Genomic DNA, 72089 nt, shown 5'->3' on the forward strand with positions numbered 1-72089 from the left:
GTTTTGAGAGACCTTGAAGGAATGGATAGACTTTGTCCAGAAGGCTGACCAAATGATTGACATACTATTGGACATTTGTTTTGCACAGGCTGCCTTGGAAAGGGTGTGTGGTAGAGATATTACCTCCTTGGAAACAGGACCTGACAATTCCCTATCCATTCTGAACTATTCCCAGAGTCCCATAATCCCCTCCTCTTCCCCCACGCCACCATCTTTTATAAACCCAAACCTTAGACTCTTAATCCATCATCCCCTACCCACCTGGGATGTTTGGGCATTCAAATTAAGGGCCTGATTTAGATATTGGTGCACAAGCTTCTCCATCAAAATAGTGAGGGATATTCCATCTGCTGAAATCTAAATCCCATTACATCATATTGGGTTTAGTTTTCAATGGAAGGGATATCTGTCACCTTTGTGATGGAGTAACTTTTTCGCCAATATTTATAGGCCCTAGGTTACGTGAGACTCTCAAATTGAGAAGGAGCACAACTAGTGAACAATGGCACATCAAAACTTTACAAGAGACTTCAACTTTTCCATCTTTATTAACTTTGATCCTCCACTCCCCAAATCTGGCATGTGTGTTTCAAATTGTTTTTTTTCTTTTTCTTTTCTTACTGCCTGGATGAATTTGCTTTATATTAGGAATACTTGATTGTAACATAAACAAAGGCAGTTTTTTCCTATATTACAACTTCCAGACCTTTTACTTACTAATGTGATGCAATATGTTCCTTGTAGTGTAGTGTCCAAACATATCTTGAAAAGAGTTCTGTAAGTGTTTTGCAAGATTCTTGGGAACAATGGCTTACGTTGCTTGCATGGATGGTTTGTGTTTCTTTCAATATTTTAAAAGTGTAAGGCTTTGTAAGCACTTGAAATTGCAAAACATCCACAGAATTTGCTTTTTACAAAGTTTTCCTAGGTCAGTGGACAATGCAGGGATAAATGTGACATGATAACATTCACATATGTGTGGTGTATGGTTTGCCTTACCCTATATGTATGGACATTATGCAGACAAAAATGAGCTAATATATTTCAACATAGGAATTTTAAAAACATACATTTTAGTCGACGGTTGCTATAGAATTACCTTAGAATTTGTACAAAAGCAGCCATTTGATGTTTGGTCAACAATCTCTGTTACAACCATTCCAATGGCTCTCAACAGTAAAGCCAGTAAAGCTTGTTGCCTATGTCAGTTTGGAATGAGTGTGTGCAGAGCTAGGCCTTATGCACTTTTTCCCCCCATCTTAGGTGTGGAGTATTTACCTCCATGGAGCCATCAGTGGATAATGTACTCTAATTATGGCATGTGGAATATCAGTTTTTAATTGCACTATCCATCAATTTTAAACTAAAAAAACATCTATGAAGGTGACTGTCGTTGACAGTGGATACTCAGCAGCTTTTCACTCACCATGCTTATAAACTCTAAATACAGTGAACGATATTTCATGGAAGAGAACAGAAAAACTACTTATTTTTTGATGGTTCATCTGCTTCCACTAAACTTAAAATAAGCCTCTGAGTGTTCTGGTGGCAATCTTAAGTAGGATGGTTGTAAAGTGCAAAACTAGTCATATGCTAGCTTCTGTTCTGTCTTGATTTACTCCTCTGTGTGCCTTCTACAGTCCAACAAGAATGGCAGTGAAAACAACTCATTAACCTCGGATAACTGTCTACACCATTTTGTGTCCCTGCTCATTTTGGAGGAAATTTCCCTTAAGCACCTCCCACATGTCATTTCATGAAGCAGCTTCAGAGGGAACAAACATTGTCAAAGCCAATCGGTCTCAGCAATGCAAGAGCTAATGCTTTGTAAATGCCAATGTCTGTTAGACATGTTATGTAGCAGCCTGGATTAGAAAGTGACATTTATAGTCTTCACTTAATATATATTGGGTAAATTGCTGTGAAATGTTCGATTTAACAACTATTACATAAATACAAGAAATAAGAGGGTTTGCTAGGGATCTAAGCATTTCTTTATTAAAGGCTGCAGTGGGAGCAGAGTATGGATTGATTCAATGCAGAACACCTATCCAGTCTGAGTTGGCTCCAAGGTTTACTGGGGGTGCCGACGGGACTGCCTATTATGAATGTGGGGGATGCAGCATTACACCTACGTAGACCATGACATGTACTCAGAGGCACGCAGGGCTAGCCTGCTGTTCTGTAAATTGCATTAAAAGGGCATGTGATGTGTGATAAACACTTTTTTTTTTTACTAATATGCTAAAAAACATATGTCAGGACAAGCCTCTGGAAGCAGGGGTGTGTTGTGGCCACGGCAGAAGAGAGCCGCCTAGTTCGGGAGCTCCGCGAAGCGGTGGGCTTTGGCCAGGGGCAGGGGTGTTACAGCTGCCATAAACTTGTAGCCTCAGAGGCTCCCTACAAACTACTGGCTCTTAACCATGGACAGCAGGGCCGAGGGGGGAGCGCACTGCAGGCCGTGTGACATCGAGGAGGTGGTGGCCTTGGAAGCGAGGAGGAGCAGCCACCTGTAGTGAAACAGCGGCAGCAAGACACAGTGTCAGTAAGCGATCGCCGGGGCTGCTCCCAACCCACCTTCTCACCCTGGAAGAGCCTCATGGAGAGGCACACAACGAATAACATGGCGATGGCAGTAACCTGTGTCTCATAATTCTTCCTGCCTAAGGCCCGGGGTGACTACAGAGGCTGTTCGCCATCGCCGGGAGGCCGTGGAGAGAGCTGCGTGGTACGGGGATGGGAGCAAGACGCAGAAGAGGGGACATCCGATAGATGGGAGACGTAGCCTCATGATGTTGGTGGTCCGTGCCTGTGGAGGCGAGTCGTGCTAATGGAACAGCATCGCTACATTGGAGTCCCCCTCCTGCTGAGAGCAGATCAACGCACTACCAAACCTAGAAGAGAACTTTGCCTCCTATCTCTATTTTAGAGGCTCCTCTGACATCTGGTCCTTTCTCTCAACCGGCTACTGCCGGCTGGTGGGGTCAGTCACCCCGGGGCGATACCGCTGGCCCTCCCTCTTCCTCTACATACTACCCCGGCTTGGACACAATGGACGAGGGACTACCAGCACCTTTGAATTTACATCTGAGCAGGGTTGCCCTATTTGCCAAATCATCACTTAAGACACAAGTGGATCACCCCGTCCTGTGCTCTTGGTGGCCTTGCTGTGCCCAACCTGTACAACACTACGGGCGAGGAGTGGAAGCTGTGTGGGGACACCAGTGCGAGGTACTAAGCTGTCCAGTGCCGCTTTGCCATACTATGACCTCCGCCTCACCGGACCTTGGATTTCAGCGACGTTCCCTCTCACTCAACCAGAACAGGACTCCTCATTGGCGTAGTTCGGAGGTCATGATGTACTATTGACAGTGCCAGATGTACATTTGATAGTGATGTGAGGCCCAACCAATGTGTGGCCTACACATGGCCAACACTTGTTACCTACAAAACAAGGAGAGGACTTGATGGGGCGACTCCCTCCTCCTTCTCCCTTCTCCCGTCCCCCGCACTCAGACCTCGAATCTTGAAGGTTGCACCCACATAATGGCCCTGAGATGCCCGGTGGCAAAACGACAGGCAAATCTTCAGGCAAACCGGCACAACAGCTACTCTTTTCTGAGGCCCTCCAACTCACTTGACCCGCATCTCCTGCTGTAGGACCCAAAGCGCCTGTACAGCCACCTAACATGTCCGACACGGAGCAGCCCATGACCATGGACTGTATACTTCAGGAGATCACTGCAGTAAGCTGCAGGCTTGAGGGAATGAATACCACCATAACTTCCTTGGCAATGGAGACAAAATCCATGCGATCAGATACAGCAGGTTTCCAGTTCAGAGTAACAGGGCTGTAACACTGTATGGTGACCTTGGAGTTCCACATGCACACTATCCAAGATAGAGACCAGGACCTTCTGTACCTTAGCAGTAAAGTAACAGACCTGGAAGACAGAAGCCGAAGGAATAACGTCCGTTTTATTTTGGATTTCCCGAAAACGAAGAAGGTTCAGACATTCAGTCCTTCCTCAGGTCATTCCTTCCCAAAATGACTGCACTAACCTTCGACCCACCATTGGAATTTCAACGGGCGCACCGACTGGGCCCGAGACGACAAGATGGATCCTCCAGACCCCTCCCGATCATCGCTTGTCTTCTGAGACGTGGGCAGGCCCGTCCACTTCTACTGGCAGCCCGAGCGCATGGACCCTTTTGGGTGGAAGGCTACAGAATTCGCATTACGGCTGACTACTCAAGGACACCAATGAACGCTGGAAAGTGTTCTTGGCTCTCAGACCCCGACTGCGCCAACTTGAGGTGAAATATGGCCTTTTTGATTCAGCAAGCATTTGGGTCACCAAAAATGGAGTATCCAAAGACTTCTATGATCCTGAGGATCTGCGACTTTTCGTTGGAAAATTTTCAGCACCAAATCATGGACACAGCAACCTTAACTCGGCCACAAGGGCTGTCCAAGGACAGCCATTATACGCCACCCCCAACATCCGACCATGGAGGGGCAGATCGATGTGACCCAGATCACCGTCTCAGAGGCAGAGATCTAAAGAGACTTGCGAGGACAATTGACAACAGGGGCCAGGAGTTACAAGCAGTGGCGCTCCACACTCAACTCTCAAAAAGGGACAAAGCTCGTTCTCCTTTAAAACTTGTCCCAAGCCTTACTTGACATTGCAGCTACGCTGTGAGATGATCAGGGACCTGGAGTTTAGCCGAGAGACCAAAGAGCCTGCCACTGAACCAGCAGATAGATGTGTAATTGCCCGCATGTTGATGTTAATGTTATACTGTTATGTTGTGGTATCCATGTTTATACGCCACATGTGCACTAATTGGATCTCGACTGAACCTTACTTAAAAATGATATGCATATTTACACTTGTAGCGTATACTACTGCTTGATGCTTTATGCATGACAATGTTTTACCTCCATAGACTATAGGCCCACATGACATTGTTTTACCTCTGTAGCATATAGGTCCACCCTCTCCCTTGCCCACTATTTCCCCCCTACCCCCAAGCCTTCGCGGAAGAGGTCACCGCCCAAATGGACAGTTAGGCCCCATAGTTAGAAGTTGAAATGTGGGAGGAGCACTGCATCCCAGCTGCGATGCAGAAATACATGTGAGCAGTTGACCTTTTGGCATGACATGACAAAACAAAGGGACTATGGACACACTGAAAGCCACCATTAAGAGTGCTAAGAGGAGCACAACTCAATGCAACAACACATCTTCACTGTAACATTGATAGCTCACACTCATGACGGTCCAATGAAGCCTGAACTCCCCCACCCCTCCCCTGCCAATCATGTCCTGATCTTAGGGGCCGTGTGGCGCAGGGACGCTGCCGCTGCTCCCGGCCAACTGGTGATATCTTGTACACAGGACCACTGTCGTTCCTTTCCCACCCTTCACACTTTCCCCTCCCCTCTCCCTTTCCATCCCCCCTACCCCTCGTCCCCGCTAGGGGGGAGACTGGCCGTGACAACCGCATACCCCTCTCTTTCTCTCAGGATGGACCACTCCTCTCTTTCTTTCCTCCTCCCATCCTTCATGGCATATCAACCTGCGAAGGCAACTTCAGTGTGCTCTTCACATGACTATAGGTGGTGAGCGCCCTGCCCCCCGGCTAGGGCCCATTTAGCTGAGTATATGGGCCCCAAAGGTTAGGACCCACAGTCCATGGATCTAACCCCTTGTGGCTTTGCTCCATCGCTCCCCTTGCCAATTCACAGCTGCTTCTCCTCTTTCCTTCACTCTCTTTTCCTACTCCCTTTTCTTTTTTCTTTTTTTCCCTTTGCTTCTATCCCACCCACCCCACCCTTCTCCTCCTCTCTACTCTTCCTCCTATCTCCTCCCACCCTCCCCGCTCTTCTACAGGGGGCTGCCTGGCATCCATCAGTTTACCCTCCCCTAGTCCATTTAGCTAAAATTTGCTACACTCTGCGAGGAGTCCCTCCTCACCCTTCCTACCTGCACAGTTTCCATTAGTAACATAACCCTTCCCCCTCCACTCATTCCATCTGCCAGCATGTCTGGAAATGCTCCCCATACGACTCACCCACTACAGATTAGCTCCTGTAATGTGAATGGCTTGACGAACTTCGTAAAACGGAAAAAAATATTGTCCTACCTCCAATCAAAGAGGGCTGACATAGCTCTTCCTCAAGAGACACATCTTGACAACATGGAAGATTGGGTGGGAATGGTGCTTTTAGCTGCTTCCCTACACAACAGGAGGCAGGCGGTGGAGCCCCATGAAAATGTGGGGTAGCGATATTGCTCTGCAAAACCCTACCCGTCACTGTCTTTAAAACATGGGACAATCCGGAGGTGAGATACTTGTTCGCCAAACTAAAAGTGGGGGACTCTTTCCTTTGTTTGCGTTCCGTGTAAGCGCAACCGGTTCTAAGCGACTTTTCTTCCTGCAACTAAACCACCTTCTGACCGAAATAGGGCAACCCGCTATATAATAGAGGGAGACTGGAATCTGGCCCGCAATGCAATATTGGATAGGACGGGTCCCTTTAATGTGGGTAATAATCATGACAGAGCTATCCTAATGGATGTGCCGACAGATACTGGACTAGTGGACTATTGAAGGCTCACCCATCCTACAAGGAATACACTTTCCTATCACCCATTCACGGCACCAAATCTCGGTTGGACTACTTTATGGTGTCACATACTATGGTGGCCCAACTACAAGACACTCACATACTGGACAGCGGTCTTTCCGACCACTCTCCAATACAGATATCGATCCAAACGGGTCTAATGTCCCCTGGCCGAAAACCCTGCCCTTTCGCTGTCCACCACTACCTATCCCCCCAGGTAAGGTACAATTGCAGGCCCACATGTCTGCATACATGTATGATAATGCCGGTACTGTCCCCTCCAAAAGGATCCTCTGAGCAGCAGCGAAAGTGACCCTTAGAGACCAAATGATGCGTGATGAAGCAATGGCCAACAGGGATAGGACAGCCCGTCAGAGGACCCTTTAGCATGACATACAGCGTCTTATGACGCATAAACTGCCTAGCCGTCTCTTGCAATGCGTCGTTCCCTGGAACACGCCCGTATGACACACAACGAGCTCCACACCTCCCAGACCGAATATGCGTTGCAACGCTTGCGTGGCAGGCAATATGAGCAGGGCGAAAAGGCTGGACGATTGTAAGCGGCGCAGCTCCGTCAGAGAGAAGCTGCTCTAGCCAGCCTGGCCATAACATCCTCCAATGGGGAGATACTGGACTTTGCGAAATGGTCACTTCTGGGCCTCTCCATGGGGGGTCAGGGTACAGGCGTGAGAATGGTCACACTCCCACGATTTACAGATGTTCTTGACATGCTTCCCCACCAGGTGACCCTCTCAACACTTTGACTGATAGACACAACCTTGAGGGGCTTTGTATGGGATTCCACACGTCCCCGATTGATGCCGGCAAAAATAATTGCACGCCGCTCCTGTGGGGGTCTAGGACTACCCTCAGTGGAGCATTACTCCCTTGCTCTCCAGCTATCCCAAATGACATATATGCTACCCGGAACTCCGGATCAGCCGCAATGGGTGACCACAGAGAAGATTTTGCTGGCCCATCGTGGCAGACTTGGAGGCCTGTATTGTGCAGGTCCCTTACAGACCAACTCAGCTAACCTAATCCTTACAGCGACGCGTGCGGCATGCCATAGGGTCCACCGTTTACTAGTGTTAGAAATGGGGTCTTTGGTTGGCAGTCAGGTTACCCCCTGTCCAAGCAAGGACCTTCACTCTTGTCAGGGTAAAGGAGAATCACCTTCAGCTCACCCCGTTCACCCCTTTGGTAGCTTGGCACGAGCAGGCAGGCTTAACTTCAGAGTGCTAGGTGTAAATTATTTGTACCAACACAGACAGTAACTTAATGAAAACACTACAAAATGACACAACACAGGTTTAGAAAAATAGGAAATATTTATCTAAGCACAACAAGACAAAAATGACAAAAATCCAACATACACAAGTCAAGTTAATAATTAAAAAGCAAAAAGAGTCTTAAATCCTTTGATAAACAGATAAAACACTGTTAGCGTTGAAAAGTGCCTGGGTTCCGTCGCACAGGCGAGTGTGCGTCAAAAAAGGTAAACGGTGCGTCAATTTCTCACCCACAGGTGATCTTGTGCGTTGTTTCTCCTTCTTTGGTCAGACCGGCGTGCGTAATTTTTTCTCCACGCATAGGAACAATGCATCGATCCGGGCCACACTCGGATCCGGGCAGGCGTTGCATGGTTTTTTCACGCCCAGCAAGGTTTGCGTCGAAAATCCTGCCACACAGTGATAGCAAACCCACGCTGTATTAGTTGCGATGTTACCAGCCTCTGTCAGCGATGCGGCTCGTCATTTCTCCAGCCGCGTACATCGATCTGCCAGTCGCGCTGGAAGCGCTGCATCAATTTCAGCCGCTGAGCTGGTGGCGCATCGTTTCTTCAGCTTCTCTCGGAAGTTGCGTCGGAAATTTCCCCGCACAGCGGTCTGTGGTTGGATTTTCAGGCTTTTTCTACCAGCTTCACCTGTCAAGGCCCCAGGAACTGGATAGGGCACCACTTGGCAGGGCAGGAGCCTCAGCAGAGATTCCAGGTGCTGGCAGGGAAAGTCTTTGATTGCCCTGAGACTTCAACAACTGGAATCAAGCTCAGGACAAGCCCTTGGAGATTTCTTCACAAGCAGGAATGCACAACAAAGTCCAGTCTTTGTCCCTTGTCACCAGGCAGAAGCAGCAACTGCAGGATAGCTCCACAAAGCACAGTCACAGGCAGGGCAGCACTTCTCGTCAGCTCTTCAGCTCTTCTCCAGGCAGAGGTTCCTTTTGATTTCCAGAAGTGATCTAAAGTCTGTGGTTTTGGGTGCCCTTCTTATACCCATTTTGCCCTTTGAAGTAAAACTTCGTACTTGTATAGCAAACTACTCACCGTTAGGGTCTCAAGGCGCTGTACGCATACCGCTGTGGAACCCCTCCTGGCTTTTCCCTGTGAGGTGCCCACTCCTGGGCAACCTCCAAGGTGAAGCCAGGCATCCCAGCGCTGTTGGGGCCGTTGTGGAGATTAAGCAAGCTATTGCCCAGAGTTACAGAGTGGGACCCATGAATTAGATTAGGCACCGATGCGAGAATTATCAGGTCGGAGGAAATTGAGCCCAAGACCCGCTGAGTTGGGAATTGAACCCTGGTCCCAGGCCAGATTTCTGCATCAAGGTATGCCACTCTAACCATTGAGCCACACTTCTCCACTGAAGTAGGCTTATTTCAAAGAAAAGTCTCTCTTGTTTGTGAAATCTTGCCTTGCCCAGGCCAGGCCCCAGACACACACCAGGGGGTTGGAGACTGCATTGTGTGACAACTCCTCCCCTCCCTCCAGGCACAGGTGGCTCATCAGGATATGCAGGCAACACCCCAGCTTCCTTTGTGTCACTGTCTAGAGGAAGGGTATGCCCAGACATGGGTCCCTTGCTCACTGTGCCACTGGATTCAAGCTAGCCTGGCTGATGAAGGGTGATACCCTGAAAACGGTCCCAGGATGCTTGTTTCTGGTCCAAGGAGGACCTGGCCTGGTAGTTGAGGCTGGACTGTTCCCTGTTTCCATGAGGAACAGGGTCAAGACTGATTTGCATATGGCTGGGTGCAAACTGGGGTGGCATGGTGAGCAAAAGAACGATGGATTAAACCCAGATCTGTGACTGGGGGTGAGTATTTGCATTGTTCATCACTCCGTCCATTATCCTTTTGTGTTGCTAGAGAGAGGTGCAAACAGCCCACCTGTCAAACTGACCCAGACAGGGAATCCACAAACAGGCACAGAATGGTTTAAGCAAGAAAATGCTCACTTTCTAAAAGTGGCATTTAGAAACACACAATCTTAAAACCAACTTTACTAAAAGATGTATTTTTACATTGTGAGCTCAGAGACCCCAAACTCCACATGTCTATCCGCTCCCAAAGGGAATCTACCCTTTAATCATATTTAAAGGCAGCCCCCATGTTAACCCATGAGAGGAATAGGCCTTGCAACAGGGAAAAGCGGATTTGGCAGTATTTCACTGTTAGGACAGATAAAACACATTAGCATTTGTCCTACATTAACCGTACACTGCACCCTACCCATGGGGCTACCTAGGGCCTACCTTAGGGGTGTCTTACATGTAAGAAAATTGATGTTTTAGGCCTGGCAAGTGGCAGTTTAAAACTGCACACACAGACACTGCAGTGGCAGGTCTGAGGCATGATTACAGGGCTACTAATGTGAGTGGCACAACCAGTGTTGCAGGCCCACTAGTAGGATTTGATTTACAGGCCCTGGGCACCTCTAGTGCACTGTACTAGGGACTTATCAGTAAATCAAATATGCCAATCATGGATAAACCAATTGCATACACATTTTGTATAGGAGCACTTGCACTTTAGCACTGGATAGCAGTGGTAAAGTTCCCAGAGTAACAAAAATAGCAAAAACTGAGTCCAGCACACATCAGCAACCTGAGAAACAGAGGCAAAAAGTTTGGGGAGACCACACCAAGGATGCCGATTCTAACACGTGTCCCCCTCAGCTGAAAGTGGGGAGCAGCTACCCAACCTCGTGGGAGCTCTCATCAGTAAGGCGGAAAACACTGGACAGACCACTGGCGTGTTCTATACCAGGGCGGTGTTCTACTATAAAGTCCATCTCCTGTAGGGAAATGGACCACCTCAACAGTTTTGGATTCTCACCTCTCATCTGCGTTAACCATCCGAGGGGCCTGCGGTCGGTCTGAACACAGGCCCCTCAGGTCGGTCCCCAACAAGTAGGGTCTTACCTTCTTCAGCACCCAGACCACAGCAAAAGCTTTACGTTCCATGGCACTCCACCTATGTTCCCTGGGAAGTAACCTCCTGCTAATGAAGGTTACAGGTTGATCTATGCCCTCTTCATTAAGCTGTGAGAGTACTGCTCCAATACCATGCTCTGAGGGGTCTGTTTGCACAACAAACTCCTTGGAGAAGTCAGGTTCCTTCAGCACAGGTGCTGTGCACATGGCGGCCTTCAGGACATCAAAAGCGGTCTGGCAAGCCTCTATCCAGATCACCTTCTTTGGTTGCTTCTTAGAAGTCAACGAGTCAAGGGGGTAACAATGGTCCCATACCCCTTGAAAAACCTCCTGTAGTAGCCAGTGAGGCCTGAAAATGCTCTCACCTCAGCCTGGGTTTTGAGAGACTCCCAAGCCAGAATGGTGTCAATTTTGGGTTGTAGGGGTGCCACCTGGCCTCTCCCTACCTGGTGTCCCTATTTTGCACTTGTTTGCTTTAATAGTGAGGCTTACTGTGAGAAAACAGGGCTGATTGTAGAGGCCCCATAACTTTTTGCCCCCATTTTCCTCTTTTTGCTGGTGTTTTCCTGACTTTGATGGTGCCCTGGGTACTGCTAACCAGTCCCAGGGCCTGTGCTCTGTGTAAAATGGATATGCAAATTAGGCTAATTATAATTGGCTAAGTTAACCTACCTATAAGTCCCTAGTATATGGCAGGGCATGTAGGTTTAGGGACCACAGCATAGGTGGTGCACACCTAGGTGCATTGCTGAGGTGCCCAGTGTCATTTTAAAAGCAAGCCTGCCTTGCTGGCTGCTTTTAAATGAAAGTTATATGCAAATTCGACTTTGGAATTAAAGGTACTTCCAAAGTCTTAAACTACCTTATTTTTACATATAAGTCACCCCTAAGGTGTGCCCTATGTGCCCCTAGGGCTGGGTGCCATGTAACTATAAGCAGGGACTTTATAAAAATAGATTTATAAGCCCTGGTGAGGTAAAAACAGCCAAATTCGTTTTTCCCTCATTGAAGTAAATGGCCTTCATAGGCTAGAATGGGCAGACTTTATTTTAAATTTTAAAGTCTCCTTAAATGTTACATACCAAGAATTTGGTATCAAATTGATTGTTGTAATAAATCCCACAACTTCCAGTTGTTGGATTTAATATAACTTGTCCAGGTAAAAAGTTTAGACTTTACCTAAAAAGTTGCCAATTTCAGCTCTGCATTGTTTTTGCTGCTGTGCTCTGATTGGCCAGCCTGCAGCAGCTTCTGCCAGGCTGCCTTGATTAGGTGTGAAGTGGCCTGGCTTCACACAAAGGAATGTGCTTGGGGGAGAGAATCTCCCCTCAGCAGATGGTGAGGCAGGAAGGGGGAGGGCTGCCAAACTGGTCTTCAATGGCAGAGAAGGACATTTGCAGCACCCAGCAACACCCCCACATCCTGCAACCCCAGACAATTAGGTGCCCCCTTGATTAGATTAGGAGAGGGCAGGAGAGGGGTGTGTTTATGATTTTTAGCCACACCAGTGGGTGGGCTCAGCCAGATGTAACCTCCAAAAATCAGATTCATCCATGTTGGATTTTTAAAGACTGTTGCCTTCTGGGATGGATTTTTGCCACACTTCCCAGGAAGTGGTCATCACAGGGGGACGACCCTGTCCCTGATTGGAGAACCAGGGCCCCCCTGCTTTTCACCCAGGAGCAAGGATAAAACTGGCAGACCTGCACCCACGCCTCAGATCCCCTCCAGAATTCAACAAGAAAGGAACTAAAGAAGAAGAAGGACTGCCCTGCTGGACCCCTGGCCTGCACCTGGAACCTGCACTCAGAAGGACTGCACCAGCTGCACACTTGGGCTTCACCACAAGAAGGACTTTGCCTGGCTTCAACTGGTTCAAGGAGGGACTCCCTGTTTGCTACAGGTGAAAAATTGCTAACCAGAGTCCCCTGCACCAACTCCTGAAGAAAGCGACCAGCTGACCACTGTCCAGTGGCCAAAAAGGAGTTTGCGCCAGGTGCATTCTGGGAGTTGAAGTCCGCACCCCCCAAGGACCATCACAGAACTTCTGGACCCTTGGGGTGAGCTGTGGACCCCAAAAGAACCTTAAAAGAACATCTGGGTGAAGCCCCAGAAGTTTGGAAAAGATTTGAGAATTTTTGGAAAAAAGCTCCAGAGAGGGACCGACCCGCCGCGGAAATTCTAGCCGGCTTGCCTCAACCGCGACCCGGCCTGACTTCGTGGTTCGTCCCGGTAAAGAAAAACATCCAAAAAAGAGACTAAGTCCGAACGTAAAAAGTTGACCGGGACCTCCCAGCCATCGTATCCGAGAAGGGCTCCATGGACGTCAGATCAAGATCCAGGTTTACCCCGGTCGAAGGATTTTCATCTCGAAAAAACGACTAAGTCCGAAGGTAAAAGTCTCCACCGAGGAAACCCACATCGCGTATCCGGACAAGGGCTCCAGGAGGTCGGATTCAACTGGCAGGTTCGTCCCGGTGAAGAAAAACTTCAAAATAAAGACTAAGTCAGAAGGTAACTTTTTAACCGAGGCCTCCCGCGACCTGTAGCCGAGCAGGGCTCCATCGCGGTCGGCCTGAAAGTTTGACTTTGCCCCGGTCGAGGTGCAACCAGATGACCCGATTGGCGCTTTTTGTTTCTAAGCGCTAGAAAAGTAATAATTCTTTAAAAATTCATATCTCCGGTTCCCCTGAACCGATTTTAATTGTTTTTGTGTCATTTTAAAGATAAAAATATAAACTATTTTTATAAATTGGTTTTGGATTTTTAAACTGTTTCCTGTGTTTTATTTAATTACTGTTTTGTGATATTTGAATGCTTTACACTTTGTCTCCTAAATTAAGCCTTGACGCTCGTTGCCAAGCTACCAAGGGTTGAGCTGGGATTAATTTACTGAGACCTAACTGTACCTATGTGGAGGTTAGTGGCTTGTTGCTAGGTGTAGGTACCTACCTGCCCTACCAATAACCCATTTTCCAACATAATTGGAAGCAGCGACGGGATCCTGTACTTGTGTTCAATATCACGTTACAGTTTTAGGTAAAACAAATTAAAAATCCTTTAAATTGTCCTAGTGCAAAAAAATGTTTTAATTTTTAATTTGGATTAATTTCAATTATTGAATTTTTGTAATTTTTCTAAATTCTTGTTTCCAATTTTTGCAAAAAGTTTTTGTTGACACAAAACTAGGGAACCATGGAGCTTGATCTGGCTAGCCTACCCACACTGACAGTAGTCCAGCTTAGGGGGTTGTGTATTGAAAGAGGGTTGCCTGCAACCACTGATCTCAGGAAGCAAATCCTGATCACATCCCTGACAGCATGGGCTGAGGCCCAAGAGGTAGAGTCAGAAGAAGCTCCAGAGGAGGGAGAAAGAAGGGAGGATGCAAGCTCTAACCACTCAGGGGAGGGAAGGCATCTGAGCCCAAGTGAGGATGAGGAAGAACGGTCCTCAGTAAACACAGTCACTAGGGGCAGATCCAAAGCTAGTGGTGGGAAGGGGGTCCTTTCAGGAGGAGAGAACCCATCCATCAGAGAAAGAGAGCTGGAGGCCCAGCTAGCATACATAGCTTTGGAAGCAGAGAAGCTGCCCCTAGAAAAGAAAAAGTGGGCATACAAAGAGAAAAGAGATGGAAGCAGCGATAAAGAAGCTGAGGTGTCCATGGGTGGGGGAGTTTGCCCCAGATTACCCAAGGGGGTAGTTCCTGCCTATGTAGAGGGGGATGACATAGATAAGTGGCTGGGGGCCTTTGAGAGGGCACTCCAAATGAGAAGGGTTAGGCCTCAATACTGGGGTTCCCTTTTGTGGGAGTTGGTCCCCAATTCAGGGAGGGATAGGCTTCTGACCTTAAGGGGGGAGGAGGGAGATTCATACCCTAGTATGAAGAGGTGCTTAGCCAAGAAGTTTGGTCTGACCCCAGAGCAATATAGAATGAAGTTCAGGGACACCCAGAAGGTCAGTACCCAGTCTTGGGTTGACTTTGTGGACATTTCACTAAAGGCACTAGAGGGCTGGATTATTGGTAACAAAGTAGATACTTATGAGGGGTTATACAATCTGATCATGAGAGAGCACATCTTGACCAATTGTACCCAAGAAAGGTTACACCAGCATCTAGTGGACTCTAAGCAGACCAACCCTAGAGAGCTAGGGGAGGCAGCTGATGAGTGGTTGAGAACCAGGGTGGTTGTCAAGTCCCAGGGGGGAGACTCCAAGAAGGGGGGGACAGGTCCCCAAAAACCTAAGGAGGGAGGTGGTAAGCCCACCACAGAGACTCCCTCTGTACCCCAGAACCCTAAGAAGGAGGAGAGTAAATCCCACTCCCACTCTGACAAGCAGAGACAGGGAGACCCAGGGTTAAAAAAACTCTTGGACAGTAGGGCTTGCTTTGACTGTCAGCAGACAGGTCACTTCAGAGGAGATGCAGCCTGTCCAAGGAAGGTGGTTAGCACTGGGCTGTCCAGTGTAGCCATAGAGGAGGATTCCTCAGATGATGAAGTCCTCCTAGCATTGTGCTGGGAGACAGGACCAGATGGTAAGCTGGTGATCCCTGAGGGTGGGAGTAGGCACTTCCACCACATTCAAGTGAATGGGATCCCTACCACTGGCCTGAGGGACACCTGTGCCAGTCACACTATAGTGAGTGACCGGTTAGTTTCCCCAGACATGTATGTCCCAGGAAAGACAAAGAAAGTCAGGATAGCCACAGGGGAGGTCACCTCCAAACCTGTAGCCATAGTGCCCCTAGAGAGGGAGGGTATCCTTGACTGGATTAGGGTGGTAGTCAGTGCTGACCTTCCCCTAGATTGTATCCTGGGCAATGACCTCCCAGAGGTGAGTCTGGTCACAGATGGGGTGGTCGCCCAAGGCGCCCCCCCAACCCAAAGTCCTGGGGAGTCAGTCCCTACAGTTAGGAGACAGGGGTCCCCAAGAAAAGGAAAGAAGAAAAGGAAGGGTAGGCCACTCTTAAAGAGAGTTCCAGGGAGCCAAGGGCCTTCTGCCCCAGTAGGGGGGGAGCCCAGAGTTGGCACTGGTGAGGCCTCACCTGACCCCAAGGAAGTCCTGAGTAGTCAGGCAGCTGTCCAGATGCAAGGTGTTGCCCCTGCACTGACAGAAGGGAGAGTGGAAGGAGGGTGTCTGCCACAGGAGGTGGTAGCCCCCCACTCTAGACAGCAAGAGGGGTGACAGGACCCCAAAGATGCCCCTAAAGCAGCTCAGCCACCTGTCAGTGGAGAGCTTAGGGTGTGGTTCTGGGTACTGACAGCTGTCAGCAGCCTCTGCTGGGTGCTAGCCTTCCTGGCAGCAATGTACTTGGCCTGGGAGGCAGACCCCAAGGCCAATAGCAAAGTAGGCCCCCTGACCCTGTTGGTCATGGTGGGGTTGCTCAAGTGTTGGGTGACCTCTTTGGGTAAGCTAGGTGTTGCCCTAGCAAAGTTTGGAGTAGGGGAGGTGGGCACCTCACTACCCAAGTTGGCAGAGAGAAAGGAGGAAGACCCCCCTAGAGGAAAGTTTCAGTTTGAGTTGGGTCCTTTTACTGTTGGGATGGCTTCACTACCCATATGGAGTGACCCTGACAGGAGGATATAAGGCAGAGTAGGCCCTGCAAAGGGACAGCCAGTTTTCTTCACTGTCTTCCTCGCCTAACAAGCCAGGAAGACTCTCCCAGGATTGGGCTGAGTCTCCTGGGCGTGTGGGCTGGGGGGGGTTGTGTGAGAAAACAGGGCTGATTGCAGAGGCCCCATAACTTTTTGCCCCCATTTTCCTCTTTTTGCTGGTGTTTTCCTGACTTTGATGGTGCCCTGGGTACTGCTAACCAGTCCCAGGGCCTGTGCTCTGTGTAAAATGGATATGCAAATTAGGCTAATTATAATTGGCTAAGTTAACCTACCTATAAGTCCCTAGTATATGGTAGGGCATGTAGGTTTAGGGACCACAGCATAGGTGGTGCACACCTAGGTGCATTGCTGAGGTGCCCAGTGTCATTTTAAAAGCAAGCCTGCCTTGCTGGCTGCTTTTAAATTAAAGTTATATGCAAATTCGACTTTGGAATTAAAGGTACTTCCAAAGTCTTAAACTACCTTATTTTTGCATATAAGTCACCCCTAAGGTGTGCCCTATGTGCCCCTAGGGCTGGGTGCCATGTAACTATAAGCAGGGACTTTATAAAAATAGATTTATAAGCCCTGGTGAGGTAAAAACAGCCAAATTTGTTTTTCCCTCATTGAAGTAAATGGCCTTCATAGGCTAGAATGGGCAGACTTTATTTTAAATTTTAAAGTCTCCTTAAATGTTACATACCAAGAATTTGGTATCAAATTGATTGTTGTAATAAATCCCACAACTTCCAGTTGTTGGATTTAATATAACTTGTCCAGGTAAAAAGTTTAGACTTTACCTAAAAAGTTGCCAATTTCAGCTCTGCATTGTTTTTGCTGCTGTGCTCTGATTGGCCAGCCTGCAGCAGCTTCTGCCAGGCTGCCTTGATTAGGTGTGAAGTGGCCTGGCTTCACACAAAGGAATGTGCTTGGGGGAGAGAATCTCCCCTCAGCAGATGGTGAGGAAGGAAGGGGGAGGGCTGCCAAACTGGTCTTCAAAGGCAGAGAAGGACATTTGCATTACCCAGCAACACCCCCACATCCTGCAACCCCAGACAATTAGGTGCCCCATTGATTAGATTAGGAGAGGGCAGGAGAGGGGTGTGTTTATGATTTTTAGCCACACCAGTGGGTGGGCTCAGCCAGATGTAACCTCCAAAAATCAGATTCATCCATGTTGGATTTTTAGAGACTGTTGCCTTCTGGGATGGATTTTTGCCACACTTCCCAGGAAGTGGTCATCACAGGGGGACGACCCTGTCCCTGATTGGAGAACCAGGGCCCCCCTGCTTTTCACCCAGGAGCAAGGATAAAACTGGCAGACCTGCACCCACGCCTCAGATCCCCTCCAGAATTCAACAAGAAAGGAACTAAAGAAGAAGAAGGACTGCCCTGCTGGACCCCTGGCCTGCACCTGGAACCTGCACTCAGAAGGACTGCACCAGCTGCACACTTGGGCTTCACCACAAGAAGGACTTTGCCTGGCTTCAACTGGTTCAAGGAGGGACTCCCTGTTTGCTACAGGTGAAAAATTGCTAACCAGGGTCCCCTGCACCAACTCCTGAAGAAAGCGACCAGCTGACCACTGTCCAGTGGCCAAAAAGGAGTTTGCGCCAGGTGCATTCTGGGAGTTGAAGTCCGCACCCCCCAAGGACCATCACAGAACTTCTGGACCCTTGGGGTGAGCTGTGGACCCCAAAAGAACCTTAAAAGAACATCTGGGTGAAGCCCCAGAAGTTTGGAAAAGATTTGAGAATTTTTGGAAAAAAGCTCCAGAGAGGGACCGACCCGCCGCGGAAATTCTAGCCGGTTTGCCTCAACCACGACCCGGCCTGACTTCGTGGTTCGTCCCGGTAAAGAAAAACATCCAAAAAAGAGACTAAGGCCCTCATTCTGACCTTGGCGGGCGGCGGAGGCCGCCCGCCAAAGTCCCGCCGTCAGATTACCGTTCCGCGGTCGAAAGACCGCGGCGGTAATTCTGACTTTCCCGCTGGGCTGGCGGGCGGTCGCCTTCAGACCGCCCGCCAGCCCAGCGGGAAAGAGGCTTCCACGATGAAGCCGGCTCGGAATCGAGCCGGCGGAGTGGAAGCTGTGCGACGGGTGCAGTTGCACCCGTCGCGTATTTCACTGTCTGCGCAGCAGACAGTGAAATACATGTAGGGGCCCTCTTACGGGGGCCCCTGCAATGCCCATGCCAGTGGCATGGGCACTGCAGGGGCCCCCAGGGGCCCCGCGACCCCCCCTACCGCCATCCGGATCCCGGCGGTCCGACCGCCGGGATCTGGATGGCGGTAGGGGGGGTCGGAATCCCCGCGGCGGTGCAGCAAGCTGCGCCACCGCGGAGGATTCAATGGGGCGGCGGTACACTGGCGGGACCCCGCCAGTGGTGCCGGTCCAACCGCGGCTTTACCGCCGCGGTCGGAATACCCATTGGAGCACCGCCGGCCTGTCGGCGGTGCTCCCGCGGTCCTCCGCCCTGGCGGTCAAAGACCGCCATGGTCAGAATGACCACCTAAGTCCGAACGTAAAAAGTTGACCGGGACCTCCCAGCCATCGTATCCGAGAAGGGCTCCATGGACGTCGGATCAAGATCCAGGTTTACCCCGGTCGAAGGATTTTCATCTCGAAAAAACAACTAAGTCCGAAGGTAAAAGTCTCCACCGAGGAAACCCACATCGCGTATCCGGACAAGGGCTCCAGGAGGTCGGATTCAACTGGCAGGTTCGTCCCGGTGAAGAAAAACTTCAAAATAAAGACTAAGTCAGAAGGTAACTTTTTAACCGAGGCCTCCCGCGACCTGTAGCCGAGCAGGGCTCCATCGCGGTCGGCCTGAAAGTTTGACTTTGCCCCGGTCGAGGTGCAACCAGATGACCCGATTGGCGCTTTTTGTTTCTAAGCGCTAGAAAAGTAATAATTCTTTAAAAATTCATATCTCCGGTTCCCCTGAACCGATTTTAATCGTTTTTGTGTCATTTTAAAGATAAAAATATAAACTATTTTTATAAATTGGTTTTGGATTTTTAAACTGTTTCCTGTGTTTTATTTAATTACTGTTTTGTGATATTTGAATGCTTTACACTTTGTCTCCTAAGTTAAGCCTTGACGCTCGTTGCCAAGCTACCAAGGGTTGAGCTGGGATTAATTTACTGAGACCTAACTGTACCTATGTGGAGGTTAGTGGCTTGTTGCTAGGTGTAGGTACCTACCTGCCCTACCAATAACCCATTTTCCAACACTTACCTTCTGCAGGGCCTCCAACACTCTGCAGAGGTGTTGCAGATGTTTCTCCCATGTGGAACTAAAAACAGCAATGCCATCCAGGTAGGTGGCACTGAACTCATCCAGCCCAGCCAACACCTGGTTCATCAACCTCTGAAAGGTGGCAGGGGCATTCTCCATCCCAAGTGGCATCACTTTAAATGTGGTAGAAAATGCAGACCTCTCCTTGGCCCCCTCAGGCAAGGCAATCTGTCAATACCCAGAAATTAAGTCAAATGTGCTTAGGTAGGTGGCAGCTCCTGACCGATCATAGAGCTCATCAACTCGGGGGATTGGGTGGGCGTCAGTCTTCCTGACTGCATTGAGTTCCCTGTAGTCCACACAGAACCTGAGTTCTGGAGTGGCACCAGGTGCAGCGGCCTTTGGGACCAATACCACTGGGCTGGCCCAAGGACTGCTGGAATGCTCATAACCCCTTGGGTTAACATCTTGGATACCTCATCCTTAATGCTAGCCCTGACCCTGTCAGTCACCCTGTAAACTTTCAGTTTAATGGGTGGACTGTCCCCAGTGTCCACATCATGTGTGCACAAGTGTGTGACCCCTGGGATCAGGGAAAACAGTGATGCGAACTGTCCCAACACCTGGCGATAGTCCCTCTGCTGCTCTGCTGTCAGGGGGGGGGAGGGGATCACTTCCTTCACAGACCCATCTTTTTCTCCTGAAGACAGGACAGGAAGAGGCTCACTCTCCTCCTCCACCTCATCATCTGTTGCAAGGAGCATGGACAGTTCAGTCCGCACAAATTGCGGTTAGAGGCGGTTAACATGCAGGACCCTTAAGGGGTTCCTGGGAGTCTGCAAGTCCACCCAATAGGTGACTTCACTTTTGCGCTCCACCACCTCAAAAGGCCCAGTCCACTTGTCCTGGAGCACCCTAGGCTCCACTGGTGCCATCACCAACACTTTTTGACCAGGTTGAAACTCGACCAGAGTGGCATTCCGGTCTTACCACTGTTTCATTTTCTCCTGGCTTGCTTCCAGGTTCTCCTGCGCGAGACTCCTTAAGTGGGAAGTCTATTTTCTCAGAACCAGCATGTAGCTAAATACATACTGGGGGGCTTACTAGGAGCTTTTTCCAGAGCCTCCTTCAGCAGAATTAAAGGTCCCCTCACAGGGTGGCCATAGATCAGTTCAAAGGGACTAAACACAAGTCCCTTTTGAGGCACCTCCCAGTAAGCGAACAGAAGGCATGGCAAGAGGACCGCCCACTTCCGCCTCAAGGGCTCTGACAGGCCCATAATGATGCCTTTCAAGGTGCAGTTGAATCTCTCAACCAGACAATTGCTTTGGGCGTGGTAAGGGGTGGTGAACTTGTAGGTTACCCCACACTCCTTCCACAGAGACTTCATACATGTAGATATGAAGTTGGTACCCCTGTCAGATACCACTTCCTTGGGGAACCCCATGCGGGTAAAAAACCCCATCAAAGCACGACCCACCACAGGGGAAGTTATTGACCGCAGATGAATGGCTTCTGGGTACCGGGTGGCATGGTCCACCAAGTCCAGGATGAACCTGTTGCCCATGGCTGTCTTGGGATCCAGAGGCCCCACAATGTCAATACGAACCCTTTCAAAAGGGGTACTAACAACAGGAAAAGGTTGGAGGGGAGCCTTACATTTCCTGCCACTCTTGCCACTTGCCTGAGAAGTTTGGCAAGACCAGCAAGGTTTGCGTCGAACATCCTGCCACACAGTGATAGCAAACCCAGGCTGTATGAGTTGCGATGTTACCAGCCTCCGTCAGCAATGCGGCTCGTCATTTCTCCAGCCGTGTGCATTGATCTGCCAGTCGCGCTGGAAGCGCTGCATCAATTTCAGCCGCTGAGCCAGTGGCGCATCGTTTCTTCAGCTGCTCTCGGGGGTTGCATCGAAAAAATGTCCCCGCATGGCGGTCTGTGCGAGAATTTTCAGGCTTAGTCTGCCAGCTTCACCTGTCAAGGCCCCAGGAACTGGATAGGGCACCACTTGGCAGGGCAGGAGTCTCAGCAGAGTCCAGGTGCTGGCATGGGAAGTCTTTGATGGCCCTTTGACTTCAACAGGAGAAAAGCTCAAGACAAGCCGTTGGAGATTTCTTCACAAGCAGGAATGTACAACAAAGTCCAGTCTTTGTCCCCTTTCACCAGGCAGAAGCAGCAACTGCAGGATAGCTCCACAAAGCACAGTCACAGGCAGGGCAGCACTTCTCATCAGCTCTTCAACTCTTCTCCAGGCAGAGGTTTCTCTTGATTTCCAGAAGTGATCTAAAGTCTGTGGTTTTGGGTGCCCTTCTTATACCCATTTTGCCCATTGAAGTAGGCTTACTTCAAAGAAAAGTCTCTCTTGTTTGTGAAATCCTGCCTTGCCCAGGCCGGGCCCCAGACACACCCTAGGGGGTAGAAGACTGCATTGTGTGAGGGCTGGCGCAGCCCTTTCAGGTGTGAGTGACCACTCCTCCACTCCCTCCTAGCACAGATGGCTCATCAGCATATGCAGGCGACACCCCAGCTCCCTTTGTGTCACTGTCTAGAGAGAGGTGCAGACAGCCCAACTGTCAAACTGACCCAGACAGGGAATCCACAAACAGGCAGAGTCACAGAATGGTTTAAGCAAACACACAATGTTAAAACCAGCTTTACTAAAAGATATATTTTTAAACTGGGAGCTCAGAGACCCCAAACTCCACATGCCTATCTGCTTCCAAAGGGAATATACCATTTAATCGTATTTAAAGGCAGCCCCAATGTTAACTTATGAGAGGGCTAGGCCTTGCAACAGTGAAAACTGGATTTGGCAGTATTTCACTGTTAGGACATATAAAACACATTAGTATATTTCCTACTTTAACCATACACTGCACCCTGCCCATGGGGCTACCTAGGGCCTACCTTAGGGGTGTCTTACATGTAAGAAAAGAGATGGTTTAGGCCTAGCAAGACACTGCAGTCTGTAGGAGCACTTGCACTTTAGCACTGAATAGCAGTGGTAAAGTGCCCAGAGTAACAAAAACAGAGTCCTGCACACATCAACAACCTGGGAAACAGAGGCAAAAAGTTAGGGGAGACCACGCCAAGGATGCCAAGTCGAACAACTAGGTATACACTCGGTATACACCCCTCTCTACACGCCCATACCCCCATATGGGGTAATGACAGTCTAAAGACAGGGGTAACTGCCGTTAGGTGGCCAGAATGGAGCCTAGCTGGTATTGATTGCATAGCCCAAGTCATAGCCGAGGGACATTTGGCAAATTAAAAGAGGAGTACAATGTACATCACAGACAAGAATGGTGTTACTTGCAACTCAAGCACTGTCTTCAACCCTTTTTGGGGGCTACCCCTTAGGAGCTCAAGGCCTCACCCATCATTTCTCTATCTGCAAACCTGGGGCCACCATAAAGACGTAATGGCAGGCCTCTACGACATATTAGTGAGCCATCTTTATTCAAAGCCCTTCCTTGAAACTCTAATCTGTAAATGGCAGACGCGACTAGGGACAGATGACACTGTGGCAGACTGGTCCGACAACCTAGATGCCCTAGACAGAGGAACTCGAGAAGCCCGACTAAAGTTCTGTCTCTTTAAGGTCATACACAACTGGTATAGGACCCCGTTGAAACTGCATAGGGCAGGCCTTCTGCCACATGCGGCCTGCTGGCGATGCACAGAGACTAGATGCGATCTACTCCACATCCTACGTGAATGCCCATCGCTACAGCCCTTGTGGGAAGCGGTGTTCCATACTATGAAAGATTCTCTGCCTCTACAATCCTCAATCTGCCACTCGCTCATCCTAATAAATGACACAGGACCTCTCCCCACCCTATCGCGCCCACAACAGAGATTATTACATATGTCGATTGCAACAGCAAAAATTTGCATTCTTAGACACTGGAGGTCAAGTATCGCCCGTACACCCAGCGGAGTGGATGACTGGGATGACCCAAATAGCTGCACATGAACTGGTCATTTACAATCAACAGGACCAAGTGGCCCTATTTAATAAGGACCTCCTTACTTGCAGGACTTCCATAGTCATAACTCACTCATCACTGCCCGCTTCTCCTCTCCACCTCTCCAACCAACTACCACTGCTGGTAGGACATCTGCACCCTCTACCCTCCTCACCTCCCCTCTCCCTCTCATTCCCTAGCCCATATCTTCTCTTATACCTTCTCTTATTCCCCCGAGAATCTAACAAAACAATCTTACACTGCAATCCTAAGTCCTTCCTCCCCTTCCCGCCCACACCCCGTACACCTCATACACCACGCTGCAGAACTACAGTATACCAATCATAGTCTCATCATGCTCCATATCCACTAGCCTACGACTGTGTTCATCTCCTTATTTACCCACCTGCCCACCGGCCATGTCCCTCTCCTTCAATTCCCTCCCTCTCTTTTCTTTACCCTCTCCCTCTCCCCATCCTTTCCCAATCTACCAAGTGCTATCCATATGCCTAGTTCAGGACAACCTGCCCTGTCAACCAGGGGGCATACCCTACTGGTACGCTCTGACTTGGGCCATTCCTGATCTCCCTTACATACCTGCTTGGTGGCAAGCATTAAGCGCTTGCGATGGCGGAAAGTCCAACCGACTTACACTCAGCCTACTTGAAGGCGACTACGTAGCCATCCGTCATGATTACTCTCCTTACTGCCATGCAGGAAAACACCACGTCAGGACCCGCCAAAACGCTTACAGCTGATAGTTTTCAGGACCGTGTGACGTGCCACACCTCACGATGATACCCACTTTCAACAACTTACGATCATGTATCCTCACATGTTAGCCCCTTCGGACTATCCTGACTACTCTGATTACTCTGAATACTCGGACTACTCTGAATACCCTAACTACCATAACACATTGTCACACTAACATCAGTTCCCCCTCCCCCTCACTTCACTCCCTCCTCCCCTTCCTCCCCAATGTCCCCCCGCTTTCTTTTCTTTATATTTCTTCTTCCAAGCATTGTCCTTTCCCCATTGGTTTTAACAGTACTAAGCTTAAATATGTCTCAATCACAGTTGTAACCATTGTGGTGTGCCTTACCCTCTAATACAGGTTGTTCAGCCTTCCTTTGTACTGTTACTTGACTTATAATAAAGAATTGAAATAAAAAAAGCCTGTGGAAGCAGAGATTGCATGACACACCAAGAGTGTTAGGTAAAAGGAGCAGCAGGGAAACATGCAATGGAAGTAATGCACCAGCAGTCGAAAATGAAAGCAAATAAACTTCCAGGTGGTGGTGTCCATGATAAAGTCAGACAAAAACTAATTATGCATGTGTGGTGCACAAACAGTATTATCCTGCCTGACCCCATACAAGGTGACCACACAATGTTTACAAGATGTAGTCTGGTAAGTGCATAACTGGGTAAACCAATGTGTGCTGACCCTGCCGGTCAAATCAGAAATGGCGTGTTTGTCTCACCTCACAGCGTTCTTGCAAAGTATTTTGTAATGACCGTCGGAGCGGGAAGTAGTGATAAGGAAAGGGTGGGGGAGACGAGTCAAGCAGCGTCTGAACTTTTCTCTTGTTCTTAGTATGCTCAGCAAAAGTTACTGTCGGAGCTGGGAGCACTGTAATCATACAAATGCTCAAACGAAACAAATAAGTGCAAAGCTGGTTAAGCTAGTGTGTGCTGACCTTACCAGTCATATCGAAAAGGATGTGCTTGTCTTGTCTGGACAGGAAAATCTTTTGTAATGACTGATGGTGCGGCAAGCAGTGATAAGGGAGAGAGTGGGGGGAGCTGGACAAGCAGCGAAGGCATCTGACCCTTGCTCTCGGTTTTTGTATGCTCAACAAATGTGACTGTCGAGCGACTGCAAACCCACAGTGCTTGTGTGAAGTGCCAGAAAAAAAAAACAAGTAATTCCTAAAACATGTTCTAAAATGGTAGCTGGGGATAAATACTAGTACTTGGTCCCTGACCTTGGAGGGAGAAACAGAGGAAGAGGCATGACACATGCATGCGTGAGCAAATGGTGATTAAGAATAGGAGAGCGATGATGGAGCCAGCAAATAGGAAGCTTATGTGCAGGCTGAAGCCCACAAAGTATGTACAGCATGCCTCTCTCCTGAGACAGGGCATGAGTGCTGTCTAGAGCCGAGATCTAAAAATGACCATGGCGGCAAGTCCATCGTACAAAAAAGCATGGTGTTACTGATATCACAAATGTTGGTATTGTAAATGTCCCTTACAAGCAAAAAAGTTTAATCCTTGCACTCGGGGAGCATTTTAAAACTTTACACTTGATGACCTACGTGTTTACGTTGTAGCTCTTGCATAGAAGAAGGCTGTAGAAATTTGTTGCTGGTCTGCCACCCGAAATAGGGTGGCTGATCTGATGCTATGATTGCCAGCATCCTTTGTATCATACCTATTTTTCTTATAATTTTGGTTGTGGTGCACCAGTGGTGCCCCATCCTCTAACTCAGACCCTTAGTGGTGCTTAATTTGAGTAAGCATTTGCAGGTGGGGCCCTCCAGCACTGTATGTTTGGAGATGGGCACTTAGATAGAAACAAGATAAAAACAGAAAAACCGCCACAAAGGGAAAAAACAGGTTTGAAAATGAAACTCTAAGGGCCATATTTATACTTTTTGACGCAAAACTGCGCTAACGCAGTTTTGCGCCAAAAAAATTAGCGCCGGCTAACGCCATTCTGAAGTGCCATGCGGGCGCCGTATTTATTGAATGGCGTTAGCCGGCGTTAGCCGACCGGCGCTGCCAGGTGTGCGTGAAAAAAAACGACGTACACCAGGCAGCGCCGGCGTAGGGAAAAATGGCGTTTGGGCGTCCCAAAATGGGGCAAGTCAGGCTGAGGCAAAAAAATCATCTTAACCTGATTTGCGCCATTTTTTTGGGGCGCCCAGACGCCATTAACATGACTCCTGTCTTAGCAAAGACAGGAGTCATGCCCCCTTGCCCAATGGCCATGCCCAGGTGACTTATGTCCCCTGGGCATGGTCATTGGGCATAGTGGCATGTAGGGGGGCACAAATCAGGCCCCCCTATGCCACAAAATTTAAAAAAAAAAATACTTACCACAACTTACCTTTTCTTCCCTGGGATGGGTCCCTCTATCCTTGGGTGTCCTCCTGGGGTGGGCTAGGGTGGCAGGGGGTGTCCCTGGGGGCAGGGGAGGGCACCTCTGGGCTCATTCTGAGCCCACAGGTCCCTTAACGCCTGCCCTGACCCAGGCGTTAAAAAGAGGCGCAAATGCAGGGTTTTTTGCCCCGCCCACTCCCGGGCGTCATTTTTGCCCAGGAGTATAAATACCACGCACATGCCTGGGAGTCATTTTTTAAGACGGGAACGCCTACCTTGCATCTCATTAACGCAAGGAAGGTGTTCACGCCAAAAAATGACGCTAACTCCATGAACTTTGGCGCTAGACGCGTCTAACGCCAAAGTATAAATATGGAGTTAGTTTTGCGTCGAATTTGCGTCGAAAAAAACGACGCAAATTCGGCGCAAACGGAGTATAAATATGCCCCTAAATTTGGTGGTGAATGAAAGAGGCATGCGGTACAACCAAGAATAGACAGCCTTGGTATTCAGCACGCGAGTGTTCAGCAGCATCAGCACGGGAGTGCATGGATCACTTGGGCCCCCACTTATTCCCTTGCAAATTAAGCACTGGGCCTTAGTCTTCATGTAATAGTTGCTTTTCAGACAGGGCTTTGATGACTGTTTTAAGGAACTTGAAATGTTCATTGCTCCCTTAGGCCCATATTTATACTTTTTTTAACGCCGCATTTGCGTAGTTTTTTGACGCAAAAGCGGAGCAAACTTACAAAATACAATTGTATTTTGTAAGTTTGCGCCGAATTTGCGTTAAAAAAACGACACAAATGCGGCGCTAAAAAAGCATAAATATGGGCCTAAGGGCCATATTTATACTTTTTGACGCAAAACTGCGCTAACGCAGTTTTGCGTCCAAAAAATTAGCGCGGCTAACGCCATTCTGAAGCGCCATGCGGGCGCCGTATTTATTCAATGACGTTAGCCAGCGTTAGCCGCCGGCGCTGCCTGGTGTGCGTGAAAAAAAATGACGTACACCAGGCAGCGCCGGCGTAGGGGAATATGGAGCTTGGGCGCCAAAAAATGGGGCAAGTCAGGCTGAGGCAAATTTTTCGCCTCAACCCGATTTGCGCCATTTTTTTCGACTCCCAACCCCCATTGAAATGACTCCTGTCTTAGCAAAGACAGGAGTCATGCCCCCTTGCCCAATGGCCATGCCCAGGGGACTTCTGTCCCCTGGGCATGGTCATTGGGCATAGTGGCATGTAGGGGGGCACAAATCGGGCCCCCTATGCCACAAAAAAATAAAAATAAAAATACTTACCTGAACTTACCTTAATGTCCCTGGGATGGGTCCCTCCATCCTTGGGTGTCCTCCTGGGGTGGGCAAGGGTGACAGGGGGGGTCCCTGGGGGCCCACAGGTCCCTTAACGCCTGCCTTGTCCAGGCGCTAAAAAACGGCGCAAAAGCGGCTGGATGTCATTTTTTTGGACCCGCCCACTCCCGGGTGTGAATTTTGCCCGGGAGTGTAAATACGGCGCACATGCCTCGGAGTCATTTTTTTAGACGGGAACGCCTACCTTGCATATCATTAACGCAAAATAGGTGTCCACGCTAAAAAATTACGCAAACTCCATGGACTTTGGCGCTAGACGCGTCTAACGCCAAAGTATAAATATGGAGTTAGTTTTGCGTCGGAATTGCATCCAAAAAAACTACGCAATTCCGGCGCAAACAGAGTATAAATATGCCCCTAAGTCTTTTTATATATTGTGTTGTAAATTTCCCTTTCTTTTCTAGGGCTGCTAATTACCTGCGCAAATAGTGCATATGCACCATTCTTGGTAGGGCACACTTTGCATACAATACTTTGTAAACCTCTCACAAACGTAAATTAGCAGAAGTGCAGGTTGCATCTGATTTTTGTGGATCCACGGTGATCTGGCCTTTACTACATTGCAGATCACTACCCTTAACTATAAAGTCACTGCGGGGCACATTTATACTCCGTTTGCGCAGAATTTGCGTCGTTTTTTTTTACGCAAATTCGACGCAAAACTAACTCCATATTTATACTTTGGCGTTAGACGCGTCTACCTCCAAACTTCATGGAGTTAGCGTCATTTTTTTGCGTGAACACCTTCCTTGCGTTAATGATATGCAAGGTAGGCGTTCCCGTCTTAAAAAATGACTGCGATGCATATGCGTCATATTTATACTCCCGGGCAAAAATGACGCCCGGGAGTGGGTGGGGCTAAAAAACCCGCATTTGCGCCGGATTTTAGCGCCTGGGTCAGGGCAGGCGTTAAGGGACCTGTGGGCTCAGAATGAGCCCAGAGGTGCCCTCCCCTGCCCCCAGGGACACCCCCTGCCACCCTTGCCCACCCCAGGAGGACACCCAAGGATGGAGGGACCCACCCCAGGGACATTAAGGTAAGTCCAGGTAAGTATTTTTTTATTTATTTTTTGTGGCATAGGGGGGGCCTGATTTGTGCCCCCCTACATGCCACTATGCCCAATGACCATGCCCAGGGGACAGAAGTCCCCTGGGCATGGCCATTGGGCAAGGGGGCATGACTCCTGTCTTTGCTAAGACAGGAGTCATTTCAATGGGGGATGGGCGTCGTAAAAAAATGGCGCAAATCAGGTTGTGGCGATTTTTTTGCCTCAGCCTGACTTGCACCATTTCTGGACGCCCATACGCCATTTTCCCCCTACGCCGGCGCTGCCTGGTGTACGTTGTTTTTTTTAACGCACACCAGACAGCGCCGGCGGCTAACGCCGGCTAACGTCATTCAATAAATACGGCGCCTGCATGGCGCTTTAGAATGGCGTTAGCCGGCGCTAATTTTTTTGACGCAAAACTGCGTTGGCGCAGTTTTGCGTCAAAAAGTATAAATATGGGCCTGCGTGTTTTTCTCTGCATATGCATTTAGGTAGAAGGTCCAAATACATCACCAGCCATCAAATAAATCATATTAGGTCCGTTTGCAGCTCAGTAATACGATTTGGCATTCACGATCTCCCACTATATAGCACAGTGTGTTTCATGGATGTTATCTTAATAGTTTTTAGTAAAGTGCTGTTTCATTGCGAAATCAGTCTCTTCGTGTTGGGGAGTTTCATTGAACTGAATTAGCATGGAAGGGAAAGGACTAGTAAATCCTAAGTACCCTTGCATGTACAGGTTAGATTACATGTTGCCCTTAAAAAACATACATTTTCTCTTTCAAAATGAGTGTGCGGTAATGAACTGATAATGCTCAACCACTCCCATCTCCTCTACCTGAAACTGTGGACCTGACATCGAAATTGATTTGTGAGAGCAAGGCTCTTGACAGAATATTGCTTTTTAAATGTAATTGCAAGAAGGATGGACCACAGGACCAGAAAGCATTAAATGTAAGGCCAAGAGGTTTAAGCTGAATCTGTTACTGCTCAAGTAGCCAATGAATCCATTTCTGGGCGGGAGTTACCTGGTCTTGTAAATAAAGACCACAGGCAGGAAACACAGCAGAAATCGCTATTGCCAAGTTAACCTGGATGTGTTGTGGAGACTGAAATAGTTGAACAAATATTTAATACATGTAGGAGATGAGAACCTGAGCTAACTACTGCCAAGACTGTATCCCTCATGATACTTCACGCTCCCACAGAATTCCAGGCTTTTTACTTTATTGCAAGAAGCTGGGCACCGACCTAGTGTTGCTGGTGAAATTTAGACAAACAGTAGGAAATGAATCAAACACCATGAGCTCAGTATACTGGGTTTATTTCTAAACGACTGGCATGCATTCGCCTGTCAGTTTCTGTCTTTTCTTTCTTTATAGGTCAAAGGGAACATTTTAACAATTGAGCGGTATCTGCATTATGCAGCACATTCTACGATCTGATGCCGTAAGTGGTTGAAGGTTTGTGTTAAACTAACGTGGTGACAGGTTTGCCACTGTGGGATACAACAATGAAGTGAACTCAGTTTTGATGTGTACATTGCCTAACCTCCTGTGATCCTCAAGCAAAAAAGGAATCACAACAGGTAAGTGCAATGTTATGTACACCTCACTCAGTTTGTCTGAGATAAAATATTGCACGTTTGATGGCGTTGAAAGACACTGACAAATCCAACAAAATGAAGACTCTGTCGATGTACTATCTGTAATCAGACTTAACTTATCAATGACCAGCATACTCCTAGCTGCAGTGTTATGATAGCATCGAAAACTTTATTCTCCTTAATATAAGCCTGACATTGTGCTCTGACTGTTTACTTCAATATGTAAGCTAGATGCGTAGGGTTGGACATAGGACTATCTTGTGACATATCCGTGTGATCCACCTTTTTTTTTTTTTTTTTAACAACAGATCACTTCAACGCAGCCACAGTCACCTAGACACTGGCTAGCACTTATTTGCTGCTGACACACGTGGACTGGCAGACAGAAGAATCTCAACAATCATCCAAAGGGAATGCTGAGTTATAGGATTTTCTTTGAAAATGGGTTATTATACCTGTAGAGGTCATTTGTGCAAATTGAGAAAATTACCTTTAGAGTGTCTGGAAGGCCAGGATGGCAAAACCGCTGCTTGCCATGGACCACTGCAGTTCATTGACCAGTTTCCAGATCTCCTCCTGTGACCAGGGCCCAAATCTATTATCATACAAATCTCTATTATCCGCCCTTGAAATCTAGAAAGCTTCAAAAGCTGAGCTTTTCTTCAAAGATCGTACTTGAGCTCCCATTCCTTCTCTAGTCTGTTTTTAATCAGTTTAAAGCATGTAACTTTTGCTCCGTAAGCAAAAAGACAAAATTAAAAGGCTCAAGATTGTTAATCTGTACAGGTGTGAATACACCTTGGCTACATATTGTTTATTTGGATATTTAACAAACCATTTAAATGTGTATGCATATTTTCTTATGTATTGATATATACATGTTGGTGATTAGAATCGTCTGATTTGTTGTCCTGTGTATGTTGGTCTGGAGTCTCTTTGTAATGTTCATTAGTAAGTAATTGTCTTCATGTCTTTGTCTTAGTAGTATTTTTTTAGGTTCTTTATGTGATTGATTTACATGTTATTAGGAATAAAAATTATATTTGTCTAATTATTTCTTATTTTTTAATTTAAGTTTCCTAGTAAAGTGTATAGGAGAGTGGCATTCTTTACAAAGATATTTTGATTCCCTGGCTCTCTCTCCTTATCAATCCAGGGACCCCTTATTTAGATTTTTTCAGAAATACAACATTAGCCATAGACCAAGAGTCAGAAGCAGGCAGCCCCTTCAGGATTTTTAAAAACATAAACATCAGTTCCTGCTCTAGCTGCAAAGAGAAATCTTTAGAGAACTCTAACGGGATCTTATCCACCCCAACTGCTTTACCTGAGGGCATAGTTTTAATGGCGGTTTGCACTATTTCCCAAGAAAAACGTGCATCCAAAAAAGCCTGATCTTCCAAACGTATTCTCTTGAAAGGGACTGACTCTAGAAAAAGAGCAAGGTTCTTTTCTGAATTATCCTCTTCTGTTTCTTCTCTAGAGAGCATCTCATAGTACTCCTGAAACACCTCTCGGATTCTCTCAGGGTCGGAAACCAAAACTCCATAAGAGTAATTTACCCCCGTAAACTCAGATTGCATGTTTTTGTATCTGGTTTGCACAGCTGGAAGATGTCCGACCCGTTCACTATATTCGTAGCACTACCTCTTGCAGAGTCCATATTTTTCCACAGTCTTTTTCCCCGAGATATCACAGATAGCTGCTTTGGCTAGTGCTACTTCATACTAGACCTCATTGTTGTCCTGCTTTCCAGAGGATGTTGAGATTAGTTGGAGCTCAGCCTCCTCTGGGGTCCTGTAGAGCTCTTCTATATACAACTTCTGTTTCTTTTGGCCATTAAAGCTAAATCTAAGAGTCTCCCCCGGCACCCCCATCTTAAAAGCGTGCCATACTGCCCCAACAAATGCACTCCCTCTATTAAACTCCATAAACTCAGAAATCCAGCTTTTTATGTGTTAGACATATTCTTCATCTGTAAGCAAAGCTTGCTCAAAGGTCAAATTCCGCATGTCCGATCCCAGGCTAGTCTGGCTATCCCTAAAACTAACGGATTATGGTTAGACATGACCCTGGGATATTTTTCAACTTTAGACCCATTTACCAGTCTTTGAGAGATGAAAAAATAATCCAACCAGGCATGTGATCGATGTGGAGCAGAGTAATAAGTGAACCGAGAATCTGACAATTTAATCTTAGACCAGGCATCTGTCAGTTTAGGGTTGATTCCTAAGTAAACCAAAGATCTAAAAACTTTTGGCTTCCGAACTGAGTATGTCTTTAATCCTCCCTCTAACTGCCCTCATTTTATATTGATATTAAAATCTGCACATATCCCAATTGGAGTTGGCCAGAGCGTAAGCTCGATATCCAGACAATCAAAAATCACTGAATCATCCATAACTGACCCATAAATCGAGACCAGGGTAAAAAGACAATTTGAATGATGACACTCAGTGATCACCTATCTTCCAAACCTGTCCGCTAGGGTGCGACTAAACTTACAAGTGTATTTGCACACCATGACAGCCACCCCTGGGTCTTTACTCCCTGGGGTGTGTACCCTATCAGTTTAAAACCCAGAGATTGCAGTAGATGCTTTTTAACCCATTCAATCTGAGTATCTTGCAGGCAAAGAATATCAGCCTGTAATACCTTTAGATCTTGGGCCATTTTTCTCCTTTTACAGCTATCATTCAGCCCACATATATTCACCTTTCCTAATCATACCTTACGTGTCTTCACCATTCTGAATAAAATACTTCTGCCTTGAGACCCCTGATTTCCTTGCACAAATCTACTTCTCTCCCAATTGGAAAAATCCTTCCAGTTCCATCAATTCTCCTCTTGTATTGTGCCCTTCCAATCCAAGAGCCACCTCCATTAAACCACCTACCCTCCCCCTCCTTTAGAAGACCCTCCTTCCAAACCCCCCACACCCTTCTGCCACCTTGAGGCAATCAGACCACCAATGGCCTGAGTAATGGCTTTCAAGATCACCGTTCTCACCCTCCTCCCCTACAGCTCCTGATGCATTTTTGATGGAAAATCAAATGCAAAAAATGTATATAATAGCCATTACCAGAAAGAGTCTGTGTCTACCCCTCCTCTATGTTACTATTCCATTGCAGCATTCAGGACCGTGATGTCCCCCTGATCGAACATTCAGCCATATAAGATTATTACATTTCAGACCATTGGGATCTTCTAGAAATTAAGAGCAATTAAGTGCAGGTGACTCAGACAATGATCTTTAGTCCTTAACATCAGGAGTTTCGGGGTCAGCTCAAGTAGTACACTCGATGAATCTTCCCGCATTCTAAATGACAAGGTTACTTCCTTCTAGGCTAACACCACTTTTTCCTTAAAGCAGTTTAGCATATTTCAGATTACCTCATTCCATGAACTGCATATATTATCTGATGAAGCCATCCACTTTTATTAGCCTTAAGCTGAATTCCAGAGAAAACATAATCGGTATTTTCCAACAGCCTGGGCTAGAGCTATGCTCTAGTCAGGCAATTAACCACAAGTTTGATGAGAATGATAAAATACTGCCAGTTATTGCATTTCTCCACTTCTCTGTTTTCTGTTGAAGAGATTATGGACCAACAGATTCTTAAAGTTGTGTTTTGAGTTTTTTTTTAACCTGGTCATTTGTTAATTATTTACTGTCTAAATGTTTATTTTAACATTTTTTTAACGACTGTTGTGTGATCAATATATTATAGATAAAAATGCCATTGATGTTTTTGTAATTCTTCATTTGTTTAGGTTTAACATTATTGTGCTGGCGATTGGTCAGTGTAATGAGATTCACTCTTCTAGTGGAAGTCTGCTTTTTGAAAACAACTCCTCACCTATTGCATTCTGTTGTTTTACTGTATGTCTTTATTTCTTTGTAGAACTGTGTTATATCGTGGAACAAGCTCCAAGAAGCAGCGGAGTTTTTTTCAGAGTACATTTTGTATTATGATTTCGATTTTGGCTGTATTATGGGGTCACTAACCCACTGATTATCCGGTGGCAAAATGTGCCTGCACTGATAAGCACTGGCATTTTCTGCCTCCCAAAAACATCCTAGACATTACTTTTGGACCTGAATTGGGAAGTAAGAGCTCTTCAGTGTTGAATTCATGATCACAGTCACAACCTAGTGTGAAAATTACAAACTGTGCGGCTTATTTATCAAAGTTTGCATCTACTATGCGCCATGCTAGGTAGCGCAAGGGTGACCCAAAACCTTGAATGATATATGCCAAGCCATGCAAGGCAACCTAGCATGGCCCTGTGTGGCTTAGTAAATATGAAGTAACGCAAGTCAGCACAAGTCTCTGCTATGCATTACTCTGCCCCAGGGAGGCGTTCTGTGGTTAGAGCATGGGAGTTCCCACACATCCACCAATGGATTTTGGCGCATTCCCAGATTTGCCAAGACTAGTAAACCATGGAATGTGTCATATTAGCACGCCTTCCTAAGGAGGCGTAAAAAGGAGAAATATAATTATTTTTCCAAATTTTTCCCCCTTTCTACATGTTCTGCGTTCTGCAGCATGCATAGAAAGAGGAAAACAACTCAGAGGATTGCTTTCGTGCAGGAAGGTGTCACTTCCTGCACATACACAGCTACCTAGGGCAGGCAGAGAGCAGAAATGCACCATGTCTTGCAAGATATGGTGCATTACTGCCCTCTCCCTTTCCCAGCACTGCAAAACATGGTTGCATATTTACGAGCCCCTAGAACCACCTTGCACCTCCCTAGCAACATTTTTTTTAATGCTAAGGCGGCGTTAAGGAGGCCTTTCTCCCGTGCCGAACTTACAAAGTGGCGCTTGCATTGCGCCACTTTGAAAACCCTTATACAACTTTCTGCCTGCACCATATAATGTATGCAACAGGGCATCACAACACAGGGAGGCCCAAAAAAAATGGTGCAGTGAAATTAACAACATTTCACTGCGCCATTGTTTCTGTAATTTTTAACGCCTGCTTAGAGCAGGCATAAAATGAGGGACCCATTTTAATCAATGGGCCTCCTTGTGCTTTGCTGCACTATCGTAAATGTTTTTGATGCTAGTGCAGTGAAGAGCCACAGTAGCATACATTATTTTTGACGCTATTGTCCTAACGACCGCCATGGTGCACCGTTATGTAAATACGGTGCAATCATGGTGTCGTTAGGTGGAGCAGAGGTGACACAAGTAAAGTGTCACATCAGGGCTGATGCGCCACTTTCTTGTAAATATGCCCCATGGTGTCTTGCTACATTGTGAGATAATGATAACTATGACCCTGTATGTCGAAGTGCAATATTTCCCACGTTCAGTGCCAAAGCAAGTCCTATTGAGTTTTTGGTGTAAGAAATATGCTGATCTAGCTACTAGAAGCAGGTAAATTTTCAACAAGTTCTGTGGTGAAACAAAAAAGTAGGTAAGTGATCAATTTACAGCTGGGTGCAAGCATTTGCATATGACGGGGCAGTCGATATTTTGTATCGCTGCAAAGTCGCGCAAAATATCGCAGTGTGACACAGGGTTGCTAAATTATTTACCTTTCAGTGCTAAACCTTTTTGGCACTGTAAAGAAGCTCTTATAGAAACAAGCTATAGCACTTTTTTGTTACATCAAGTAGGTATCCCATGGGTGGAACAAGAGCATTCTCATGCTACCGGCAGTGGCATGATGCAACCCGTACCTACTAAAATTATTAGATAGGGCTTTGCTCCAGAAATAAACGCCTCTTTGAGGCTTGCACTAACTAAGATAAATCTTTTAATTTCTCCGAACTTTTCCAACATTGCGCACGTGGTGCACTGTACAGCACTCATCTAGTGTAAGAAATGTTTAAAAGCTTGTCTGGGCATAGTACTTTGTACCTTCCACCACAAAAACTATGTTAGACGTGAAGCACATACCTTTGCACTATGATGAAACTGTCTATCACTAGGCAGTCTGTTTGTGCGCCAGCACTGGAGAGCAGCAGAGCCATATCACATTATCTAACTCTCCAGAACGCAAAAACACCGTGCAGTAACTTTGTCTGCCTCACTGCATTGCAGTATGTTTTAGTAAATCTTCCCCATCAGCATATTTTTCACCATCGATGGGTAGTTCATGGAACAGTAAAAAGCGTGATCCACATTTAAGTCTTTAATTTAGTCAAGACTCAAACTGAACACTTATCCGTGAAAAATGCTAGCTCGAAGTAATCTCACAAGAGTCAACAGCAGTCCTGATCCATTTTCTTCAGTCTTGGATAGTGGGAAAAAAATCCATCACTGGAGGATAAGAATTTTAGACACATGTCAACTTATTATCTAGACGCTGGGATTTTTTTATGGCCATTTGGGAATTGGTCGAATGTAAAATCTAATCCATCATGGACGTTATTAACTCTCGAGATTATCACATCAATGAAATCACTCTGAAAGTCTTTCACTGAACTATCCTTCATTGATTTTTACAATGCTGACATGGCCTGTGCTACTCACACTGGGCTGAATGCTGCACCTATGTCCTTGAAAAGAAGGGAAGACTGACGTGTGCAGTCCAGTTTCACCAAGTTTGTTTTCAAATACTTTTCCATTAATAATTGCATCATATACACGGGTGCAGATACATATTTCATCATACACGTGTGCCCAAATACACTGACACGTGCATGCACACATGCACATTAACAGAGGGACAGGCACAAACATTCACAAACACACACACGTACACATATACACCTCACTACACTTAAACAATTCCGCTTCAACGACCAAAAAATGAGACCTTGTACCAAAGGAAAGGTTTAAGCAACAAAAACGTAGGAAAATTAGCAATGTTTAAAATGAAAATGGAACGTTCAGTGAGTTGGTATCAGACTTATCAGACACCCCCAGTTCTAGGGACCTGATTTACAGGTTGTTGGATGCAGTACAGGCACCAAAAATCAACGGATGTCGAGCCTGGACTTTTTATATTGTATAGGCATTTAAACACTCTAAATATGGCGGTTACGTTATACACCTAGGCCCATATTTATACTTTTTGATGCAAAACTGCGCCGGTGCAGTTTTGCGTCAAAAATATTTCCGCCGGCTAAAGCCATTTTGGTACGCCATGCGGGCGTCATATTTATAGTTTGACGCATGGCGGCGCAAACAACAGGTGGGAGTCATTATTTTTGACGCACACCGCGGCGTCAAGTCGTAAAGGAAAACTACGTTAACGCGGCGGAAATGACTGTGGGTCGATTTACGACACCGCAAACCGGATATGCGCCATTTTTTTTGACGCAATAGCGTAAAAAAAAACAGCGAACACAGCCATTTCACCAGAGGAGAGCCAAAATGGATCCCAGATGCCACTACAGACCCCAGGAAGATGACAGCAGACCAGGAACCAGCCAGCAGGACCCACACAAGAACCAGGACACTTTTAAGAAGAAAAGAAAGTGCCGCTTTAGTGCAGAGGAGCAGGAAATTCTGGTTAAAGAGGTGACAGAACACCAGCACCAACTGTTTGTCACATCAAAGTTGCCAATCAGTAGGAGAGAGGCCACATGGCAACAAATTGTCAACAAGATTAACAGTGTGGCTGAAGTACGCAGAACAGTCATCAAGTGCAAGAAACGCTGGCATGACTGCAAGCGCAGGACCAAGGAAAAAATGGCCAGGAACAGGAAGTCAGCACTGCAGACTGGAGGTGGGAGTCCAGCACACCAGGAGGCCCTGGACCACATGGAGGAGATGGTCGCAGCCGTCATCCCTGAGGAGATTATCACAGGGATTCAAGGACAGGACGTGCAGACTACCACGAGACAACGCACATGCAGGGTAAGTCGCATGGGGAATTAAAATGCAATAATGTCATCTACAACCGGGGGGGGATACCGACCACTAAATGCATGGAAGTCATCTAATACATGGAGTGGCATGGGTAAAGGGGCACGGCAGGGGGGCATGGCCCATTCTGAGAAGTCCTGGGGCACACCATTACACAACACCAACAACAGTCCCATGGGGGCATGCTGTCATGCCAACGATGGAGCAAAGGGAAAGCCACGCAAGGAGGGAAGGCCACTACGTCAAACTGACATCCTGGCACACGTCAGCCAACATACCCCCTACATTAACTAGGGTCCTATTAGCAATCCTCTAGCCATACCGACAACTGGAGTGTAACTGCGACAACAGTTGCCACTACCACCTCTGCTCTGTGTGCAGCTCAAGTAGCCAATGGCAGTAACCTCCCCATGGATCATACACACCTAAATTAGGGGGTGAGGATGACAACTGCAACAATCCCCAGAAACAAGACAAAGGCCCCAATACTCTCAAATGTCAATGCCCATAGTTGTCGCAAACATCAGCCAATGTAAACAACAATAGGAGCTACACAGCACTAAGGACACACCCATGCTGCATATGTCAGGGTCCATCCTGTGCCTGGGTAACAAGGCAACATCCCAAATGTCATACTGCTCAGACAACAGCATTGAGGAGGGGACACATGTAACTGGTCACTGAAATACACCTGCACAGTCAGAGGATGAAATAGGACACTGATACGACTATCAGGGCAATCCAATGTAACACACATTCCCCAACATCAGCAGGACACATTAACAATGTCAACATCCATATCGGCTCATAATATTGCCATGCATAGGATATGCCACATGTCAATGACATTTAAGTGGATGTGAACGATCAGAGATTGGGGCAGGTCCAGATTGTTAAGTGTGCTGCCAGGGCCATCAGTACACCCACAGCCAGTGAAAGGTCTCACCATGAGAATGGATGTACACGGAGGGTCGAGTAGGAAAAGAAGGTGTCAATTCTCTATTTGGCATAAATCAACACCTAGAGGCGATGAGGCTGACAAGTCTGATAACTCAATAACATACATCTGACACACAGGTGGGCCATAGGCCTGGAAGAATGCCCATCTGAAGGACTGGAGAAATTAACACAAAACAAGATCACAAAGTGAATTCATCAAAAGGCAGGCATGTCACATCAAAATTGCCACAACACAGACACACTAATTGTACCCTGTTTCATTGCAGAGGAAGATGGATCTCCTGCTGATATGCCTGTCCCAGATTTCCCTGATGACATGGATGACGAGCCAATAAACATTCCCCAGGAGACTATCCAAAAGGTCCTTGAAACCCTCAGACCCCATCTTCAGTCACAAGGAGGAGCACAGAACAAGCAGCCATCGCAGAGGATCCACCCACCAGCCCAATTGTAAGACCTGCCAGCTCCAATACAGCTGAGGACTCAGACGACACTGGCACCAGCTTTGAGAGAACTGTAGTTGGGGTACAGCGGGAGCTGGCCAAGGAGGTGCGGGTGGGGATGCAAACTATGGCAGCCAGCCTTGAGTGGGTGCGTTCGTGCATGATGTCATCTGCAGATCAGGCAGCAGCTATGCAAGCCCTAACATCCATACTGCAAGGACTACAAGAAACTGTCAAGGAATTCACCACTGCAGTAAGGGAGTTGCCACAACACCTCGCACCCCAAACCTTCCACTGCATGCACGAATGCAATCATGACTCCTTCAGGGCCGACCTGGCTGCCTACCATCGTGATGTGGCTGCTATTCTCAAGAACCAGCAGACCCTCCTTGCTGCAGTAATGCCCTTAAGACCTTCACAGGGAGCAGCGACCGGGATGTCTGACTCCACGTCTTCTAACACTGAGGTGTGTGTTGCCCCTTCACAACCACCACCACCAAGAACAGAGGAGGCAACACACACATCAGAAGAAGAAGACATGGAACAGATCACATTCATAAGGAAAATTACCCGGAAGCACTAGTCCCTGCCACATGGCCCACATTTACCAAGGTCCTGCGCATTGCAACTTGCCAGTCTTGCAACAACTTTACTTGAGCACTGTTCTGCAAACCACTGTATATCTTGTCACCCAGCCCAGTGATTGTCTCTCTCCTACTCATTGCCAAATCCTGTCCCTCTGCACTGTCTGAAACATCAACCCCAGCATGTCAAAAGCATTTCCGTAACCCCTTGTGTTGGATCACAATTTAAAATGTCACTATAATGGACTCACAATCATGGACAATGTACAGATAGCACTACAGCACTTTTCAATAAATAGCACTTACACAACAAATCTGTCTCTGGGTAATGTGACATATCAACTGTGAAGTAGATAACTGAAATGTGCCTACTGTCAAATTACGTAGCTTGTCAATACAACTGTCCTGATAATATGTAGTCAGAGAATTCTGCACAGTGCCCATGATTGCATCATACTCTGCCCTTCCTGAGGGACAAATCGGATGAAGTGAGAAACCTAATACCACCATGCTGTGTTGGACAGAAGAATGCTTCCTCAGGGGATAACTAAGTCATCAAATAGTGGTCGTAAAATGTTGTAAACATGCAAAAATAAGACAATAAACATGCCACACTAATCTAAGTAAACACTAAAAAAAACTGCACAAATGAAGGTGTCTGAGTTAACATACAAATAGGTAATCATGCCGAACTGTGTCACAAATTATGTATGAGGGTCATGAAGACAAGAATACAAGATTGCCAATGAGAACTCATCTTATAAGGGTGTGCATGATCATCACACTGCAGTCAGACCTAAAACTGTTTCCCCAATACCAAGTCTGGAAGCACTGTTAGTGACTTTGAAAACACACTTATCAACAGAAACACATTGGGATCCATATTAACTGTGATTGGTGGTTGCAACAAAGGGTCAACACTTTGCAAGGTAGCTCTAGGCTAGCTGCCAATCGTACAGCTCAGTTAGGATTTGTTTGTAGCATAAAACACAGATGTTATAGTACCAAATTGATGTACACTGAATCCAATCCCACGATCAAGTACCATTCAACACATACTATTAAGGGGTAACCAAATATTTATTAAATGCTAACCACAGATGAGGAAACTGAGGGAAAAATCTTACTTACCCTAATCTACCCTGACTACTCATTACCCACAACTGTCCCTAACTAACCTAAGCTACACTTACTTATCACATGTAACAAAACGTTCTAAACATCTACCCCCATCCCCCTTTTGAGACGGGACACATGGAGGACAACACATACTAACCTAAACACATACTATACTATCCTAAACAAATATATATTTTTGGGGTATTTTTTTTTTTTTTTTTTTTTTTTAACTCACAAGAACCCCAACATAGCCCCCCACCCATCCACCTACACACTTAATAAGTAAAAATATAAAAAATGAGGACCCCCACACACCAACACTAACTAAACTAACAGCCTATACTAACCTAACACTAAGCCCCCTAAGCCCACTAACTATAAGAACAAGGAAAGAGGAGGGAGGGGAGGGAATCATGTCCATCAAAACAAGTGTCTAGAGGTTGGCCCTCTGGAGGGTCCTCTTAATGTTCTTGACCTGCCGCTTAATGTGCCGCACGTCCCGGCTCAGGTGGCTCAACTTGCGCAGCACTTTGTCCATCTTATGTTCCATTCTGTTGAAGGCTGAAGGGTCAACAGATGGAGCAGTGGCAGTCTGGGTACCGGTGGAGGAGGTCTGGGTGGGTGTGGTGCCAGGCTGTCCTGCACCAGTGGCAATGCTGGGGCCAGGAAGTCCAGCAGATGTTGGACCAACAGTGGCAGCTGTGGGTGGGGCCATCTGGCTCTGCTTGGTGGTTATGCTGGTGGTGGCTGTGGTGGGCAAAGTAGGCCCACCCTGTGGGAAGGCTCGCCATGCCCCGGAGGCCCGTTCATGGCGATATCGCCGGGCCATCCTCCGGAACCCCGACTCCACCAGCAGGATGTGCTGATACTGCATGGCCCGGCGCTGAAATTCACGGACCTGGTCTGGAGTCATGTTAGCAGCTGTGAAGACAAATGCAGATATTCTACATTAGAAACTGCATTGTGTGAAATGGCACAGCAAGTTAATCTGACATTACATCTACTGTACTTGTAACAGCTCATATCACAATACAGAGCATTGAATGTCCCTGAGGAAGTATATGGCAGGCCAGACTACAAAGGTCACATCACACAAAGCACATCCATAACCTACAAGATGGGTAATAACTGGCTTTGACATGCAATCTGAGTTCTGACAGTTATCATCTAAGAATCATGCTGCATATGCTCCGCCAAGAGCTGGGCTACAAATGTCAGTGTACGGAAAGCAAAACTAAAGCCACATGGTCTGCAAGTTGTAACTGGACTTGCCAGTATAGTACTAAGTGCCAAACCTGAGTGTGTATACTAGGTTGCAGCCAAACCGTCACTTATTCACATGTATGTGTAACATACTGGTACCATCAGTACTAGGTACCCCATTCACAAACCCATGGCCGTGTTTGAGGGGGGGCGGTGGATACACAACTATAATTCGCCAACAACATGTGCACCGAGGAGTGTATAGGAAACTCCACACATGTTTGTCTCTACAGACACACCACAGGTAAGGTCTATCTACAATTAGGAGTCAGCAAACCCTAGAGCACTCATAGGGTCAGACATGTCAGGAAATGCAGAACTTAGTACACAACATATACTTCCAGTGAGGCCTGACTTACATCAGACGCAGAGTTGCTAGAACACCCATGATCATGAATTGCATGCACACCTAGGCCATTGCACTCAGGTTCCATAGACTTGTTGCACTACATGTGGAAGTACATGATCCTAGTTCTACCTACTGTTTCAAAATAACGTAGGTAAATAGGGAAGCAGATGTCTATTGGAAAGCTATTAGCTCTACCAATCTTAGAGAATGTGGGTCTGACAGGCTGACTAAATTGGGGCTGACTTTCTTTGCGACTCTTGGTGATACAAGTGTCATACACATGACTATCCCCTGTACTCACAGTGGGGACTACAGGGAAGTCCTACAATCCCTACATGATACCATTGGATACGCATTGGCAAACTCAAAACATGTGAGAACTGCATTCCCACTCATGGAACAAGAGAAAAGCTTGCCCAACGCATCACACCTTGCTATGTGTCCAACTCACACGAGTCCATAACCAGCAAACACAACACATAACAGACATATCAACACTTACTGCAGTGGTCGGGGTCCTCAAATGTCGCCACCTCTCCCTCAGTGTAGGGTGCCGGTCCACCTGTAAGGTATGGAAGGAAGAAATGTGCTCAAAATCTGTGCACAGAGCAACAATTTCATAAACATTTACAATGTGTGGGCTTAATAATGAAATGGCAGCCATTCAGACATGATGGTACTGGATCTGATATATCACGGCCAACTTGTACATAGCATGGGTCTCCTGTGACAGTTACACACATATCTGCACACATACATTGGCCCTGACTATCATGTGGTTGCAAACATGCCCCATAATTGGTGAGCACTAAAAAATATGGAGTGTAATCGTCTCATCATGTGCATCCAAGAGAGACATCCAAAGCCTGGTTACTTGAGGACTGCATTACCAGTCAAATATGCCTTGTGGCCATGACACATTTATTGCACATAGGCCCAATGTACAGAGGGAGGGGCAGGGACTTTTGTAAGCCATCCTGTTGTTACAGCATAGTCAATTGATGTGGCCCAGCTATGGTGATTTGCACCAACCATGGAGATGTGAGGCCATGTGCATACACTTGGACTGCCATCCATATTTGGATTGTGGCTCAACTAATTCCAACAAACATCATAAGATGTTAGCTGAGGGCACCATACACCTTTTCACAATGTTTTCAAATCAAGAACTGACATGTATCCAAAAAGATCAAGGAATACAATAATCCCACACATTCATAGTACTTCTGTGAACGCTTTCCTTCCACACTCACCAGACTCACATGAGACATATGTCTGAGCCACTTTGCTATTATCAATTGACGTGAAGGTAGCACTCATTTTCAGCATCATGTAGTGATTCTAAAGTCAGTCTAGCAATTGCGTCAACATAGTTGGCCTAAATGTTGGTACATCTGTACTTCTCTGTCAATAGTACCCTATATAGACATGATTGGCTCATATTTTGTTAGCTGTTCTGACAAAAATGCCGCAGCAATTTCCTTCATGGAAAAGTGACCTGTAAGTTTCCTAAGCAAGTGCTACCTGACAGCTAGCAATTGTGATCCTTGCCATAGTGCATCAATGATCCCCTTATATTACCCCAGCATTACACACAGTCAGCAAATTAGCTGGCAGACATTGCACTAATCCCCTGATGTCACAACAGAGCATTTAATCGTGCACATTAACATAATTCTTACTCACCAACTGTGCCACCAATCATGATTCCCAGCTGGTCCAAGAGATCCTGCTCCCTGGTGATGAGGTCAGTCCACCAGTGCTTCAGCTGGTGGTCACTCCTCTGGCTGGCATACACACACTGCAGGTGATGCAGCACCTTTCCCCACCGGATTCTGCACGCCTCTGTCGGATACCCCTGTATCACCCTGTCCCCTGCTTGGATCATGAGCGGCAGTAAATGCGTCACCAGCCAGATGAAGCCCCCCAACTCCTCTTCCCCCATCCTGCCAAGACGTGGCCTACCAGACATACTTATAAGTGATGATATGGAATAGGGGTAAAAGAAATAGGAAGGGGAAAAGGGGGAAAGTAGGGGTACAAAGACAGTAAAAAAGTAAACCTAAACACTAAAAGAGCCCAACTATCCCCAAACTAACACTACCCACAACAGACTCCCACAAACAAGAAAAACACAAGATAAATTGACAAATGTAGACAAAACACAGTACTACAGTATACACATACAATATTTATTTCACAAATTGACAATACAGATAGCACACAGGACAAAAACAGCACAAAATCTCAGGACAACACTCTCTACACAACCACACAGTCTAGAAGGATCATAGACTGCAAAGTGGAAGTGAAAGTACACCCACTGTACATGATCTGTAAACAGGATATCCTATTACATCACTTCCTGTATGAAAAGTCCCGCCTTTATTGCGTTATTTTTTGTTTAACAAAACTGTATTTGCGTCATTTGTTTTGACGCACAGACGTGAATATTAACCCGCATCCACATAATGATACATGGACTGTACAAATATCTGGATGCGGGCTAAATTTCACTCCTGTGCGTCAAATACAGTTTTGTTTGTAAAAAAATGACGCACAACGCTAGGGACGTCAAAATTACAGTGCATTAACTGGTTTGGGGCATTTTTACTTGTTTTTTGGTTATTTTACATTTGGAACACATCAGAGATTGGCTAATTGAAGACAGTATGGTGTTGATGGTGTATGTTCACATGTGTGACATCATACTGCAGGGGAAAATGATCCACTATACCCTTCACAGTATTTTTACAGTTGGCTGACGCAATAGATGGTCATAAGTGTGGCCTACATATATGTGTTGCACAAATTGTGCATGTTTGGCATAAGGAGAGGATAGCAATGTGACGCACATATGTACAATACCTTAATGCCTTTGGCTCAAAGTGTGTGCTTTGACAACTAATGTGTTGGTTGACCAAGTGTGTGTGTATCACATGAACCATAATTGTACTTATGGTTGTATGAATGTGACGTCCATGAGTCCAATCCTTAGATACAAGTCAAATTGAAAATGAGCGAGGGCATGTGTTAGTCATACATGTAACAACACCGTAAAGTGTAATTCCATGTTTTAGGGTCACGTAGACACCACATGTGACATAGCATGCACCAGATGGATGGCAGACGCTTGTTCATGCCAATGGTCCACATTTTCTACATCCTATGTCCTAGAGTATTGGTAAGAGCTTCCTAGGCACTACTTGGAGAATCCCACAGTGAGTCATACACATGCATTGAGGAAGTGGGTACCATGTTGTTTGCACAGACAGACAAGGGTGAATCTCATATGTATGATGACACCACAGTTGAGGACATAGAAGTGAGCCCCAACTATCAAGTGGCTGTGGTGGACCAGCATACAAGACAGCACGTGTCCACTTATTTCCAGTGATCAATTGCACATAGGTGTCTTGCTCATGTGTGTGGTCCAATGATGATCCTGTAGATTGTTAGGGGTGTAATTTGTCACAGTTCGGTCCAGGACTCATCATGAGTCAGTGGCAGCTATTCCTGTATCTACTGAGTATCCTTGGTTGATCAATGTGAGTAAAGTAGATGTGGACATGTGAACCAACATGTGGATGGTCCCTCCCTGTCACTAAAGACGTGTAATGAGACAGTCAACAGGGCAACCTTGGTGTGCTGAGTGAGATAATGTCTCAGGTGTCATGTTCCGCCAGGTGTCATTACAACATTTGTACACAGGTTGGCCTCTGCACTTCCCACTGCATCTGGGAACATCATAGCCTCTGTGCTGATTATTCTCGCAGCTATTCACCACACACGGCCCATCACTATGTTGTGCACACTGTGTTGCTGTGTGTGAACTGTCATGGTCCTGACATTTGTGTATTATTCATGGACATTATCAGAGGTTGCTGGTTGTGCTGAAAGCCCCGTACCCAATCCCTGCCTACGGCCTTGGGACACTGTCACACTTTGTCATTCATGCATAAATGCAACCCAGACAAGGGATGGGCCATGAATTTTGCTTTTCCAAGAGGATGTAACTCAAATGGTACAGTTAAAAGGCAGATGATGCTATACAATGTATTTGGGTATGCATGGAAGAAGCCCATGCCCAATGCCCCCTGATGAATGAGAGGTTTGCTAACGCAAGTGTGGTACACATGTAGACACAGGGATACTTTAGTGTGACGCACAGACAGATGCCAGTCAGGCTGACAGAATGCAGGGTGATTCAGGATCCAGTTACTTGACAAGTTACATAATCAGTGGTCTGACTCAGACTGTTTGGAGGACAAACTAGACAGTTGACATGTCAAACTGTGTACGTCCTGTGTTTTTGAAGGTGACAAATGAACCCAAGGGCTGTGTTACACGGCTTAATTAGTATCAATGCTTGATGGTGTATTTGACATAATGGCAACTCCTATGCTGTTCCAGGCATCATCAGGGGCAGTGCTTTTTGAAATGGGTGGTATGCATGGAGGTGATCACAGGTGTGGGCTGCATCTGTTTCTCACCAGTCCTGTAGGTGAGACTTGCATTCTAAGGGCCAACAGACGTTTTCACAAGGGGAAGCAATCTACATGTGCTAACAGGGCTTTGAAACTAGAAGACAGTGTATAAATTGACCTGACGTCCTTGCAGTCAGATGTTCTATGACAATGGCATATCATAGGAAAGGGTGTAGCACACTGGTTTGCTAATGTTGGTCTGTGTGTGTAGAGGAGGTAATATCAGAGTACACATCTTAGTATTCCAGGGACCTCTTCCGACAGGTGGGTTGTGACCAGGTGCATGGGTGTGTCATGAGTTAGGAAATGGGCTGACATGTACATGGAATGTCATGTGCGCAATGTATGTCATATGTGTGGCACTTGTGCTGTCTATGTTCTGCTTCTAGGGAACTCTGGTCACAGATAGTCCTTGCAAATATTGGATGCAGTTGGACTTACTGCTGTTAAGGGTCTGGTCAGGCATTCCTGTTACTGATGCCAAAGCCCATTGACTGCCTCATGTATGAGGCTTGTTTTCCCCTTATTGAGTGATGGTGTCTTAGTTGTGTGCCATATGCTGCGTTGGACCTTGCTTTCAACATGTATGTGTGAAATAGTTGTGGTCCTCTGCTATTGGCCTTCAAAGGAGATATGTACATGTTATATGTAATTAAGAGTGTGTGTGTATGTGACCATTGTATGTTAGGCATCATATTAGCTCTGGGATGTTCCGTGTCCTACTCAGTATCTCAGCAATGCTCCATGAGGCAACACTCTTATTCTGATAAGTAGAGATGAAGGTGTGCAAAAAGTAATAGCCAGACCATGATATGGTGATTAGAATAGGTGTTTATTTCAATTCGATAACTAAAGTGGTGAAGGTGATCATATTCAGAAGAAATTATTTACAATCTGTTGCCGCCAGCGTATACCAGCAGCTGTGTTCTGTAGTTCCCCCTCCTGTTGCAGGCCAGCATCCTCCTCTTCCTCCTCTTCAGGCATGTGTGGCTCTGGTTCCAGGAGGGGAATGTTTCTTTTGATACAAATGTTGTGCAATAGTGCACATGTGAGGATGATCCTACAGACCATCTCGGGGGAATATAGGAGGCTACCACCAGTGATGTCGAGGCAGCGGAACCTTGACTTGAGGATGACGAAGGTCCGCTCGACAATGCTGCGTGTCCTCCTATGGGCGTCGTTGCATGCACGTTCTGCAGCAGTACTCGGGTTGCCAAATGGTGTCATAATCCATGGCTGGATGCCATACCCCTGATCAGCTGCAAGAGAAAATGAATGGGATCATGTTGATGTAGCTGGCACTATTTAAAAGACCTTTCATGGCAGTAGTTGTCTTGTGTTGTCTGTGACTCTTTTGTGTACTAATGTGGCATCCTATGCTTGTAGGCTGTACCATCTGCATTGTGTTGTTTCCTTGGCTGAACGAGTGTCTGTCTGCTAACCGTTTGTCAGCAGTATGTTTTGTGATTTGCAGTACAGTGTGCCCTCCCTAGCATTGTGACTTGTGATACAGGTGTCCGTGTGTCTTCACTGGGGGTGAGATGATAGTTCCATGCACAGTTAAAATTGAAAGTGTTGTTAACACGTTCCTATCAAAGTACCCTGGACATCCCATACCTTGAAACTAATGCAATGGATTAATGTAAAGGTCATTGGGACACTTACAATTTGCAAGGTGACATTTCGGCAACCACACTCATTGATGTCTTAACATTAGGCTGTACAGTAATTTCCGATGTGTGACAGGTTCAATGGTGACTTAAGAAACATGGCTAGCGATGTCACGACCTCAGTGTGTTCCTGTTCACATGTTGCTGTTCTGGTGTATGTGTTGTGTGTCCTAGAGGCTTGCTATGCAGTGTGTATATAAGTAGGTTTTTGTACTTACCAACAAGTAGTCCATTGCCATACCGTCCATCCTGGAAGTGTTCATTGATGGTGCAGTGACGGAAGATGTATGAGTCATGTACACTTCCAGGATATTTAGCCATGATGTTGGTGATCAATCCCTGGTGATCGTCTTTAGCCTGCACGTGGATAGAATGTGTGTGCTTCCTGTTGCGGTAGAGGTGTTCAGTTGCAGCAGGTGGCACAAGGCGTACATGTGTGCAGTCAATTGCACCAAGGACGTGTGGGAAGCCACTGATGAGGTAGAACCCCTGTTTTGTTTCCTGCTGCTTCTGCAGTGTGTTAGGGAAGCAGATGTGGCGGGGTGTCAGTCGAATGATTGCATCCAGTACTTTGGGCAAAAAGGCGGAGAATGATGGTTGTGATATTCCACCAACCAGGGCACCAGTTGTTTGGAAAGAGCCACTTGCCAGCATATGAAGTACGGCAAGCAGCTTGGTTTCTGTTGGGATGGTGCGGGGTGTCACCAAAGTGGGGGCCAACTGCTGTTCAATGTTGCGCAGCAGCTGCTGAATGGCCTGCCAGTTCAACCGGTAGCTCTGTATGATGTCGTGTTCCCTGAGGTCCTGAAGGGTGGTTCTTGGGCGGAATATCCTCTCCTGTCTTCCGCGCTGCCTTTGGGGTCCCTGCTGGTGTTGTTGTAGCTTCTGTTGTTGCTGCTGGGCTCTGCGTCTGCTTGCACGCTGGATTAGTATCACCTCCATGGCTCCCTGTTGCTGCTCTGCTGCTCTGCTGCTCTGCTGTTTGTTCTGTGTGTTCTGATTAAATACAGGTATGTTTGCTCCATTTTAACGCCTGCCCTGACCCAGGCGTAAATTTTTGACGCAAATCGGGCTGTGCGTCATTTTCTGGCTCCGCCTCCCGGCCGTGCGTCATTTTTGCCCGAAAGCATAAATACGACGCACGGCCCTTTAAGCCATTTTTTGGACGGGAACGCCTACCTTGCATATAATTAACGCAAGGTGGGTTGCCGCATCCAAAAAATGACACACACTGCGGAATTTTGTCATCCGCAGGCTCGGGCGTCAAAGTTTAAATACGGGGCAACGCTTGTGCTGATTGTGCGTCAAAATTTTTGACACACAATCGGCGCAGACAGAGTATAAATATGCCCCCTAATTTTGGGGGCGGTCAAATTATTTATATAACAAAGATAAAAACAACTACAAACTTTTATTCCAAGGTCCTTACCAAAGCTGAAATATATACTTTGATTGCAATTTCTCTATTTCTTTGGTTAGAAAATATCAAAGATTTGTGTATGTATTTTCTTTGTTAATATGATTCTCAATTCCTTTAAAAAGCATATTGTTTACTAACCTTACCTTTAAGCTAGACCAAAACGGTGAACGAAGTAAAGTCTCAAGGAGTGTTGTTTCATCTACCCATAGTGGAATGGACCCGGTTTTGATTACACTTCTGGTTTGGTACTCCATCAAACACTACAGGTCTCCAATCGACCAAAGCAGAATTTTAATCTCAAGGCCTAGAATTATGGATACTAGTTTATAGTGGCAAAACATACAGAAAGCTACATCAAGATGCGAGAGGTTGGAAATATTCGGTCTGCAATAGGTTCTGTTGAGCTACTAAGTCAACTGTTTCACCCAAACACAGGCTAAGTCCTTGCAAAAAGCACGAAGAAACAAATGTTTCTACGATGGGCACCAAAAATTGCCTACAAGGGTGAGCAGTTTTTCATGACACAGTGTCTAATCCTGAACGGCTAATTAAATGTCACAAATACCACCAGTCATGTATGCATGTGTGTCTTTTTGTATGTACTACAAAGCCATTACTGTCTGTGCATCATAGACAGTGGGTATGTTGTGCCCGGCAGGTTTCTGCTTAAATCCCATTTCCATTTTCAGTCGAACATTTAAAACTGCACACCAAATTTATGAGGCACATGGTAGCTAACACCACGGCTGCACTTGAAGATAACAAACTGTATTGCTGCTGCACCAAACAACCCATTATTTAATGTATGCATGCAGGAGAAGATTCCAGCAATAAAAAAATATTCCTTGTGTACTACATTTGCTATTGGTCTGATTCTATACCAATCCTAATCAGTCTGCTGACAATTATGATCACTGCAACTATCCATATGGATTATGTTCTCTCTCTCCCTGCACCCACCTCTTCTCTTGCATGATCTCTTGCTTTCTCTCTCTCTCTCTCTATATATATATATATATATATATATATATATATGTATATATATAGATATATAAACTTGGTTATGGTTTGGTATCATCAGATCTCACTTTCTAATAATCTTTTATTGTTGCCTCTAAACCGTATATTATTATCTAACAGGGATAGCACTTGGGCTCTTCAGAGAATGACATAATGGCTGATTAATCTCTCTTTATTGAATATGGTTGGTGGTAAATAGCGCACTGCTTGGTGCAAATACTTATAGAGGTCTCAATGTCGGGCATTAAGTGTAGCACAAAATGCAACAATGAAATAAAACAAATATAAAACATAACTCAACCACAGCACAAAAACACAAGTAGGCAGCACTTCAGCACAGCAATGCAGCACGTCAGAATGACAAATTAACACATTAAAAGCACACTCCACAACCTCAATACAGCAACATGTCACAAGACAACACAAAAATAAATACACAGAAGCAACACGAGAGCATAATTAAGACAAAAAGGCTGTGCTGAGTTGTGTTGTGCTTGTTATTTTTGTTGTGTTGAAGTTTTGTTGTTGTTTTATTACTTTTGTGGTACTACTGCGTATATTGCAGTTGTTTTAGTGGTGTGTTGATAAAGTGATGTGTAACAATTGTTTTGTAGTATTATTGTGTTTTTTGCTCCTTTTTAGGTGTATTGTGTTGTTACATTTTTATTGCAGTGATGTGTTTCTGGTTTGAGCTGGGGACCAACATGATGTTGTTCTCTTGTATTCTGTTGTGGTACTCGTAGTATGTTGTATTTAATACTTTTTTGTGTCATTACTGTGTCGCAACATTGTATGTTGCATTGTGGAAGTATTTTTTGTTGCACTATGATTTTGTGTTGCGTCATGATAGTTTTTTTTCCATTGTATTTTTGTGTTGATGTTGTTTTTTGCTTATATTATTGGGTCTGTTGTGTTGCATTTGTTTATGTTGAATCAGTGTGTGTTGTGTAATTTTGACTATGTTTAGTTTAGTTTAATTACTGAGTTTTGTTCTTAGTGATTTGTTGTATTTTTATTATTCTGTGGATGTAACCGTGTTAATAGTATGAGGTTGATTTCAATCCTTTGCTGTTTGTGTTGTGGCTCGACATTTTTTCTGCTGTTCACCTTGTGTTGTGTTATTGTGTTCTATTGTCCCTTAGCAGGTTTTAATACATGATGCTAGTTTTCCAGCAAACTCCATTAATTTAGGTTCCAGTGAAAAACATCTGAATGCACATGCCAATGGTGGTAGCATCCCAACGTTACAGTTCTACCACTTTAGATTATACAAACCACTCTAAACGTATGTCACAGACTGTACCATATGATAGCCCTTCCATAGCTCACTTTATAAGATCTAGTTTGAATACCGGCAGGGACAAATTAACCTTTCGAGATTAATAAACTGAGTGCAATTAAATTGGGTAATCACAACAGCTGTCCATCCAGTGCTTGGAAATGCCACAAACTGCAGTATGAAGCGCCCTATTCTCTTCACTCTGAATAGGGGCTTGTTTAGTGCATGACTATGGGCTTTCTGACCTATCACATTTAGAGGAAAGGTCAGCCATAGCACAGCAGGCTAGTGGCTCAGATGTGCAGACTTCTGGCTTCTTACATTTCATCAATGCTCTCATCCTGCATTTGTAAATTTAACAAGCCTAATTTGCCTCCAAAGCCAACGGAAGGCAGAGTTTTTATTTACTTTTATTTCAGAGTGACTTAGTGCTGATTCTCAAAAGCATTCATAACTGCAGGAGGTAAATTTCCTTTTACTATTCTTGCATTCCCTTTTGGACCAGACCCACAACTCTTCAGCTCCCTATTTGTGAAAGTTCAATGAGTGCACAGTCCTTTCTATTTGTACCAATTGAATGTAACTATGACGCAAGTAAACCAATTTTATTCCCGTTTCAGATGTTTTGGGGATGGTTCACAAAGGCACGTAACAGTACGCATTTAATTACTTCCAGGGCTTTAAATGGAAATATAGAAATGCAGATACTCTCTATTTAGAGTGCCTTTTTTGCTCCAGAGAAGTGCTGTTACTCATCTATTGTCATGTATTGCAGCAGTGTAGAGAAGTGCAAGTACTCTCCCCTTCAAATTAAAGAAGTTCAGGTACTCAGTACCGGACAGTACCTGCCATTTAACACACTGACTTAATCTCTATTACTACTACTCCTTCTCATAAATGCATTTGTGAAGGTATTTTGTGGGCAAATATCTTGGGAAGTCCAGCTTTTCATATTTTGAGCGTGAGTTACGTGCCTGTATATATTTTATAAATATTTTATTTCAAGTTCAGGTGTCACCTGCAGTTTGTAAAACGTAATGTCATATCGCCCCTGAACTGTCCATCAATCAAACTGTATGTTCAATTAAACACGCTCTATTTTATTCTGCGAGCGTTATATAGAACTAGCTTGAACAGGAGCAGCCCGTCCTTTAGGGCAGAGGGGCCACGCCTCCCCACATTTTGCTCCTCATGAAAAGTGGCTGTCAGGCTGAACAAAGATCAGCCTAATAGACACTCTTCATGTTCAGGTCAGGCAGCCAGGAGCAGACATGCACGATTTACGCAGACTCCTGGCTGCCTCAGCTGAACTTTGCTGGGCTGAAGAGGTCACAGCTCCTGTGCGCATGACCTCCTCGGCTCAGCAAAGGTGCCTCAAGGCCCTCCCCCAGGTGACGAGGGAAGTGTCACCCATTGACTTCGACCTGGGCGCTTCAAGTTTAAGCCCTGAAGAGCCCAGGGTGAGTGTCAATCAGTGACACCTCGTCACAGAGTGGGGTGGGGTCAGCAGTCTCACTGACTCCATCCCACTCTGTGACGAAGTTGGGACTGCTGCCTTCCCTTATTGGCTGTCCTAAGGTCAGCCAGTGAGGGAAGGCAGCAGTCCCAACCCTCCTGGGACCTCCGAGGCTGAAGTAAGTGTGTGTGTGTGATCTTTTTAAATGAATGTTTGGTGCGTGCGTGCATGTTTGAATGTTGATGAGTTTTGTTAATGGATGTGCGTGCATGTGTCTGTGAAAGTGTGAGTGTGCTTCCCGCCCACCCACCTCCCTCCTAAAACTGGAGACCGCCACTGAGCTTGAACGATCTATTTGACCCCATTATCCCAAAAGTGCCATCACTGGCTACGATAAGGGAAACTGTACACCTGCTGGAAACGGGGGGCTTTAAAAAAGATGGCAGTAGAGCGAGAATTTCATAGTCCCCTGCCCTCAGTGACTCGGCTTTGTCACATTTCTGACTGCGCACTGTTGCAGAAAAAATAAGAAAACGTATTTGTTCTGCTGTTTCTGTGGTGGTTTCTCTTTTTCATAGATATGTCCTACCGCCATGATGCTGTTCCTCTGCAAGTTTATACATTGTAAATAAATATTTGTAATATTACCACATATTGTCACATCACTGGATTTAAATATTAAGCCCCTCATTCCAAACGGCCACTTATTTGTAATGGGGCCAGTAACAGAAGTTACCAGTCCTGTCAGAAATATGTCATCAGCCGTATTCCTGTATACATGCTTGCTTTGACCCCGAGACTTTCACTACTGAAATAAGCACAAATTTAAATGAAAACAGTGAGGGTCAAAAAGTGAAATCACCAGGGGGGAATAAACCTGGAATTACTGATTTGCTCAGTAACTTCTCATTTTTTTAAGGGACCTTCCGAGCAGAACATGTCATGTGTCTGATTTTCCCTTCCCACAGATTTACCTGCACCCCCAGTATCGGAGAAATACTTGCTCATATCTCAGACCTCTCGTAATGATGGCCTTACTAGAGAAACGTTAACTAAACATAAGCAATAAACTACCTTAACTCATGGCAGAGGTATTCTTAATCCGTCTGGTTTTGAGTCCGATATGTGTTGAACAGAAAAACACACATTTAGGTAGTGTAATACATAAATAAGGGCCAGATGTACAAAGCAGTCTTTCTGTTGCAAAGGCTATTATTCATAGTGTGTGACCGAAAAACGACTTTTAGTGTAGTACTAAAAACATTTTAGCAGTTGATAACTTTTTACCAGTCCCTAAAATGGGTTTAGAAATGGATAAGAAATTGCTAAACGGAAGAAGCATCTTTTAGGAAGGAGCATGCTGTAGGCAGAGAGCAATTCCTATCTTTGTATCAATGGTTTAGGAATTGTGAGAATGGGAATTTTCTAATATGTTCTATTAATAATTTTAATGTATTACCCGTATAGTGAAGTAACATGTAAAATGGCTTTTGAAAATGGTTGCCAGAATTCATTTCTGTTCTTTAGCTAAGCAAAATTATAACTACAGTGTTGTTATTTTCTGTGGTTCGATGCTTACATAAAAGTGTGTGTTAAATAGCTCAATAAATGTGTACACAGCTAACCCTAGTGGGTTACTGCGCTATGTCTTACAAGACCAGGTTTAATAAGTTCTTGTATAAATTGATTGTTCTATTGTTCGCAATTGTCACTAATATGTGGTTTCTTACTCAAGGATGGAAGTAGATGCTACTTTGTAAGAAGTTTCTTCCCGGGAAAAGAAGTTTAGACGGGATGGAACAATGGGGCTACAGACGAGACGGAAGAGAAAAACGTACTATTGTGAAAATGTCCTGGTTGACGTCGATGCCACAGCATTTCAGGTTATCAATTAGAGAAACTATTGGTTGAATCGTAAGCCACCCCATGTACTGCCCAATCATACGTTTTTTGAAGATTAGTATAATGAGCTGGGTAGGATTTTCTGAGGATAGACTCTATGATAAACTCTGACAGATTTAAAGAGAGAAGAAAAATCAGCGGTGTGGGTTTAGCGGTCGAACGGCTCGATCTTCTGAAGTTATACCTGATGGTGTCCTTTTGCTGAAGTAGACTGCATGTTGTTGTCCTATGGATAATGTATGAAATTGTATTGTTGTATGTGTCTCTTTTGCTTTGCAAGCACCAGCTGCAACATATAGTTAAAATGCTGCATATTAAAAAATGATATTTATAATAACCCGAGATAGCATGTTTTCCTAAATTTGTGTTTCTAAATTCTTTTACATGAAGTCAAAAATGTTACTGCTAATTTGTGGTTAGTGAGGGAATTAACTTTCAATTGCTCAAAATTCATATTGACACTCTTTGATTGTTTGTTTCTAATGTATACTTTACTGCTATTACCAATTCTGGTGATATTGATTAGTGTTATGATACAGGAGATTATTTGCCTAATTGCTTTGATTAAACTTAGATGTATAAGATGTTCAAATCAGCCACTATTGATTTTGTATGCTTATCACTTGTGTTTGAGAGTTATCTTCGTGATACTAGCATTGTTAATGTAGTTAAATACATTTATAACACTTCTTAGTAAACTAGTGTAGTCATTGTCTGAGGTTTAAAATACAAAATATATTGTTATGGTTGATAATTACATTACTCATTGATGACATCCCCTCATTCCTTTGTCCCGCCGATCCATTGACCTCCAGCGCAAAATCCACTATTCAGTTAAATTAATACCTAGGATTTTGTGGCGCTGCAGTAGAATGAAACAGCAGTGCTAAACCATTGAAAAGTTACCACCCTCAAAGGTAAGATGGTTGACCAGTCACAAACAGGAAGAAGTCCCTTAAGGACCTCCTTCCCTTTGTGAATGTTAAAAAATAAATACATTTTGACTAGACGGTAGTCCACGGGACCACTGTAATCTCTCAAATAAACAAAAAGAAGAACAGTTTTCTTTTTAATGATGCAGTCTGTTTTTCTTTAAGAATACGGGCTGCAATTAAAACACGAGGTCTCTTTATTGCAATCTAGGCACAAAGATGGGGGTCTGCTGACACCAGCATGCCACCATCCCTGTGATGGCATTCAATCATAGTGAGTCTCAATTTGGGTCTACCTCCTAAACATTTATGAATTAGATAGGATTCTAACCTACTGCAAAATTGGATTTTTAAGAACCAACCCATTAGTACATAGGACAGTTCTTAGAAATCATTCCTGGCAGTTTGTGACCAGTACTTTGTGACCAGATATTCACACATATGGCCCCTAGTACTTTATTATAATTACTTTCTGTTTAGTTAAAGATGCGTTAACAAATCTTTCAACACAAAGTTGTCCTTGTGTTCATTAGGGTTGTCCAGGAACCAAGGACAACTGCCTCAATGACTGCTTGGAGATCAAGACCCAGTGTGCTGGTCAAACTCTGAAAGTTTGTCCTTGCCTTCTAAATGGTACATTCACGCTACAAAATATTAATATGGGTAAAATACATATAGAAATTAAAAGCTTAAAATCAAGTCAATGAGACAGAGAATTTGACAAGCAAAGTTCACCAAAAATGCAGGAATTATGATTGGAGTGGCCATCAAATTTTCTAACATAAAATTGTAATTGGTTAAAATCATCTTTATGCAGAATACAGAATCCAAATGTCCCTTTCTCAAAGAAGGTACAGATGGGCAGCAGATCAATCATTATGTGTTTGGGTCTGTAACAAACCAATGAGCTCTAGTTAGTAGCTCATTCAAAGAATGAATATTACTTTACAAAATATGTATTTAGAAAGGAAATCAATTGCTCACTTGCAGCACAACTATCAAACATCACTGGGGAACGTTCTTAATATATAGTGTTTTTGTGAAAAATAAATGTCTTAAAATCCCCAGGATCAGACACATGTCTACTCCACAACGCCTGTTAAAATCTTTAATAAATGACCATTCATAAATATCCCCAGGGTTTCTCTGCAGGCACCAACAGCTGTTCCTTTTCAAAATAAACATTCTGTAGTTGGAGACTACGAGGGAACCCTATACTAGTACAGCCAAAAGGCATATAAACTTCTATCTGCTGCTTCAGTTTTCTTCCAAATATTCAACGTTGTGAGGAACTGACAGTGACAGCGTATCAGTAATCATGACTACAGGTATTGTATCTGTGCTCCTATGAGGCAGCCGTCTGACACCCTCTATCTATCATGCCTGGATCATGTATGTGGGTGCTTACAAAAGTATGTGTGTGTGTGGACACGATTGCATATGTGTATTTTACAATGTACATGACTGAGTAAACGTTGGTGTCACTGGACTCCATATGTGTGTGCAGGTAGCTGACTTTGTGAAAAGCTGCCAGAGATCCATGTTGGAACTGCTTCCTTCATGTCCACCATATCCTGATTCCTCTCCCTAATATCATTAGCCTTTGTGAGTGGTGAGAGGTAGGCACTAGCTCCTTTAAAGTTCCCTCAGTTCCCTTTGCCAAGAAAACTATTCTGCCTCATTTTCCTGCCAGGACCTGCATTCCCATAATAAACCAGTCTCCTGTCTGAGATGTATATCTATTCCCCATTGACCAGTTGAAAAGAGCCCAAAATAGGCTCCAGAACTCAGAATGATGTGATCACTCTTAGGTCAAGTACATCTGAGTTTGGAGGAGCTCCCTGCGCCCGTAGAATTTGAAAGTTGCAGATACAAGACAAGATTCCAAAAGCGCTGCTGTTAATGAATGTCTGATTATGAAGGTCTGCCTGTCTCTACTTCTTGTACAGCTGATATTCTGTCAAAATATTGTTTACAAAAAATTGTGAGGCAAAAATATAGTGTCAAAAATATTGTGTTGTTGCAAATATTGTGGGACAAAATATAGAATGTAAGGATATTTTTTTTTTCTAAATGTAGTTCTTCATGTAATTTTTAAATTAATAATATATCATTTTGTTCTGGGGATTACCCCATAAAAAAATAGATAATACCAACAACAATGTCACAATATCACTTAAAAACCATACAAAAAAATAGTTCAAATCTAAAACTAAATGTACATTTTAACAAAATAAAATACACATAAATTTCACTCAACAATTTCATAAGCTAGTTTAAGTTCTATAAAATCCATGCATAATGCATAATGCAAATAGTGAGACTATCCAAATGTAAGAAAACTTTCAGTGCCCAATTTAAACACAATTAGAACTTTTTTGTACTGCCTAAAGCCCAACTTGTGACAGGGGGAGAGGGAGGAAGCCACTTCCTCTGTAAATATTAATAAACAGGACAGGAAAACAAAAAATTGGCTGACAAACTCAATTCCTGAAACACAAGCTGGGTATAAGTTAATTAAAAAGTGGTAAGAGGTAAATCTAAAATTAAAATACAATTTTTTGCAGTGAACTTTTTGATTTTGTCCACATACAATTCAAATTTCAGGAAGCATTCAAAAGACAGAAGTTTGTCATTTATGCCCCCTTTGCTTCTCACAACCAAGCATCAATTAAAAAAGTCCTATATTAATTTTTGACATAATCTATAAATTTCCCCTTAAGAGGTTCAGGGTTATTTTTTAATAATTTAGTTGCTTTTCGTTTGTTTTTGTGTTATATGAAAATATTTAAATGTTATGTAAGTTTCATCATTTTTATTGTGATCTTTGTTTTATTTGTTTATACATTTTGAGTTTTTTATTTCATGACAATTTATTGGGTAGGTTGCTAGGTTTGTAGGAGGATAAGCTAGTATAAGGATTTGTTTTAAATATTTCTTTTGTAATTGATTACAGCATAATTTGAATACGTTTTAATTTGTTAATTAAATAATTTGTTATGTATTATTTAACAGATACATTTAACAATGTGTAGTATATTGTTCTTTTTCAATTGGTTAGTTCGATAATTAATTGCATTCCTAATAAGTTGGATATTACTAAGTATATTATGTTTAAGGTTATTTGTATAAAAATTATTTTTAGGGTTATATTTTAAAATGTTGCATATTATTATTTCTTCTCTAATCATTTAATTTGGTTTTCTAGCTGTTGGGATTTCAGTGTAATTGAGTGGGAAGTATTTTAAATCTATTTATAATGTATTAATTGATATAATTTTCTTTTTCTCACTTTCATTCCTCTGTCTAAGAATCCACTGCGGTGGCTTGACATTGCCTTCATGATTTCAGAAGTTATAAGTTAGCTTTTAGCCCAGACGGATCAATAAATAGTCATCTGTTCATTTAACTCCATTTCCTGCTTTGACTATTGTGGGAATGCCACTCTCTGAAGATATCTCATAGAGCTTGGGTATCACTGTCTTTGCATTGGTGGATGAGATCTGTTTTGCAATCAGTAGTCTGAAGTATTCATTAATACCACAATGTACTTGACTGATGCTAATGGGCCAAAGACGTCTGTTGTGATTATTTTCCAGACATCCTCTGATTGGGACAACATTTGGAGTGGCAGGGGTCTTGACACAGGTGACATCTTTTGAGTGTGTCTTCTACTAAGTGATCTATTCATGGGGACCATACACAGGTTTGCAGTGCTCTCTTTGTGGCCACTATTAACCTATGTCATTCATGTGCAAGGCCCACAGCTCTTGTCTGGAGCAGTTGGGGAACAACTAGCTTGATTCCTCTTAGTATCATTCCTTGAGGATTCACAGGCCCAGATTTAAAAGGGCCTAATGCCATTCCAATGCCACATTGGAGTCATTTTTTATGCTAATATGGCGTTGGAAGGCCAAAAACGCTGCACCAAATTTACAAAGTGGTGCAATGCTTGCATTGGCACTTTGTAAGCCCTTGCGGCACATTATACCTGCACCAGACATAATGTATGCCAAGAGGACATTCTGGCGCTAGGGGGGGCAAAAAAATGGGGCAAATAAATCTAAGAGATTTCTTTGCATCTATTTTATTGGCATTTTTAACGCCTGAAAAGAGGAGTTAAAGGGAGGCCTCCTATTGTTTACAATAGGCCTCTGGGTGCTTTACAGGATTAGTGTCAACATGTTTTACACTAATCCTGCAAAGCACCGGACTTGCATAAAAAATTATGATGCTAGTACCCCTGACTACCACCATGGTGTGCCGTAATTTAAATACCGCACACACATGGTGGTGTTTGGGGGGCACTAAGGGGCACAAGAAAAGTGGTCGGGCACCAGGTGCACCACCACTTTTCATAAATCTGCCCACAGTTTGTTCATCATACCTCCATTTCTCCATTGTGTGTTGGATTCTGTCAGGGACCAGCTCGCTTCCCAGCCCCAACACTCTCTTCACACTCCAGTGCATTATACGCGCTGGCCTCCTCGCCCCGGCACTCATCACACTTCACTGCAGGATATGAACACAAAGTTGATTGTAGTAAAAATAGGCACACAATCATTGTTCAACCCTGAGCTCTTGTGTTCTTGTTTGTATGAATGGTGATGTTATGACGGGTAAATGGGAGTGTTGTTGTTCAGAGCCATTGGTTTTACCTGTGCCTGTTATTCTGTACCAGAAACGTACATGTTGCGCACATGTCACGCTTCAAGTACGCTTTGAACTAATCCATGTGACAACTGTCCAACTCGGTCCAGGCTTGATTGCACTAGTGGAGGGCTCCCGCTAAGAAAACATGTGTTGGGCACACTTGGAAATACCGGACAATTAGTCTGGGCACGCTCCAAGGTAACCTATTTAAAAGGCGCATAACTAACACACTGCTTTGCTTCAAGATATTTCCATGCTTGCAGTTGTGTTCCTGCCTTCCTGAATGCTGCACCCACTTCAGCGGAGCTTTACATCTTCAGAAAGCTGCGCTTCACCCGGCGCAAGAACAACTACAACTCTTCATGTCCAAAGAAGACACTGACTTACCTTGCTCTGATCTTCTCCCGGCACCCAGCTCCCGGCCTCGTCACAGATACCTTCAACACAGTATTCAGGTAATTAAACAACCACTCTTCACCCATAAGAATCATTGCTGGCCTTCCACATTCAAGAATCAGCAACTGCTCCTACCATTGCATACGTTCACAATTACCTTGCAGGTATTTAGAGAATATAAAGCATAGGGTGAGTTCAGATAGGACAGGGGGACCCTAATTAGAACACATACATTCACTACCACTTTTTCTTTCCTGATCATGTCACAGGTCGAAAACTGACAGTGGACAGAACACCAGTCCACAATGGTTCATCTCCCTCTATTTGATCAACCAACTTACTGTGCAGACTTTAACACACTTGTAGGTAAGCTCAGAATCAAGGAATTTGATCCATATCATCTCTGAAAGGCCGTACCATCCCTCCAAGATAAGAGACTGTGACACACCTCATTGTCGGATTCATATTCGCACCTTTTTCAAGGTAAGATCAGCCTTCATGGTTTCTTCAATCATGTTTATTGAGAGTGACAGCTGTATTGTGTGGGTATTACAAAGTTTAGATATTCTCTTGCAGGAGAGGGCTTGCTTCTCTTCCTCTGGAGTGAGTGGCGAGAAATGTAGACTGCGGTGTTGTTGTCTTTCCCTGGTTTGTGAAAGGATACAGTATGAACACTCTAGCAAATGGATTCCCACCACTTTATTCTTGGTGACATGTTCACTCGGGGGTTCCCAACAAGTTTTAGAAGTGCCTGGCGACCTGGTATTATGTCAAAATACTTCCCAAGCACAAAAATGTGGTAGTATTTGCATTCCAAAACCAAGATCAGACTCTGCTTTTTGACTTAAGACTATGAACATTGAATGCCTGACAGACTGCAGCTGGCATATGAAACAATGCATCTCTCTCGATCCTGCTGATCTTAGCTAGAATGTCTCCTAGGCCTATAGGGCTTGTGTCCAACAGTGAGTTCTGTATGCCAGGTTGGATCGAGTATGCCATGCTTGTGGCACTGCAGACTTTCCTTTTTATTTCCTGGAAGCCACCTTCGCATTGTGAGTCCCAGGCAAACTTCCAACGTTTTCCAGTCAGTTCCCTTAAAGCAGTACTGATTGTTGGGTAGTCCTTGATTTATTGAGCACAGTAGCTTGCCATCCCTGGGAATCATCTGACATTGTGTGCGTCCTTGGGGCTCAGTGTTTCATTTAGTGTCTGGATTTTATCTGGATTCAGTTTCAGGTCTTGTGAGGCTCACATTTGGCTTAACCTGTTCATTGACATGTAGGCGCACAGTAAAGTCTTTCACCTTTCCCCAACCCAGTGAATAGTTTTGGATGTCAGCTTATGGCTTCTACCGTGTACTGAAATGCAATTAGTTTCAGTCATTTGGCATTGGGTAGGCTGAGTAGGCAGTCTGTTGGACCTGTCCCAACCATCACATTTAAGCCTGCTTCTGTGGTTTGATCCCTGCATGTCAGAGTTGTTGTGATTCTTCCTGGACATGGTAGAGATTTTTTCACCATCCACAGTATATGTGCACTTTTGATGGATGCAGTTTTGGTTTTGGTTCCATCTTCATGAATTCTGCTGCACATATGTAGTTTAGTGATGCCCCATAATCTAAGATGATGTTGGTGTGGCGTTCTCTCATGTTGATTTTGAGGCGTGGGCACTTGTTTTTGCCTTCTTCCTCATGGGCTACAATTAGCACATATTCCTCACTCTCGAAAGAGACAAGTTTATTGCCAGTGTCTTAATATATTTTTTGCTGAGGCTTGAAATATCTTGCTCATTTCAAGCCAGCATATATCTGTAGAGCTGCCTTCCACACATCCATCTTCAATCTTCTCTTTCCTAGAGTCCCTTCACTTCCTAAAGTTTACCAGAAAATTCCAGTTTGAGAAGTTTCTTTTGGGGCCAGGCATGTCCATTTCGAGAGGGCATTATACTTTGGATGGCTGGAGTCAGTTCCCCCAAACGAGTGGTTACCTCTGTTACTGGAAAATCTCAATGACCCTGCACAATCACCTGAAAAGTAATATTCAGAGTATTATGTCCCCTCAACCAGGTAGTAACACTAACGGGTAACCCAGTGGCTACTGTTTGAATCCAAGAGCATGCGCACCCACACCGAGTATCAGAAAACTGTCCACTCTTCACCCAGTTTGCTACTGTATTTTGATTCATGACCTTTTCAGAAGGATTGTTATTTTTGGCACTTTTGCACCACAGAGTCTTCAGTGAATTTCACAAGCATCTACTGTCCTATATCATTGATATAGACCCACATGCTAACTGTATTTATAGCGCTTAGCTTTTAGGAGCTATAAAATCATTAGGTCATATATGACTGCAAGGATGTTAGAGTCATTTGATTTTCACTGATTCTCCTAATTTTGTGTGAGATATTGTATTGCTTTGAGTCTCATTTGTTTAAATCAAAGAACTGACTATACACGTTATTTATTATTATAAAAAACTCCACATCATTTCATAGCATTACAAGACAAATATATGTCAATTTTGCAGGAACATACTCCAGTGTGCCAATAAGTGTATGTGGCTTATAAGCAATATATGAACGTCAAGTTCACAGTAGTAGATGGTCCTATACACAGTACAAAGTCGAGACTTTTTCTGTCTCTTATTTTGTGGGCTGTACGTTACATGGTTTACATGAATAACTTCCAGTTTTTTTTCTACCTCTCCAAATGGAATGTCAATGAGTTTTGGCCCTTCTGGCTACGAACCTCTTCAGGACAAAGGAAGAAAGAAGGACCTAAAAAGTATATTCACAGAAATATAAACTTTGATGGCTCTCAAAATTAAAATTAAGTGCATTCATCAGTGCTGAAAAGCACCACGATTTCCACAAGTGCAACTGGTACTCAATAGGAACATGAAGAGATCTTGTATGACAGAAAAGGTCTGCAGAGGTTGGACTGTATACAGGACCATCTCTGTCTGGCTATGAAACATTGTCGAGTTGTTTTTATATTTTATGTTTAGTCTAGGTGAATTATATGTGGACACATGTGACAATGTGTTTATAGTATTTACATCATTTGTTTCTGTGATTCTGCAAGGTTTCCCTCGCTTCAACAAGGAGCAACATCAGCACAGGTCTATACACGCCAGCATACAGTGTTTAATTTGAGTTTTCACCGCTGATTCAATATGATAAATTTTTTGTTCCCACATTTTACCCACCTCCTCTTTTATTTTCTAAGTCAGGCTACAGGCACAACATGGCTACGGGCAGGAAATGCCACCTTTCTAAAAATGGCACTTTCAAAATTATAATTTCAAATCTGACTTCACCAATGATCGGGATTTAAATTCCAATTCCAACAATCATGAAATGGTTACCTGGTCCCATTTGGAAATTATACTTATATAATGTAATGAGGTAACTCCAATGTTATCTTATGGGGGATATTGGCCTCTTAGATGTGAAAAATGAATTTGGAGGTTTTTCACTACCAGGACAAGTAAAACATAAAAGTACATATTTAACCTTTTAACTACACCCTGCCCTATAGGCTACCCAGAGCTTACCTGAGGGGCATCTTACATTTAACAAAGAGGGAGTTTAAGGCTTGGAAAGGGGTTTTAAATGCCAAGTCGACATGGCAGTTTAAACTGCATTCAAGTTGCCATGACAGGCAGGTTAGAACATGTTTTACAGTGCTACTTAAGTGGGTGGCACAATAGGTGCTGCAGGCCTACTGGTAGCATTTAGGCCCATATTTATACTTTTTGACGCTAAACTGCGCTAACGCAGTTTTGCGTCAAAAAGTTTTGCGCCGGCTAACGCCATTCTGAAGCGCCATGCGGGCGCCGTATTTATTGAATGGCGTTAGCCGGCGCAAGCAGACCGGCGCTGCCTGGTGTGCGCGAGAAAAACCACGTACACCAGGCAGCGCCGGCGTAGGGGGAAAATGGCGCATGGGCGTCTTAAAATGGGGCAAGTCAGGTTACGTCGAAAAAATCGTCGTAACCCGACTTGCGCCATTTATTTTCGACGCCCATCCCCCATCAACATGACTCCTATCATTGTAAAGATAGGAGTCATGCCCCCTTGCCCAATGGCCATGCCCAGGGGACTTCTGTCCCCTGGGCATGGTCATTGGGCATAGTGGCATGTAGGGGGGCACAAATCAGGCCCCCCTATGCCAAAAAAATTATTAAAAAAAAATAAAAAAATACTTACCTGAATGTCCCTGGGGTGGGTCCCTCCAGCCTTGGGTGTCCTCCTGGGGTGGGCAAGGGTGGCAGGGGGGGTCCCTGGGGGCAGGGGAGGGCACTCTGGGCTCATTTTGAGCCCACTTGTCCCTTAACGCCATGCCTGACCCAGGCGTTAAAAAGCGGCGCAAATGCGCCGTTTTTAGCCACGCCCACTCCCGGGCGTCTCTTTTGCCCGGGAGTATAAATACCACGTAAAGGCCTGGGAGTCATTTTTTAGACGGGAACGCCTCCCTTGCATATCATTAACGCAAGGAAGGGGTTCACGCTAAAAAATGACGCACATTCCGGGAACTTTGGCGCTATTTGCCTCTAACGCCATAGTATAAATATGGCGTTAGTTGGCGTTAGTTTAGCGTCGAATTTGCGTCGAAAAAAACGACGCAAATTCGGCGCAAACGGAGTATAAATACGGCCCTTAATGTACAGATCTTGGGTACATGGGTTACTACTCTATGAAGGGCTTATAAGTATATTAAATAAGCCAAGTAGAAGACAAGTTAACTATGTTTTAGGGGAGTAAGCACAAACACTTTGGCACTTGTTAGCAGCGGTAAGGTGGACAGAGTACTAAGACTAACCAAAATAAGTTCAGCAAAAATGGAGGAGGTGAGACAACAAGTTTGGGAGAAGACCACCCTCAGGAAGACTGATCTAACATGTGTCCCCCTAGGTGAAAGTGAGGAGAACTACCTAACTCCTTGGGAGTTCTTCTCAGTAAGGCAGAAAAACCTGGAGATGCTGTCAGCATTAGCATGGTCTAACCTAAGGTGGTGTTCCAGCACAAAGTCTAGTCCCTGTAGGGAAGTGGACCACCTCTAAAATTTTGAATTCTCACCCCTCATTTGCATTAGCTCCCATGTGGGCCTGTGGTCTGTCTGAACCTGAAAGTGAGTCCCAAATATGTATGGTCTCAACTTCTTCAGTGCCCAGACCACAGCAAAGACTTCTCTCCCAATAGCACTCCACCTCTGTTCCCGGGGAAGTAGTCTCCTAAAGAAGAAAGCTACAGGCTGATCTAGGCCCTTCTCATTCAGCTGTGATATGACTACCCCTACTCCATGTTCCGAGGCATCTGTTTGGACAGTAAACTCCTGGGAAAAATCAGGGACCTTGAGCACAGTGGCTGTACACTTGACCTGTTTAAGGGAGTCAAAGGCTTTCTGGCAGGCCTCTGTCCAGTTTACCTTCCTGAGCTGCTTCTTGGAAGTCAGTTCAGTCAAGGGGGCAGCAATGGTGCTGTATCCCCTGAAAAATATCCTGTAGTACTGAGTGAGGCCCAGGAAGGCCTTCACCTCTGTTTGAGTTTTTGGGTGCTCTCAAGCCAGGAAAGTCTCTATTTTGGCCTGGAGGGGCTGCATCCTAGCACCCACACTCTAGAGGGCATATTTATACTCTGTTTGCACTGAATTAGCATAATTTTTTGTTACTCTAATTCTGTGCAAAACTTACTCTATATTTAAACTTTGGCGCTAGACCCGTCTAGCGCCAAATTTATGGAGTAAAAGTCATTTTTGGGATGTCGAAACCTACCTTGCCTTAATGAGATGCAAGGTAGGCTTTCCAGTGAAAACAAAAAGACTCTATGGCCTTAACGCCATATTTATCTCCTGTGCCCGGAAGGGAGGAGGGCTAAAAAATGGTGCAAAGCTGGCTTTGCCCCATTTTTTTACTGCCTGGGTCAGAGCAGGCGTTAGGGGACCTTTGAGCCTATTTCCATGTTGGAACACCATGGAATAATCCCACAGGTGCTCACCCCAGGCCCCAGGGACACCCCCACCCACACCAGAGGGACAGTGGAGGATGGGGGACCCCATCCCAGGTAAGTACAGGTAAATATTTTATTTTATTTTTTAAAGTGCCATAGAGAGTTATGAAATGGGCCCCCATACATGGCGCAGGGTGCAGTGGCCATGCCCAGGGGACCGTGGTCCCCTGTGCTGACCATTGGGTTGGTGGTCATTATTCCTGTCTTTTCTAAGACAGGAGTCATGTGGTATGGATGGTTGTGAATCAGAAAATGACTCTAGGCAGGTTAGAGTCATTTTTTTTACTCTAACCTACCTAACGTCATTTTTGGGTGCAAAACCCCCTTCTTCCATACCGCCAGCCCCACCCGACTAACGCCATTTATTTTTAACACTAGCCTACCCTTTCCACCAGCTTGCACCATTCCATAAATATGGTGCCTGGCTGGTGCACAGAAATGGGTGCAATCCGGTGCTGAACTTTTTGGTGCTAAACTGCGTTAGTGCAGTTTTGTCCCCAAAACGTATAAATCAGGGCCCAGGTGTCCCAAGTGTCCCATGTATACCATATACCCCTGTCCTATCTGACACTTGCTGGCCTTGATATTCCGGCCTTCCTGTTGCATGACCTGAAGCACTTCCTGCATGTGAAATAGGTGGTACTGATAGGTGCTGCTAAAGACAGCTATGTCATCTAAATACGAAGTACTGAAGGCCTCCATCCCAGCTTAGACCTGGTTCACCAGCTTCTGGAATGAGGCAGGGGCATTATTCCATCCAAAGGGGGATCACTATCAATTGAATGTGGCCCTCTAGGGAAGAGAAGGCTGTCCTTTCTTTCACCCCCTCAGTCATGACCATCTGCAAGTACCCTGAAGTCAAGTCAAAAGTGCTCAGGAACTTGGCAGCTCCTACCCTATCAATGAGCTCATCGGCTCACGATGGGGTGTGCATCAGTTTTGGTGACTGAATTGAGCCCTGTTAGAAATGGGGTCTTTGGTTGGCAGTCAGGTCACCCCCTGTCCAAGCAAGGACCCTCACTCTAGTCAGGGTAAGTCACACACAATCCAAATTATCCTGTGCCCACCCTCTGGTAGCTTGTCACTGAGCAGTCAGGCTTAACTTAGAAAGCAATGTGTAAAGTATTTGTGAAATAAGTAATGCAATAACACAGTACAACACCTCAAAAATACACCACACAGTGTTTAGAAAAATATAGAATATTTATCTGGTTAAATGCAGGTCAAAACGATCAAGATTCAATAAGTACACATTGAAATATCACTTAGAAAATGATATAAGGAGTCTTTAGTTCTTAAAAAGCAACAAATGTCTCTTGCAAGCACAAAGTACCTGGTTTGCGTTCAAATTCTCCGCAAGGGACCGCAGAGGAGGAGACGCGTTGAAAATGGGTAGGTGTGTGTTGATTTTTCCGGTGCACACAGACAATGTGTTGTTGAGTTTTCAAGCAGGGAAGGCTTTGTATCGATTTCTGACGCGCTGACCTGGATGCTCTTCGGGTTGTGGGGTTTTCGGACAACGCAGGGATGATGCGTTGAAATCCTAGGCAAGCAGGATGAAGTCACAGGAGATGCGTGGAAATTTCTGCCACAAGGCTGGCGCTTGCATCGATTCCTCTCAGGAAGTTGGTCTGCGTTGTTCTAGCTCAGCTATGCGTCAATTCCATGGGCCATGCGTCAACGTTCCGGTCGCAGCGCTGGCGCTGTGTCGATCTCCACTTCGAGGAGCCGGACGTCGTCAATCTGGTTCGGCGTGCGGTGATTTCTCTTCTGCGATGCAGGTTGTGCGTCATTTCTTGCAGGCTATGTGTCGAATTTGTGCCGCACAAGGAGTTCTTTGCAGGATGAAGTCTATTTGGTCCTGAGACTTCAAGGAACAGGAGGCAAGCTCTATCCAAGCCCTTGGACAGCACTTCTCAGCAGAGCCAGTGGGCAGCAAGGCAGCAGGGCAACAGTAGGGCAGCACTCCTTTGCAGAAAAGCAGTCAGGTGAGTCTTTTGGGCAGTCAGGCAGTTCCTCTTGGCAGGCTGTAGGTTCTGGTTTAGGGTTTCTTCTCCAGTGGTATCTCGTCCAGAAGTATCTAACTTCAGCAGTGTCTTGTTAAGAAGTGTCTAACTTCATAAATGTCTGTCAAGCAGAAGTGCCTACTTCAGAAGTGTCTAAGTTGGTATGGTCAGAGGCCCTGTTAAATACCCAAATGTGCCTTTGAAGTGGGGGAGACTTCAAAGAGTGGCTTAGAAGTGCACAAGGTCCCCTTTCAGTTCCATCCTGTCTGCCAGGATCCCAGTAGGGGGTGTCTCAGTCCATTCTGTGAGGGCAGGCCAAAGTCCTTTGACATATAAGTGTCAGGCCCTCCACCCTCCCACCCCAGGAAGACCCATTCAGTATGCAGATGTGTGCAGGTGTGACTGAGCATCCTGTGTTTGGGGTTGTCTGAGTGAATGCACAAGGGAGCTGTCAACTAAACCTAGCCAGACGTGGGTTGTAAGGCACAGAAGAATTTAAGTGCAGAGAAATGCTTTCTTTCTAAAAGTGGCACTTCTAAAATAGTAATAATAAATCCAACTTCACCAATCAGCAGGATTTTGTATTACCATTCTGGCCATACTAAATATGACCGTGTTACTCCTTTCAGATCAGAATCTACCACTCAAACAGTATCTGAGGGTATCCCTAATGTTAGCCTATGAAAGGAGCAGGCCTCACAGCAGTGTTCAAACGAATGTAGGAGTTTTACGCTACCAGGACATATAAACTGCACAGGCACATGTCCTGTCTTTTATCTACATAGCACCCTGTCCTAGGTGTTACCTAGGGTCTACCTTAGGGGTGACTTATATGCAGAAAAGGGGGAGTTTAAGGCTTGGCAAGTATTTTTAAATGCCAATTCGAAGTGGCAGTGAAACCGCACACACAGGCCTTGCAATGACAGGCCTGAGGCGTGGTTAAGGGGCTACTTACGTGGGTGGTACAATCAGTGCTGCAGGCCCACTAGTAGCTTTTAATCTATCGGCCCGGGGCACATGTAGTGCACTTTACTGGGGACTTACAAGTAGATTAAATAAGCTAATTGGGTATTAACCAATGTCACCATGTTTTAAGGGAGAGAGTAAATACACTTTAGCACTGGTTAGCAGTGGTAAAGTGTGCAGAGTCCTAAAACCAGCAAAAACAGTGTCCAAAAAGTGGAGGGAGGCAGGCAAAAAGTTAGAGGTGACCACCCCAAGGCTGTCAGGTCTAACAAACCCCCAATAGTCAACACAGAACCTGAGTTTTTGGACGAGGTTCAGTGGTCCACCTTTGGTACCAGCATCACTGGGCTGGACTAAGGACTACTGGAGGGCACAATGACCCCCATTTCCAGCCGCTTAGTGATTTCTGCTTCAATGCTGGCCCTCACTTTGTCAAACAACCTGTACATTTATTTTTTGACATACAGGCTGTACCCAGTGTAGGAAGCTGGCCTTGTTTGTAGTGGGTACCTTGGGTACTTACACCTTATACCAGGTCC

The sequence above is a fragment of the Pleurodeles waltl genome, chromosome 1_2 (genome assembly GCF_031143425.1).
Source record: "Pleurodeles waltl isolate 20211129_DDA chromosome 1_2, aPleWal1.hap1.20221129, whole genome shotgun sequence".
In the NCBI taxonomy this organism is placed as follows: Eukaryota; Metazoa; Chordata; class Amphibia; order Caudata; family Salamandridae; genus Pleurodeles; species Pleurodeles waltl.